Source organism: Diadema antillarum, unplaced genomic scaffold (assembly GCF_040938485.1).
Source record: "Diadema antillarum isolate AM-2024a unplaced genomic scaffold, OU_Dant_1.0 seq00001091_RagTag, whole genome shotgun sequence".
NCBI lineage: Eukaryota > Metazoa > Echinodermata > Echinoidea > Diadematoida > Diadematidae > Diadema > Diadema antillarum.
Genome location: NW_027271910.1, coordinates 244,542 through 316,630, shown reverse-complemented (window position 1 = coordinate 316,630; position 72,089 = coordinate 244,542). Strand labels below are relative to the sequence as shown.

At 38.1% G+C, this 72,089-nt stretch overlaps 4 protein-coding genes across 4 annotated transcripts in view; 2 read left to right on the top strand and 2 right to left on the bottom strand.

Annotated features, from left to right (window-relative positions):
• Nucleotides 1-11,147: 11,147 nt before the first annotated feature.
• On the bottom strand, nt 11,148-27,865 carry LOC139743522 (peptidyl-prolyl cis-trans isomerase FKBP8-like). The gene is made up of 11 exons (XM_071654001.1): nt 27,845-27,865; nt 25,482-25,894; nt 24,150-24,237; nt 23,346-23,456; nt 22,066-22,140; nt 21,356-21,383; nt 20,286-20,369; nt 19,518-19,607; nt 14,118-14,195; nt 12,187-12,324; nt 11,148-11,222 (listed from the first exon to the last, which is right to left on the bottom strand). The coding sequence occupies exons 2-11, from the start codon at nt 25,891-25,893 to the stop codon at nt 11,148-11,150; spliced, it is 1,179 nt and encodes a 392-aa protein (XP_071510102.1). The 5' UTR covers nt 25,894; nt 27,845-27,865.
• Nucleotides 27,866-31,991: 4,126 nt separating this feature from the next.
• LOC139743521 (coiled-coil domain-containing protein 87-like) lies at nt 31,992-58,476 on the bottom strand. Its single transcript, XM_071654000.1, has 23 exons — nt 58,414-58,476; nt 57,784-57,856; nt 56,780-56,829; nt 55,924-56,037; nt 55,129-55,200; nt 54,300-54,396; nt 53,651-53,732; nt 52,779-52,929; nt 50,894-51,186; nt 47,871-48,075; nt 46,587-46,751; nt 45,289-45,389; nt 43,724-43,889; nt 42,464-42,580; nt 39,861-40,024; nt 39,007-39,379; nt 38,124-38,230; nt 37,312-37,427; nt 36,467-36,663; nt 34,162-34,311; nt 33,432-33,546; nt 32,886-33,028; nt 31,992-32,168 (listed from the first exon to the last, which is right to left on the bottom strand). Exons 1-23 carry the CDS (start codon nt 58,474-58,476, stop codon nt 31,992-31,994), a joined length of 3,291 nt encoding a protein of 1,096 aa, XP_071510101.1.
• Nucleotides 58,477-59,710: 1,234 nt separating this feature from the next.
• LOC139743519 (RIIa domain-containing protein 1-like) lies at nt 59,711-62,797 on the top strand. The gene is made up of 3 exons (XM_071653998.1): nt 59,711-60,106; nt 61,939-62,015; nt 62,653-62,797. The coding sequence occupies exons 1-3, from the start codon at nt 60,011-60,013 to the stop codon at nt 62,795-62,797; spliced, it is 318 nt and encodes a 105-aa protein (XP_071510099.1). The 5' UTR covers nt 59,711-60,010.
• Nucleotides 62,798-68,651: 5,854 nt separating this feature from the next.
• The window catches only part of LOC139743518 (dolichol kinase-like), a 15,461-nt gene continuing 12,023 nt past the window's right edge, over nt 68,652-72,089 (top strand). Inside the window, exons 1-4 of the mRNA XM_071653997.1 lie at nt 68,652-68,661; nt 70,645-70,865; nt 71,192-71,267; nt 71,902-72,089. The exon at nt 71,902-72,089 is cut by the window's right edge and continues 114 nt beyond it. Of these exons, the coding sequence (XP_071510098.1) occupies nt 70,727-70,865; nt 71,192-71,267; nt 71,902-72,089 (403 nt within the window). The 5' untranslated portion in view covers nt 68,652-68,661; nt 70,645-70,726. The remainder of the gene's footprint in view (nt 68,662-70,644; nt 70,866-71,191; nt 71,268-71,901) is intronic.

Here is a 72,089-nt window from a genome sequence, read left to right as displayed (position 1 = left end):
TGGTACAGACAAACTGCAGTCTGTGAGCACACGCAAATGGTGATACATACATCTTCGCTATGACATTATACTACCACTGCCTCAATCCTAGGGCAAAGAATAGGATGCGAAGTTTACGACTTCGACGTAATGGGGGGGGGGGTAGGGGTAGTCTTGAGGAATTCTGTATTTAGAGAAATGGTGTGTACATATCACACAAACTACCTCCTCTCGAAAAGTGAAACATCACTGCCAGTGGTCCAAAAACAATGTCAATCTACAGTGTAGGTAATATGTCTTTGGTGGTGAAATCATTGGTTTAAATCCTCTGCTTTTCCCTTGAAGTATAGTAAAACCAGAAACAGTTGCGAATCTCGGCTCCTCGCAAAATTCACGAAAGTTTCGTGCACATAAAAATTTCTGGTTTTACAATTATGATGAAGTTTTACAGTATGAATGCAGAGAAATAACAGATACTGAGTATTCTCAATCTATTTTTTTTTTTTTTCTGAGAGCCAGTGAATTTCCCAAAAGCCGTTATGTTGGTTGTTTCATGTGAGGTTTTGAATAAAGTAATTGCAGCATTCTTTGTTCTTTTCATGTTTTTTTTTTTCCTGCATTTTGCTCATAACAGTTGAAGCTATATATGCTTTCCATAAGAAACACAATAATCCATGTACACTATTTTGGTGCAATTTTCAAAGGATCTGATTAAGAAACTGTTTGCATTATTGTTTAATGCACAACAGCCGTCTCCCACACTAGTGACATTTAAAGTGAGGATTTTTTTTTTTTTTACAATACTTCTTGTGCTGCTTGTGAGTGCTATTTTGCTGTTTTAACATACTCCATAGTGTGCGAGGCAATATTTTCATGCTCAGTGACCTGTAACTTTTTTTTTCTTCCACCTGTGTAGTACTATAGGTTTATCTTGCTCTATACTGAAATGAATGTTACGAGGTGAGGATTGCTAGCATGAAGTGTGTCCTCATTAATGCAGTTGACTACCCCAAAGCTGCTGGTACAGTTTCAGTCATGAAACTTGTGACCTAATTATCCATGTTTGGCACAGTAAATGAGACAGCATAGCACCCAGTAAAGATTGGTAGCAATAGTCATACGTGTCAGCATGTTTTTGTTTATGATTGTTGAATTTATTATAGGAGTTAGCAATTAACCGTCATTTCTCAATGCTCATCTTTGGCTTTTATTATGCTGACAATAATGTCAACAAATTTGCTCTCTTACAGCATGGAGACCATACACTATTTTGTTTCTTTCTTTGTGTGTAGGGGTGTGTATTTAGGTGTGTGTATGACCAACCAAGTGCCGGGGTTGAATGATTTTTTAAAATGATATTTCTGAAACATTTGAACAACATCAATGCTTCGTTTAATACTTGAGACCTCGTCCTGCTTTATCATGTAGAATCAAAGCCTATCAACAGGAATTTCAAGTCGGTCGTTAACTGTTTCCAGAAAGTTAATAAAGCAGTCTGCATCTCCCTACACCGTGTAGTAAACACCAATTCTGCTATCTACTATATGACCTTGAGACGTACAAGTACACATTGTATGACATGTCATGGTAAATATGTGTGGGTGACTTCATGAGGATAGTTAAGCTATGTTTGTGCTTGGCCTTCCATCCATGAAAAAAGAAAGAGAAAAAGGAGTGAAGTGTTTTGCATTGTGGAATGCTGTATGGAAGTGTTGCCATTGTATACAGTCTATTAGCACAACACGCATATATAGCAATTTTAGCCTTATATTATTTTGTAGTATGTATTTGTACCACCCCATAATACACACATTTATGTATGACACAATGTAATCCAGTGCCATCATTATTTATCATTCTGTAAGTATGTAACCATGGTTATACGTTGAAATGCTCTCAATAGGGGTGAGCTGAACTGAGAAATGCCTTGGGCTGCTTGTTTACCCACAAACGCTTGTGTTATCAAAGGGTTGACTCCACGCTAGGGGCAGATGCCAACGTTTCGTCGTGTATCATTGTCATGAAACAGAAAAGTGCGTGTGACAAGTACAGCGTAGGTAGGAGTACTTATCTGTGACCTTTCGGGCTGCCATGGTGTTGTAAAGTACAGTAACATTGATACATGTTTTGTTAACCAACGTTGTGAAGACAGGGTAGAAAATTCCCATCTGATAGATTGCTTTGCTGGCTCCAACCTCGTGGCTATTATACCATATTCAGGCCATTCAGATGACTTGAAGCACATGCAACAGCGTAGAATAAATCAGCTGTGTTTTTTCTGTTCTTTTGGTTGTTGTTTAGTGCCGTCCACTTTGTGCCCATGATCAAATCATAGTCTTGACCTAGTATGACATTGGGACTGTGTGGGGCAGCATACTGAACTTGTACTGGCCTTTCCTGTGCGAGGGACTCTATCTGGACAGTGTGTACAATGCTATGGGGTTTTCCATACCAATCGGCACTCAAATGGAGATGTATTGTACATATAAAAGAGTTCATGGTAATATGACTCAGTGTGGGTTCAGTAATCAGACTAAGCAATGATGCAAACATGATACATACCATATGTATTAATACAGGGGGGGGGGGGCGTTGATGACCAAATGCAATGAACTATGTATCACATACATTGTGCACAAATGTGTATTGATGCTGTAAGCTGTGATTTATTGATACAGTGTGAATGTCTGCTTCAGAAAGAAGCTGGTCAGGCATTTGGAAAGGAGGAAAAAAATCCAAACCATACAAAATATGTACATGTATGTTGCATTGCTGTTTTTTCATAATTTGCCTTCATATTTTTTTTTTTTTCACAGTATTGATATATAATTATTTAATGCTTTTTTTGGTTTCAGTATTGCCACTGCTATTTGCATATGTTCAAACTGCTTTGACTTTTTCTATTTATGTTTAGCTGTGTCTTCAGTGTGTTACATTTTGATGTCTTAGATTTAAGTGAACAAAAAAAAAATGTACAAATATATGTATTTAGCTATATGGAATCTATTGTCATAAAGTGAAGGGTTTGTCATTATACACACACACAGACATTTGTAGTTTAGCATGTTGTCCAGGTAGGAATCATTTGTGTTAGTAAATCAAATAAACTTTTCAATATAGAAGAGATAAACAGAGAGAGAAAGAGAGAGAATGAGAGACAGAACGAGAGACTGAGAGAAAGATAATGAAATGGACAGACAGGAAATTAACACTATCACATACCTTGCATATGTCATGGTCATTTGCACTGTGTATGCAAATATATCTTGTCTGTATTATCAATAACTTCTACGACGTGTGTTACATTTATCTTTAGAATATTAAGATGCCAAGTGTGTTTTTGAACACTTTACTGTTTATGTGTGTATAATTGATAACTTATGTTTATAGTAAGTGACTGGACACGCCTTCAATAAATTCTGATATTCAGTAGAAGCACACAAGTCTCTTGTTAAAGTCTGCATCTCACGTGTGGTTTCATCAAGGTTGTGTGTGTGAGGGTGTTTTGGTGTATACTGGTGGTTGGGTTTACAATTTATGTATTTCCACAGGGTAAATAAAAAAGAAATACAAACATTACAATGAGGGTGATTAGGTGTATGAGGGTGGTTGGTGAATGAAGGGAGGGCTTGGGTGTATGAGGGGGTTAAAGGGATGGTACAGTATTGGTGGAGATGAGAATTGGGCTGTTACCTTTTCGCGAGATACCAAGAAAACACTTATGAAATAGTACAGAGCATACCATTTTAAGAGGAATTCAAAGTTTATTTGATGAAAATAACGTTTGGAATGACTGAATCATCCAAAAACAAAGTAAAACAAAGCAATAACGTAATACAAGGTGGGTCCCACACTTTATTAGAATTACTCTGTTTTGGATATCTCAAGCCATTTCTGAAGTTCTTTTTTTTTTCATCATTATTGTGTCATTCATTTTCATGTGCATGTTTGTGTAATGATTTTTGTACTTCATACCTCATTTTTTCTACTGCACCTTGAGCACGTTAGTTACGTGGAATTGGCACATTATAAGTACCCTGTGTTGTTATTATTATTATTTCAAAACCAATTTTTATCAAATAAACATTGAATTCCTCATGGAATTACATGCTCTTTCATATTTTATAAGAGGTTTCTCATTATCTCACCAAAAAATGCTAGAAACCTGCAAAAGTAGGTCTCAACCAAAACTATAAGATCCCTTTAACCCCGCGTTCACATTGGTCCCCGCGACACGGGGACAGCCGCAAGAGATCTTATCTTTTTTACGACTGACCGTTCACATTAGTATCTCATTTGTCCCCGAGCTGTGGGGGCATTTTGGGGCTTGGAGCGAGCTCTGCCACTTGAATCCAGGCATAGCGCATGCACACATTCGATGACCGCAGCTGGACGCTATCAATTGCGCCCCAAGGTCACTCTCCCCTCCAAATTTTGTCCCGATACCCGACTTGCTTCGCGGGTGCTGTTCGTTATTCCGAAGGTTCGCTATTCCAAAGGTTCATTGTTCCGAAGGGTCGTTAATCCGAAACACGCAAATTCCTTATACCTACAGGTTCGTTAATCCGAAAATGAAAAAGGGTTCGTTAATCCGTAAATTTGTGGCGTTATTCTGAAGGTTCGTTATTCCGAAGATTGGTTAATCCGAAAATGAAATTCGGAACAATGAACCTTTGGAATAACAAATCTTAGGAATAAAGAGCCTTCGGAATAACGAACCTTCGGAATAACGAGCTGTAACCTGCTTCGCGGGGACGAGGGGACAAGTCCCAGCGAGCGTTCACATTATGGTTTTCGAGGAGAAAGTCCCACAGCTCCGGACTTTCCCCGCGTCGCGGGGGCCAATGTGAACGCGGGGTATTGTAAGTGTATGAGGCTGGTTGGGTGCATGGGGATGTTAGTGTCTACAAAGGTGATTGAGTGTATGAGGGTGAGTGGGTGTATGAGGGTGTTTGGTGTACGAGGCGGGCTTGGTGGATGAGGGTGGTAGGATGTATGTGGATGGTTTGGTGTATGAGTGTGGTTAGATGTACATGTATGAGGGTGGTTCGGTGTATATTGGGGTTGTTGGGTTTATGAGGGTGATTGGATGTGTGAGGGTGGTTGGGTGCATGAGGGTTAATGGGTATGGGTATATGAGGGTGATCAGGTGTATAAGGGTGTACTAACATGTTTGGCGAGAGTACGAGTTTTTCATACAGCACTGTTGTTATGTAAACATCGTCATGAGTAGTCTAATTTTCAAATCAAGTTTAATGTATCTCTCCCACCCCTTGCATGCATATTTTTTCATAAACATTCACAAATTGGCTTATTTTACAATGGTCACAAATTCAAGAACTCAACAGTATTGGCCAGTGCGCGGCCTGCTTTTTGCACAAGACTTTATGTGTGCATAGATGTCTATTTAGATTGTTGATATAACATAGTATTGCCTGTTGATACATCTTGACCTATCTAATTCAAATGTGTACTTCGCACACGTGTATGTGAGCATATGATGCGACTTGTTTGTCACACAAGTGCTGTTATGATAAGTGATAGTCTGGTCTCGTGCCTACAAGCCTGTAAAACCAGAAATTTTTGTGTGCATGAAATTTTTGTGAGTTTGGCGAAGAGCCAAGATTTGTGCAATATAAAACTGCACACGAAAGTTCTTTTCTGATATTACACATCATGGTGGCCTCAATAAAGGTGTCAGCTCCAATTCATGAAAATTACATGCCACAAATATTTCTAGTTCTACAGTACTCCAACTTCTTAATGAAGGAATAGAGAACCACCGTGTGATGCCTTATCCATCCATCACCATGGAAACTGGCTCTAAACAACCTCAACTGGCCCAAAAATCTGTAAACACTATTGTTGCTAACCATGTTTACACTTGGTTCCAACCCAAGCTATAACAAAAGACTGTGACATCATCACTTTGGTACTCTACATTGGTCTTTACATCACAACTATTTTGATCTACATTGTACATATTTATCACATATCCAAACAACACATTATTACACTTTCATTTTCCCGCACATTGCCAAACATCACACCAAGACGTAGAGATTACTGTTGTTCCTCCATCTGTATTTCCTTCTTCTTTTTTTTCCTTCATAGCACAATGTATACCTTTCATTACAAAGGCTACAATGTATTTTTCCATATTAACACTGCATGCCAGCATACAATCAATATCACCACTACTTGTTCAGGTGATCTGAAACATTCTTGACATATCATCTTATGTTACCAAGTTACTAATATGATCAATAAAAGAAAAAGCACAAAAATATACAAGTTATGCTAAGTAGGGGTAGGAGCATTCCAATGTCTTTTGTTAATCATATTAGTACTTCAGCAATGATTGACTAATAATGTCACTGACAAGAATCTTGGTTTGGAAGGCATTTTGAGGGCATATCCAAGTAATCTGAAGAAAAGTACAAGTAATTGAAAATTTTAATAAAACATATGACTTGTATTTTAGAAATTCTTTTGGCTTCATAAGTGATGATCATGGGTATTATCCACATATATTGGTCGACATGCATTTACATTGTATAAGTCATAAAGAGTAGAGAACAATGACACCATTAACCTTTGGCATACGAACCAACTGTCATTTGACTAGTTTGAAAACCACATTTCCTTCATATTTTTATTCTTTCAGCTCATTCATTCCATCATTGTTTTTGCAACATATTAAGTAATACGGACAAATGTTCAATTACAATTACAACTTGCAATTTTAATGACTTCAAATAAACAATATTACATGTTTTTTAATTTTATTTTGTATGATATATCAAAACTGTCCATAAATATCAAGGCTATAGCAATGAGAGCATCAATACTTGCAATTTAGACATGCCTACATTTCTTTTATTATTATTTTTCCGGCTCTTTCACATACAATCGGGGAAGCCAGAGACACAAATGATATTTCTTTATGATACTCACATTGCATGCTGCCCTACTGGGTATTGTTGTCATGTCAGTTTTACCCGCACTGAACTGGGGCTTTCAAGACCACTTGGAAAGGGGGGGGGGGGGGGGGGGGGTATTTTGGCCTTAAATGATACATAGCGTTGACAAACATAAGACAGTAATATATAAATCATTCAGCATGTAAAATGATACACTGTTTGCCAGTAAGATAACTTATGAAATATGCTGATTATCAGTGCCAAGTGTTGCTGTAAAGTCTGCATGTCAAGTTATTTGCCTATTCTTTTCATTCCTCATCATTGACTTGGAAGAATAGCAAATTTAAGTCACTTAAATCTCCTTTCCAGCAAATAGCAGAATTCCTTGCAAATATTGCGGAACAGATGTCTTGACTGTTTCATGCAATACCAACAACAGCCAGAACTCACTACTATCTTTTATTTCCACGGTCGCATGAAACTCCATTAAGGCTGGATTTGGCCGGACCAACTTGGTATCGAAAGTAGTTGCCAAAGACTCGAGGAGATAGAGGTCCAGAATGAAAAAGTAAATATTTACACTCTAACAAAACTGTTTAGATCACTCAACCTCCCCCCACCCCCCCCCCCCCCCCACCCCAACATACACACACAGATGGGATATGTCACTGGAATGACCATTTTTTTTTTTGATCAAGCACACATAAGATTATACATGTCTTGCCTATACTTCCTCTACTGGCACTATAAGATGATGTTATCTAAAATAATACACCGGCAAAAAAAAAAAAGTTTTTCGTAGTGCCAGCAGTCTCTACAGCATTATAACAAAAATGTCTGAAGATGTCCCTTATTCTGTAAATAAGGGAATTACGGAAGCACTGAAACTTGTGACTGTCACAGTCGTTCAAAACAAATGCATGATTCTTGCAATTTTATCGCGTCATTTACTATGTTAGGGCTGTGAAAGAATCATACAGATATTTTAATTACTGATGCATTGGACAGATTGCCAGGCTGTGTAATCATGACAGGTTTCTGTGTACCTTTGTTTAGAGAAGAATTCATTTTTGTCTACAAAAGTCCTGCAGTTTTGTTTATTATCATTCAAACAGGTATTGGTTGTAGTTTTGATTATTAGTCTTCAAAAAGGTACATGTGTTTTTTAATTACAATACGAGGTGCTTTCGCTCACTTATGTCATCCCATTTTCTGAACACTGAGCACTTCTAAATTCAAGGGATGTTTTGAATAACTGCGACATGTGGTTAATAACAGTATATTTCACTTTTTACACTTATCCACTCCAAGTTACGAATGGAAAATAATCCAGAAATTCAGTTCATTTCATCTCGCATCACATCTAGAGCAAACCTAGAATATTATCAGGAGGTATGCATGATTACCTAATGATTCACTCATTCCTTTTCATTTGTTTGTTTAAATGTGACACGAAATCTCTATTTGCGTACAACATAAATGTCTTCAATTAGACATAGAATCTCAATTTCCCATTCCCATTCATTTCTATGAATCAATTCTACACACAAATTCATCGAGTTGCACATGTACATCGTTAGAGATTAGAAATCTTAAGTGGCCTCATACTATGCGGTTTTCTCGATCGCAGTGCTTGCGATCTGTTGCGGTTGCCAGATCGCAATCATCGAGCCGCATAGTGTGAGCACAAGGCTTGCGAAATTTCAGCCGGTCGCAAGGGTTCGCAGAGGCAACCGCACACGATCGCAAGAATTTGAACATGTTCAAAATTTGACAGCAGCCACAAGGAGGTCCCAAGGCTTGCGAACGTCTCCAAGTCGCGAGAAGTCGCATGCGGTCGAGAACCGCGTGCGACTTCTCGAAACCGCAAGCAGTCGCAAGAAAAAACTGCATAGTGTGAGGCCACCTTTACACACCCTTAAATTAATTTCCAGTCAACACTTTGAGTGCTTTGGGAGCCAATTGGCACAAAGAACACCATAACATTGTACACACAGTCCAAAGTCTGTGGCAAAGAAAAGGTTAAAGCTAAATAAAAAGAAAAGTTGTAATATAATGCAAGGTGCTACATAACATTTTTTTACCACTTGCCCAGCCGGGCAAGCAGATTTTCAAATTGTCGCAGAACACATACCCAAAGATTAATTTTACTTGCCCGAAAAGAAAGTCCAAAGACATAAGAAAATGACATAGAAAATCGCTTGTAAAGTCAAGGGCTTGATAGAATACAATCATCTGAATAAACAGCACATGTGAGGAGTAACAAACTTGGTTCGATAGAGTGTTGATGTTGGATTGCATTGGGACTACTTCATGTAAGTGTTGGGAAGGAAAGGTGACTTCAAAATGTTTTGCTTGCCCAATTCGGGCAAGCATTTTTTTCTCATTGTTCCAAAACACTTGTCCGACTTTGAATTTTACTTGCCCCGGGCAATCGGGCAAGTGCTTATGTAGCACCCTGCACTGAAATGTATGGATGCTTCTCTCGGGTGACGCGAACAGTTTGAAATTCTTACACCTGTTTTGTACCTTTGTTGGTCTGTCTGATCAATTTGCATTGTCCAGTTTCCATGGTGGATTGCCCATTGAGGAAGGACTGATTTTGCTACAACACACATTTTCCCATGGAAACTTGCCCAAGTATACGCAGGACTCATCAATGGGTTAAGGAAAATCTTTTGTTATCAGGTTGTGCAACAAAAATTAGAATCATTGTGAGCAGCTTCATATCATGGACAATTTCAGTTCATGTACGTTCCTTCCCTGCATTCCCTTGTCAATACAGTATAACAAAATTTAACAGTGTTTGCATAATTATATGACGAATAAATGCACCAATATACATTAAATGTAGTAAAATCAGAGGAAAACATGAAAAGTAAAGATATACAACAATGTTTTATAGAAAGTATACTATCAGAGGAAACATTTCAAATAAAGAGATGAGGAAATAATTGGAAATGCAGGGGATCATCTTTGTATGCACAGTTTGACTAAGAAGATGTTCCCAAGTAAAAGATAGCCCTGACACCCTGCAATTTTCTATTTAAAAAAAAAGAATAAAGCAAAACACAAACTCTCCCCCCCCCCCCCCCAAAAAAAAAAAGAAAAAGAAAAGAAAAAGAAAGAAAAGTTATTATCATCATTACTGGTCTTAATCAGACTGAAATAAGATACTTTCACAGAGAAGCAATGCACTATTCAAGAGAGCACATGGCACAGCAGAAAACACTGTGCAGAGTCATTTACATACAATGAATGTACCTCTGGCAAACACTGAAAGCAATTTTCGGCAAGACAAAAGACAAAATGCACACGGCGTACTACACTGTTCAAGATTTACAAACATGTTTGAGGCACACAATACACTGCAGCTATCGTGTGTAGGAAGCAATGTATCTGCCAAGTTATTCGCATTATCCACAAAATGGTCAAGTTTGTCTTAAAAAAACGAACTCTTTGATTATTGCAATTGGAAGGATTCACTTTTCCCCACAAATACTGAAATTATCATGAAAAGTGACCCAGTTTCATCTACCTGAGACCTAGTGTACCTGGTAACCGCATGAATGTGAAAGAGTGATGTGTAATTGGTGTGAAAATACCTGGAAGGCACATATATAAGTATTTGAGAGGAGATGCCAGACAGAAATTAAAACAACGACAAAAACATTCTCCCTTCTGTGAAAGAGGAATTTCTTGCATGAGTGGCTTTTTTTTTTTTTGCAACTCGGTCGGTTAAGATGAATTTCATGAGTTTTTCATTCCACAGAATTAAGATATAAAAATAGTATTACATACAACAAGCAAATAATTTGCATGTTCTATTTTTGCACTCGTTTCATGTCGCAAATGCACACAAATTTCCACTTTTACACCACCCGTAGACTTTTGCCTAAGAACAGATGTGAACAAAAGTGAAATTTATGGACCAATGAATCATTATACTGACTTAATGCAAACATAAGCTGTACATAAGGAATGATGGACAGACAGTAAAGCTCTTATATTATGGAAAAGTCTTTAGAAGAGCAAACAGAATCGTAAAATATCATTGTAATTGCACAAAATTAAAATTGTTGACATGCACTCAAAAGTTGTTAAGGAGTGGGGGGGGGGGGGACACACAGTTGACATCTTCTGGAACATATGCTTGGGGTGCATGCTGAATTCTTGTTGTATCGCTGGTTTGCATGCATCTGTAATTGGTCCACACTGCTGGAGTGCGTTGGCGGGTTCCAATGCCTACGTCAGGTGGAGAGCTACCACAACTGCTACGACGACTATGATGATGGATAGTCCAATGAGAACTGTCTGTGCCTACATAAGGAAGGAAGAAAAGGGACAGAAAATATCTCACTGCATCACGCCTAGTTCTGTCCTAAATGTTTGACTGAAGAGGGGATGGCATATTCTTGGCACTGAATAGACGGCAATCTTTTAAGATTGTGAAGTGGTCTCATACAAGTATAACAGAATACATATGATTGTGAAACAGTCTCCACACTGATGAAACACCTTACTTTCAGAACCAAAACATGAATAACTGACACACTGTGCACTCCTGTTAAAACAAACATGGTTATAACACAATTTTTGTTACAACAAAGTAATTCTTAACATCCCCACACTTTCATCTTTATCTCTTTACATACTTTAGTGTTCGGCTATAATGAAATTTCAACATAATCAAAGAAAACTGCTGGTTTGGAGGACTTCCCTATTATGAGAGTCGTTTGTACTAAGCACCTGTCACTGCCATGAGCCAATTGCAAGAGCATGACATGTTAAAACTTACGCTTAATGGAGACTTCCAGATGATTTCCAGACTTTTACATTTGAACATCTATAAATCATTTATACTTAGTACAGAGTTTCAGAATTTATAGTGATTGAGATGAGGAATAAGAATGTTTTCAAAATTTATAACAAATTGAATAAGGATGATGACATGGCAGCCTCACCATAAGAACGCATGAGTTGGGGCTCAAGGAAGCAGAACAAAAGAAGGCATGCATGGATTCTACACAGGTGAACTTGTTAAGCAAGCGATATTGTAATGGAATTACACTGCTACATTTCTGAAATATGTGAGGCTCTGTGTCATGAACACTGTTCAGTGTAATTTATTTAAGATTTTTCAGAGTATTGATTTCTCTGCTCAAGGACCAGTGGTACGGTGACAACAAATGCCACAAATCCATACATGGAGCTGTCGATTTATGTACTACATGATGTGAAATTATGAAAATCGTCTGGACTGCCCCTTTAAGTGTTCACTTACATTGAAAAGTTTCTTTCCAGCTGGCTTTTCTGCAGAAGCTCCGGCCATGTCGCCCACCATTCTCTGGTACATGGCCTTCTCTGACTGCATCTCTTGATCCTGTCTCACTGTCAACTTGGCCAATTCTTGGTGGATAGTCTACATGTACATGTATGTGCAAATGCCAATTCCATTCATACTCTTGTCATATTTCAAACAACATTAAATGCTGAGGCTGCATTTAGTTTTCCAATATATATAATGACCAACTACTTCTGCTGCATCTGCTGCTACTACTACTACTTCTTCTTTACTACTTCTCCTTTACTACTACTACTACTATTGCTACTACTACACTACTCCTTCTACTACTACTACTACTACCAAGGAGGTTCGAGAGATGGAGTTACAACTGACTATAACTATTCAATCAGCTGTCAGTTTTCTATGGATGGACAAAAGAATTCCACAGGTGCATTTGTGCCTTTAATGTTCGATGCTTGAAGCCGCCATCTTCCTGAGCAATCTGGAGATTCATTTTTAACGCTAACATAATATCAGGTACACATGCTGCTCATTTATATATCAAATGCAATGAAATTTCACCTAATGACAAAGCATATAAAACAAAAGTCAATTCCATTCGAAAATATGTGCCAAAGTGGATATCTGAGCTGTATTTTGTGAAAGTGTTTGAAATTTTACCCTCATGGAAAGCCAGTTTTATCACTTTTCTGATTATTTCCGACAAATGAAACTAATATGGTATCATCTTCAAGTATAGTTCTTTATAAATTAATATGTCAGACTGTACAGTCAAGTAATTTTGATATCTATTTCAGCAATATTTGAGCAATTTCTATTCGCGCACCCCCGTGCCTTTACCATTGTCTACCGCCCGTCGTTTGTAAGTAGGGATAGCGAAAAGTAATTACCATCATAAAGACATATCTTATCTTCCTTAGACAGTGGCTGGTCATTATGCAATGAGACACGAATTCATTTTCTTCCTATGGGGGGGGGGGGGGGGGCAGATCCAGTTTGACACATACTTCAAATATTTTTGAGTGGCGGCTTCGAGCATGGGATCAAAGCGAATAAGACTGTTGTGACTCCATTTCTCGAACCTCCTTGCTACTACAGTCTGTACTACTACTACTACTACTACTACTACTACTACTACTACTACTACTACTACTACTACTACTACTACTACTACTACTACAGTGTACTACTACCAATTCTACTTCTGCTACTACTGCTACTATTGCTGCTACTACTACTACTGCCACTAACATTGTGTGTAAATACAACTGCTACTCTTTCTTCCAGTGGTACAACTACAATCATTTCTGTGTTCAGGGCAATCATAGCTGCTACACAAAAAGCCTCAAAGTGTTTCATCAATATCTTCTCCAGTTAGGTCTACACATTACACAATGAAGCACTGCATCATTCTGCATTGCAAAGCTGCCAACTGTCTCTCTATACACCATGAAAACATTTCATGAGCAACATGTACATCAAAGGGAAATAGACTAATCAGTGGTGGATTGTTTTTTTTTTTTTTTTTTGCTTTTTTTTTTTTTGGGGGGGGGGGCACACCGGGCGTGCGCCCCTTTTATTTTTTGTTTTTCTAAATAAAAACAAAAAAGTATGCATGAAATCCACACGATTATCCTTGTCAACTGATTGTAGTGGCATCAGAAAATTGTGCTTAGAAATATAACCTGCTTTGTGCCCCCCCCCCACCCTTTATGGAATTCCTGGATCTGCCCCTGCTAACTACACATCAAGATTTCCAGTGAAGTAGACTTTATTGTGTAAATGTTTGTCTTCCAATAGACGCACATACATGTAATTTAAAAAAAAAAAAAAAAAAAGGAGAGGAAAAAAAAAATCAAACAGAAAACATACATTAACCTTTGAGAGAAAGAAGAATACTTCCATACCTTATTTGCTGGTTCTAATGCCAGGGCCTTCTTCATCATTGAAATCGCTTCTTTGAATTCTTTCTGGCAAGCTAATACCTACGGACAAAGAGACAATAATTTTGAAGACAAAAGAGGTAAAAGTAGAAGAAGTATTATCAAAACAACAAGTAGTATGTCAGAGTTATTGATCACTTGCATTCTAAAGACATAGGCCACAGAGGAGATTGTTCTTTGAACATGATAAACATACTTTATGTATCTTTAACAGGGCAACCCAGAAAGTAAGAAACAAAAATGTCAAGAAAAATGAATCCCATTCTTCCGCTTTTAGCATCATAGGCCATGGGGTGAGCTGGTTTTTTCGCTTGTTTCGTTCCGACAACTGCGGCACTAAAATTTCTCCACAGCTACGTGTAAACAAATAACCAAAAAGGCTACAGGAAAAAGTTCGACACAAACCCTCCTGCAGTATTTTGGTAATTTAGGGGGAAACAGTGAACTCTTTTGTCACTGAGGAGCTGAATATGTACACTTTGCCGTGTACGATATTCATTCGCGAACGATCATGTGATGTATGTTATCCAATCCGAATCGAGAATTATTGTTTACGAGTCAAAATGGCCGCCCCCTGTGAGCCTGTCGACGCGTCTACGTCGTCTGCTCAGCCGAAACTTATTATGCGTTATTATGCATGTAACATCGATGAAGTTTGAAAATTTCACGGCTATGACAAACCTAAGATAGACGAAACCTATTTTGTGTGCCAAAGAGTGGATCAAATTGAGTGGGGGAGACCGTGAAATCGCAGACCAGAACGAAGTGATTCAGCTGCTCAGGGGGACTGACTGCAAACCTACGTAGTAGGATAATTTACAGGTTAGTTTACGTGCGTACAGTCGAGTCGTAGCAGTCGACACTGCAGTGCAGTCTCACTCATAATGTTAATGACCATGATGACTACAAGTACAATTGTACAACGTTTAATAGCTATGTTATGAACGTTGCTTGTGTATGTTATAATGGGCGCTAATGCAGCCAGTAGCTTAGCCGTTAGCGTGTCTGTTACTTAGATAAATTATCTTGAATTTCACCTTGGCATGGCATAGCGCCGTTATAATGTCGCCTAGATGTAATTTTACATGTTGTTCTATGTACAGCCCAGGTTAGGTTGATGTAGCTGATCAGTGATATTGTTTTGTAAAAGTCTTGACACACAGGACTGGATTGAAAAAGGTCTAAACTGCACGTAAATTTATATTTTCATAATCATGGCCATGGAGTATTAATATTGAAAATCCATCCTGTTTCTCTCACCCCGAAATTGGCGAATCCTCCCTCAAAACACACATTTAGCATCTCATTAAATTAACTTATTAATATTTGATATAAATAGATCGAAAAGACCAACAATGACAATAACATAATTGCAACAATTAAACTCCCTAAAACATATGATTACCATTATGTTGTGCCAAACTATAAAGCAGTGGGTGGTGGTGATAGTGAAAGGCCAAGGATTACTAGTATTAATGATGATAAGGCAGTTGTATTCATAATTATGATAATTGATATTGCATGTGATCAGGTGCTGAAAGCTGTAGATGTACTTTAAAATCAGTAATTGCACTGCAAGTACAAGTTGAAGTAGTTGATGATGACAATGATCATGAGGTGTTAATGATTACCTGGCATAGTACTATAGGGCCTGTGTATTGGTAATTACAAGATTCAAATATTGGCAGTCAATAGTCTACCGTACATTTAATGATATATCGAGTGTAATGTTCAACCCCTCCCTCTAGCATTTAGCCTTTTCCCCCCCTAACAAAATCCAACGGCTAATCATTGCTGTTCATTTCTCCATTGTATTAAATAGGATTCCATGAAACGTGCTACAAGAGGTTTATAGATAGCAAACGCCTGAATCTCGCTAGGAAACGAAAGCTGAAGGAGGAGCCTGGTCCGTCAGCAGGAGCATCTGTTTCCTCCCCTAAGAGGCTCACATCAAGATCAAGATTTTCTTCTGGAAGCTCTTCAGGTTCTGCTGTGTTGCCTGTGAAATGCATCATTTGCAACAGAGTCAACCTGCTCATTACTTGCCAAGGGAAATAGGTTAATATGATTGATATTGAAGCATGAAAACATTGTCATGTTACTATAAGTTGTCCTTGATAAAATGGAGCAATATATAGGCCTATACACCACTGAAACATTCACACACATACACAAAGAACTTCAGTGCAAAGTTCAGAAACAACAGAATGTACTGTATATGCACCAATTATGCTTTGGTCAATGTGATTGATATTCAAGAATTGACATCTTACCAAAGTTGTGCATGATAAAATGTCTTTGTAATACAGATTGCTTCCTGTATTTTGAATGCCAATGTTTATGCAACATGTTCTGACTCCTTGCCTCAGTATGTGATTGTTTGCCCTTTAGCAAACATTTCTGCCCTCTATTATGATTTGATTAGGGTTGAATTATTCTAAGAACAAATATGTTTTCCTAAGTGTGTTTTTTTTTCATAAAACTGAATGACTACGATTAAAATTTGTTTCTCCTACTCTGGGGAAAAAAATATGTAATTATTATTAATACTGAAACAGAATGTTCATGTAGAAAGGTCAGTACAATGTAGGTGTGAGTACAAAATCAGTTTGCTAAAACTAATACACACCAGCCAAATGAAAATTGTGCATAAGTTGAGTCAGGTTTGCACAGATCCTCTGATATTGGATGTTAATTGCAATGTTATCATAATTTTTAATGCCAAACCTGTTTTATTCTCTCCAAGATTTTCAGGTACACATTGCCTCCAATGCAGAATCCAACAGTTTTCACTCATGAATGGGTAAACTATAATTTTGCCTTTATTTTATATATTGGCATTTTTCAAAACTTTTACACCCTTTCAAGGATATTTGAACCATGGAATGTTCCAGGAAATTTATTAAAACTAGAAAATTTGACTGATTATCATTTTGAGCTATCTTACATGAAAGGAGGTAGTGTCCCACCATGTTGTAACCTAATGATAGCAATGAAAACTTCAGGAAATTTTATGAAGATTAAATTTTCTAGTGCTAAAGTAATGTATAATATTTCATGAACAACGTGATTGCTATGTGATCTAAGTATATTAAAGCTTCTTAAGAAGAAGAAGAAGAAGAAAAGAAAAACATGTTTACTGATAAGCAATATGATCTGTTTAATAGTAATGCCTCATGTGTGTAAATGAGTTTGTATGTGTGCGTGTGAGTGTATATAATATGTCAGCGTTTTTATGCACCTGTGTATGTGTAATGCACTGATCAGTACATGTATTATATCATTGTGTGTGTTCATGTTTATGATAATCTTTTTTATGATGCTGATGTGATAAATGGCCAAGGCATGTAGAATAATATTTTAATACACTTGGGTATATTGAATCTTCATAACTATGAGTGTGCGTATGTGTGTGTGCATGTGAGGGTGTGTGTGTGTGTGTGTGTGTGTGTGTACAATAAGATTCTCCCACATGCATGCGGACACACACACACAAACAAACACACTGATTTTTTTCCTTTTTTTTTTTGCCTTGAATGATTAGTCATTTGATTAATAACATGTCTTTGAACAGAATATAAGGCATTTGCCTTGACCTCTGACGGTCAGTCAGTGCTCTCTCTCATATGGTCTTGAACCACTTTGCTCTTGTCCTCCTTATTGCATAGCCAGCATCAGGAAAAGCTGAAACATGAGATATAATGCAACTATTAAACCAAAACTTCACTTTTTTTCTAGGTATATGGTTAAAAGCAGTGCTTTACAAATGTGTATATGCATTTCAGCTTAGAAACACTATGGGTACTATACTGCGGCTAGCAGTCCCATACGCATAACTGCGGCCAGCAGCCCCATACGCATAGCGTCATGGGGCTGTGAACTGTAGCATACAGGATCATGACGGATATTTTATCGCGGACAAATATCAACTTAATATCGGGAAAAAATATTCAATTTGAAGACTTATTAATAAATTTGAAGTATTGATAACAGAGTTCGTGCAAGGTTTGCTTCTGCAAATAGCTCCTTTCTGTTCAAATTGATGACTAAATGTGACTCGGTCGAGAGGAAACTGGGAGAGCTACACTGAATTGACGGCCAGCGCATGCACACACAGACATCTAATATCCAGTCAATGGATACGAAATTTGTGCGCAGTGATGTGCGCGCCTGCGCTGACCGTCAATTCAGCGTAGCTCTCCCAGATTCCTCTCGACCTAGTCATATTAAGTCATCAAATCGAACAGAAAATGACTATATGTAGAACCAAACCTTGCACGAACCCTGTTGTCAATACTTCAACCTTACTTGTAAGTCTTCAAATTGAAGAATTTTTGTTCGATTTAAGGTTGACATTTGTCCGCGATACTTCCCTGTCATGATCCTAAATGCTACAATCCGCAGCCCCATTACGATATGTGTATTGGGCTGCTGGTCGCAGTTTATAAAATATGGATTTTCGCAAAAACTGCAGGATATTTCGAGGAGAACTTTTTACAGTATATTTAGGATGTACAAAACATCACATTTCCGCATTCAGAAAGTAGTGCCAGTGTTGCTGGAACGAAACCCATTTTCTAAGCCTCTTTTTCAGCTTCACCCCATGGCCTATCAATGGGAGAAGCATATCAAAGTTTATGTTACAAAAAAAATCCTCAAGTGTCTTAAACTGGTAAATGAGGTTTATTTGCCACGATGGGGGAAGAAGAAAATATCTACATTGCATGGATACAATGCATGCTGAAGTTCAGGTTTGTATGTTATCAAGCGACCAGAGCCAAGAGCAAGTGAAGGTCATCAAAGCAGACACATGGCATGCACTTCAGGACAAAAGTCTCCTATCTCCTCACTACATCACTTCCACTATTGCTAATTACAGTGTCTTTTCCTGCCATTCTGCATTTTACTCATTTCTGCCAATGTGTTCCTGGGTTCAATTCAATTCAATTTTGGTTTTCTTAATTACATCAAATCAAAGTCTGAAGACAAGCCATATTTTGTTCACATCAAACCACATTAGTGGATGTGAATGTGTGTGCATGAGAGCATGAGTATTCCTGTATTTGTGAATGAATATCAAAACTGTATTCCTATCACATGCTTGTCAATTACAGTCAACCTTACCGGAGTTGAATCTATTTTGACTGAGGTAACAGCTTCAACTTAGAGAAAATTTGACTTATGAGGGATTAAAATCAATACAATATAAAGAGAAGAGGACTTGAAAAGACCTTCGACGTAGGAGATTATTTGAATTATGCGAGGTCGACTGAAGCAAGGTTGACTGTATATTCCTCTTGAGTTGTGTTCAATAGAAAGAGAGAGAGAGAGAGAGAGGAAGCACTGGTAATGTTTCAGACTGACCTTTCCTTTTCTGAAAAGTGCCTTGAGATTGTTGGCATCCAGCTCCAAGGCTGCATTACAGGACTTGAGGGCAGCAGAGTAAGCTTCCACCTGTAGAGGGCAGCATTTAATACATCATCACTTTCACTGGCAGCAGATTTTTGTTTCCTGTTTCCTCATCAAAGAATTCACAGCATAATGTGGAAAAATACTACATGTACTATTCTACTCAAACAAACATCTGATCAAACTGTAGGTCTGTATCTTTCCTTTTTTGAAAAGTACTTTTTATTTTTCGTATCAATCACTGTACCACATTTAATATTGTCAACAGTAAAGGCAAACCATACCCTCTTCATAACACACTACAGATTTGGGGGATTCAGAATATGTTAAGATACAAATTTGATCACTTCACATACAGTGTATGAGGAGATAAAAATGTGCCTTTAACATATATGCATAATTTTGGGTCTCCCACTCACAGAGGCATATCACATATTTTTGCATGACACTTGCTTTATATTTCCAGGGCCCTGTTTTATGAAGAGTTAAAATTGATCATAAAGTTGATTTCAACTATAAGCCTATGGCAACTTGTGTGGTAAGAAAATTTAAAATTGATTTTATCTTTTGATAAAACGGGGCCCTGGCATAACAGGATGAATTCCCCTGTATTCATGTTTTAACACAGTATAACAGACAAGTACAGTTCAAACTGAATGAGAGGTAGGATGTACAAATGGAGGGGGGGGGGGGGGGTCAGAACCATGGATTACCAAGTCTCACCTTGAGTTGTGCAGCTGCCAAGTTATTGTGACATTTGATTAACACATCATTCAGCTGGTGCTCTTTTGATTCTCCTGAACTTGCCTAAGAACCAACAAATAAAACAAAGTTTATCAAAATTGAATATGATACCAGTGGTTGGCCATGCACAATTCTGGATCCTTTGCCTTTTTTGGGGTTGTCAAAATCGACCATGGCAGGTGAATAGTGAAAAGTTACAGTGAAATCATTTCAGGGAAGCAGCTGAATTTGCAAGACATCTTGGATCTCAAATCGTATCTAGTACCGGTAATTGCATCAAACTTGAATAGATGACTCATAAAGCTACCACATCATTAAGTTTACTCTTCAACATCACTGATAAGTTTACAAATTTGATATTTTGCTGTAAGGTGAGTGTACAATAATCGAAGCATTCACAGCAAATTGATAGACATTTTAGAATGAGTACTACATTAACTGTACATGTATACTTTCATAATGAACTGCTTATTACATTTGTAATTTAGGATAACATCTGACATTAGCTGTGATCATAACTTGTCTGATGATATCTGGTGTAAACTTGGCAAGTTTGCATTATAAGACTGCTCTCTATGGCTAACAGGTTAATGCGAGGAAATGTCAATTTGATTAAAGTGCTTAAAGGTACTATACAGTACTGGTTGAGGTGGGGATTCATGTTTTGAACATTCCTAAGTGAGATAATAAGAAACCTCTTATGAAATATGAAAGAGCATGTAATTTTAGGAAGGATTCAACGTTTCTTTGATGAAAATTGGTTTCCAAATGGCTGAGATATCCAAAAAAGTGATATTAATAAAAGGCGACAGGCCACGCCTTTTATTAGGATCTCTGTGTTTCACCTTGTTTTGGGATATCTCAGCCATTTCAAAACCGATTTTCATTGAATAAACTTTTGATACCCCTTAGAATTGCATGCTCTTTGACATCTCATGGATGGTTTCTGAATATCTTGCAAAACGTTAAGAGCTTAATCCTCACATCAACCAGAACTGTAAACACACCCTTTATGAGATAAATAAATTTGTGTAATGGACATTACTTACAGGCACATCCTCAAGAAATTTTAAGGCCCTGCATGAAAAACAAACAGATAAAACATGTCACAATCACTACTTATGACTCACACATTAGAAATTGCTCAATGACTCCACATAGCAATACATGTATATGAAGTCATCTGTACATCTCATGTGAGACATCTTGATGTATGATGGTAACTCATTTCAGCAATACTTGTATCTCAGGTATAGTACGAAATAAAAAATGCACAGAGACATTTAGACGGTGAAACAACACTCATATTGGGAAAGAAAACCACACCTTCAAGAATGATGATGGAAGAGCATCCAGCGGCAGTTAGTGCATGTAACTTCACATACATTAACTTCCAGTGAGTTACGATTAATCTGTCGTCACCATGGCAACTACACTGTACACAACAAAAGACATCAATGGAAGAAGTCCTGAGAAGGGCACAATTATAAAGTGACTGCATGACTGCAGAAGTAAGCCAAAGCCCCTTCTCCAATCTCATTCAATACTTGTGCCACAAGGATGTCTGCACTTTTTATCCCCTGACCACCTACAAGGGTGGCTTCATTTTTCACATATTTTTTATTTCATAAAAATCTTACAGTTGTTGCCTCAATCCACATGTATGCAAACAAGGATAACACAAATATTCAGAGCAGGAACATTAAAAAACAAAACAAAAACAGAAAATAAATCATGGAATAAAGAAATCTTTTAATACCTAGTGTACGAGTTGATCGCGCCAGAGTAGTCTCTCCTGCCAAAAAGTTCATTGCCATATTCACGCTTCTTGTCTCTGTATCAAAGCAGATAAGAGGATTCAATGAAAAGAAAACAACAAGTATGGTATTATTCTTTCAGTCCATTGAAAATAAATATAGAAATGACAATTCACAAAATACAAACTGAAACCTTGAGTAGAAGGCAAATCAAAGTTGACAGACTAACTACAAAATTGTCAAGCAGAAAAATGAAAAAATTGTCATGGACTATTTTTTTTCACATTGGTCAATATTTCAAAGTAAATGTGCAGACCTTACTACACTCATGCAGTTACATTAGTCTTGTTGTTGACTTACTCTTGAGTTTTTAGCTTTTGGTTTCACAACAAATAGATCATCAAAATAAATCATATGGAGGTATTTTATGTGATGATTGAACTGTCTCTTGGAAGGAGTTTGATGCAGTTACAGGAAATAAACTGAAGAAAATGATAACAAATCATTAGTTGTGTTATCAAAAACCCTTACATGCTGTCTATAAAGCAGCTCATAGAGCCTTTTGATATTTAGGTCCCTATTCATTTTCTGTATTTTGATGAATCTTTCTTCCTTCAACATTCATAAAAATTTTACAACCATCTCCTTCAAAAACTATTGTCTGCATTTTTTTTTACATGCTTACAATTGTACCTAATGCCATAAACATTTTAATCTTTAACCCTAAAAGGGCCGGGGGGTGGGGAGATTTTGTGATTTTGTGTACATTCCCTATGGAAAACAGTGCTCTGTCATGAAACCTACTATGTTTACTATTAATCACTTTGACTGATTAATTCTATGCTAATTATGGTACAAAAGTGGTCAGTAACAATTTCCAATAAAAACCAAAGAAATACATTTAAAAATTCCAAGAACAATAAACAAAATCCATAAGAATTGAAATGACTTTTGGAAGCTTTTATGATGTACAATATTGTTGAATATGTTTAAAGAGATATATACAAATGAACCCCAGCTGCATGAGACATTGCAATTTGCGCTCATGATGTGTGCCATGAACACATAATATTATGTGCATGTTTCTGTGATCAGTCTCCAATTTGTTTGGGGTCCAGGCAGGAGAATCTCCAATGTAAGAGATGTTTGGGGTTGGAGTCTCGGTAGTACCCCAGTCTGCAGTGCTATAGCATTCCAAGTTTTGCCAGTCTGTATGCAGCACAGAATTTAGCCACTTTGCCCATTCATCTGTGACATTTCTCAACACTGGTGAAACACTCACGCCACTTCACAGCATTCTTCGATCGTCATGGTAGCAGCAGAAGGTGGCAGGTTCGTTTCTAGCAGCTCTACTTCAAATACCATATCTGTGTTTGGAGGGACCAGTGGCTCTCTGCAGCAAAAACATTTGAATGAAAAAAATCATGAAATGCTGTGGCTTTCACTACTCTCCTACATGTTTACTATTTGTATGTCCAATGAAGATGATGAAGTGCAATATGCAGGCAGACTTCTATGACTGACATTTACTTCAAATCAAAAACCTCATATTGTCACAGAAATTTGGTCTTCAGCTTGGCCAGTCTCAGTTTAGCCCTTAACATGCTGCCAAAGTAATGCTATCATTCTGATCTGCTTGGTGGGTCATAAGAAAGTATAGTAGACTCCCATTATAATGAAGTCCTCGGGGCTGGCAGTTTTCTTACACTATATCAAAATTTTGTTATAACCGAATAAATAAGCAATAAAAAACATAGAGTGGATAATATTGCGGCCTGAATTTCTATTCCATTGTAACCAGAATTTCCTTATAATTGTGTTCGATATAACGAGAGTGCATTGTAATGACATAAGTGTGTTTATTGTCATGGAAATAAACATTTCTCCACGTGATTAACAGTGGGAGCTGAAAGACAAGTGCATGCAAGCAGCTACAGGAGGAGATGAGCTTACTCAAACAGTGGAATCTGCATTCTACAACAGGTATCGGACTTCAAGAGAGGGTGAATTGACTTTCTCACTGGAGATAAACAGATTTTTTGTTTAAAATTTGAGCTACTTACTTGTTTTCCATTCAGGTACTTACTTCCCAAATTCACTGTACGCAAATCTTGAGTTGCTTCTGATTTCTGCAATCTCACCAAGTTCCATGAGACATACACAAAGGTCAACAGCTGCAATGAAACAAGCACACAAAAAGTGTGTGGTTCAAAATCCACAAGTGGCTGTAGACAGACAACAATATATTTCACAATTGGGAAATTAATGTTTGTTACTTTCTTCTTGATGAGACATGATGCTATTCACGATGTCAAGTTCTCTGCTTAATGTACATGTACTTGTAAAACTGCTAATTGACTACAGGTATTTTTCTGGGGCTTTTCCCAACAAGTGTTCTGAGAACATTTATCAGGGTAGGGTTTGAGGCTGAGTGAGAATCATGAAAGGGGTATTCCAGACGATTTTCAAAAATTTCACATCATGAAGTACATCAACAACTCCATGTATAGATTGGTTGAATCTATTGTGGTCTCTGAGCTGAGAAACTAATAATTTGAAAAACCTACACAAATCTCACTGAACAATGATGATGACATAGAGCCTCACATATTTCAAAAATGTAGCAGCTTAAAGGAGACCTCCGGATGATTTTCAGATTTATACATTTGAACAACTATAAATTAGTTATACTGAGGACAGAGTTTCCGAATTTGTGATGATTGGGATGAAGAATAAGAACATTTTCAAAATTTAGAACAAATTGCAATGAACAAGGATGATGACATGGCAGAGTCACCATAAGAATGCATGAGTTGGGGCTCAAGGAAGCTGAACAAAAGAAGAAGGCATGCATAGATTATACACAGGTGAACTCGCCAGCAAGCGGTATTGTCATGAAATTACACTGTTACATTTCTGAAATATGTGAACCTCCTATGTCATAATCCTTGTTCAGTGTAATTTGTGTGAGGTTTTTCAAAGTATTGTTTCTCTGCTCAAGAACCACAATAAATGCCACAAATCTATACATGGAGTTGTTGATTTATGCAATACATGATGTGAAATTATGAAAATCATCTGGAATGTCCCTTTAATTCCATTACAATACTGCTTGCTTAACAAGTTCACCTGTGTATACACATAATGTATGCATGCCTACTGCTTTTGTTCTGCTTCCTTGAGCCCCAACTCATACATTCTTATGGTGAGGCTGTAATGCCATCATCCTTGTTTATTGCAATTTGTTCTAAATTTTACAAAAACATTCTTATTCTCAACCTAATCACTGCAGATTCTGAAACTCTGTACCCGTATAACTAATTTACAGTTGTTCAATTGTAAAAGTTTGAAAATAATCCGGAGGTCACACTTTAAACAACCTGACTGGAAAAAACACTAAACAAACTTTTCTTTTTACCTTGTAGAACTTCTCCGTCCCCTTGAGTAAAGGTGAATCTGTCATGCTGTTCAACTTCTGTTCCATCTTCAAGCCTAGCAAGCATTCGAACTGTGGCCGACGCTCCTCTCTCTGGCCGGGTGGACTCTCCCTTGCCTTCCTTCAGAACCTTCTTCATCAGCTGGCCGCTGCCAAGGACGTCCAGCCACTCATCTTCGTCCTCCTTTGCGGGTTCGTCCTCCTTGCCGTGATCACCCTTCTCATCTGGCTCTGCTGCTTTAGATACATGGCTGCCGTCCACATCGGTCTGCGTCGCACTGCCAACATCTGGCAGTAAGTCTTCTATCCTGTCATCACTAGCAGTCACTTCTTCAGCCACAACACTATCACTGCCTTTGGTCTCCATTTCATCTTGCTTGGATTCGTCAGCCATTCTAGATAATTTAGTAAGATGATGTTTTCAAAAACCTAATAAGCAGAGATCAACCATGGTATGACATACAACAGAAATGTACTGCAGATGCCGATTACATGATTTCTGACAGTAGTAAAGATAATAATAATCTTATACATTGTATGCAAGACGTTGCTTTGATATGCATATGCGGTAGATTAACTCAGAAAAAGATATGGGTGGCTCTTTGAAGGCGTTTAAGTAAAAAATGGGGTCTGGATTTTTTGTTCATTTTTATTTTTTTTTTTGGGGGGGGGGGAGTGGAAAGGGGGGGGGGGGGGGGGGGAGTGGGGAGGGAAGGGTGAATTCTAAATGTATGAAAAAAAAACCCTAGACCCTAACTCACCCTAAGCCCAACAGCCTACAGGACTAAGATTGTCATTTTACAAACTATTACAGTTTCTCACATTTATACATGTAGGTGTAGGTTATATAATATCATCATAGTCACCTATAAAGGCATGTTCATTCATCATTGTTTTGTTTCGGCCGAGACACACAGTTAGAGCATGATCCATACTCAAGCAGGAGAGTGGGAGATTTTGAAAAGATGGCCTCAAAGATAGAGTCAAACTTGGAGATCTCATGCCTTTTGTCAGAGTCTTTGTATTCAAAGACATGTTCTATTTTGTATGGTCACAATCACATGGAACTTCGTGCTAATTTACTTTCGTATCCATGTAGATATCTCAAATTCTAGAAACCCAAATTGCATCAAAATCACAGAATGTATTTAATTGCCTATGTCCAATCTCTCACATAAATTTGAACCAAATCGGTCATCAGGGCACAGGGAACGTTGATATAGATGTTGGCTTTCATGACGTTGCTCAAAACAACTTGCTCTTCGCAAGCAATCAAGGCGTACATTACCAGCACAATCTGAAACCGAAGTTAGCTGTCTGATATAATCAATCAAAAATCAATGTACAAAATTATTTATGACAAGTTGAATGAAGTCAGATGACAACATTCCTACATTGCTCAAGAATATACAAACAGAAAGACAAGCATACACATGACTATGCATTTCTCCATGCATTTCTGTATGCACCAACTTTTTTTCAGCTAGCTACAATCATATTGGATGTTGAACTTTAGCTCTTGTGTTGAGTCCCTGTTTGTCAGGTCTACTCTAGATTGTGTAGGCAATGTATGCTGTGATCTCTCACAAAGTGTAGAGTCGAAAAGTGAGTTTGTTTTGAGCGACAACATGAAAGTTAACATTGATATTGGTCGTCTATTATTGATGCATTCTGATAACCACTTCGTCTTCGGTTTAAATTCACATGATGAATTGGAAATAAGCTATCAAGTAGATCTATATCCTCTGATTTTAGTGCAGTTTGGTTCAGTAAAATTTGATGCATTTACATGAATACGAAAGTACGTTGTCATTGCTATTGGCGCCTGGAACTTTAGTCTTCAGCCCTGGTTGCAGCACAGCTAGGCAGGCCTACCGCCGGTACCGCCGTACCGGCACTCAGCAGCTCATACAAGCTACTTAGCTAGGTTAGCCTGTCATCAGTGATATTGCACTTGGTCTCGGACTCTGGTAGATAGCTATATGGGCAAGAGTAGTGCTCAGGAAGACCCATTGCTGGATCACCGGGCTGTGAAAAATAAGAACACCCCTATTGGCAATTCTAATTTCTATATGGCACTGCGTCGTCACGCGTCAGTGCAATAACAAGTACTATCTGCACAGCATATATATCAACGTATGGGACTACACAGTAACGGCGCAAAAGAATTCCCAGGTACGTTCAACTCTCTACTTCTGTAATTCTGAATGACAGCATTTTCGGGCAATACTGAACCAGTGAGGTAACATAACTCATTTCCACCTAACAGTTAACTGGATCCACATACACTCAAATAATGCACTTTCGCAAGATATTTTTAAAATCTCACACTAGATCGTACTCACTTCCTTCAGCCTTCATTCACGTTGTTCCGTAGTTTCCTCAGATGATCGATTACCAAAGTGTTATCGATCGAAATGATCTTGACTTAATGATCTTGACTTGACTTGACTTGAAATGATCTTGATTTTACGACTTGGTGTTGACGACCTTAGTATTGAAAAAGGAATCTCTTCCCATTGTGTTTGTTGCTGTTTGACATGACAAAAAAAAAAAAAAAACCACCGAAAAACCACCGTAAGTTCTTTCATCACACACCTTGTACCCATGTTTGTGTGTGTGTGTGTGTGTGTGTGTGTGTGTGTGTGATGGGGGGGGGGGGATGTGGTTGAAACTGGAGGGCATTTTTACAGTGTACAGTATTTTGTTTTATTTTACTGTAATAAAATTACTCCCCCTTCTCTTCATCTGGTTTTGTTTTGTTTGGAAGATGTGGTTGGAGAGGACATTCTTACAGCTAGTAATTTGTTTCATTTTACTGTAATATATTACCTCCCCCCCCCTCCCATATCTTCATCTGGTTTTGTTTTGTTTAGTGTATCATACTGTAGAACCAGAAGTTTATGCATGCATTTGAATTCTGTAAATTAAGCGAGAGCCAACTCAAGATTTGTAAAATTGAAATGCACACAAATGTTCTCATTCACACTGAACGCATTGGATGCCCATTTGTGAAAAATTTCATGCCGCGAAAAAGGCTGTTGGCTGCTACAATGTGCGAAAATTTCATGCTGCAAAGTTTTACAGTAATTTGATAATGTAATACCATGGGCACATATGGAAAAACAAATATTATTAGTTGTTTGCATGCCATTCTGTTTTTTTTTTTTCATATCAAGCTACAAAAGTTAGGCAAAAGATCATCAAAACTCATGGATAGAACATGAATCTCTCTTCCCTCTTTCTATCCATGTACCTATTCATCCATTAATTTCATCTCTATCTCTCTATCTATCTATCCATCTATATATATATATATATATATATTGTAGTTGTTCCGCGTATTGGCAGTACTAGAAATAGCAATAATAAAGTCACAACAGAGGAATGCAGGGAATGCATTGATAGCCAATCTTGATTTAATGAATAATCCGAATTTTCGAGGAACCTTCCTCTTCTTCAGGGATGACAGTAGGTCATCTCTTCGTACTTCTGTCATCCCTGAAGAAGAGGAAGGTTCCTCGAAAATTCGGATTATTCATTAAATCAAGATTGGCTATCAATGCATTCCCTGCATTCCTCTGTTGTGACTTTATTATTGCTATATATATATATATATATATATATATATATATATATATATATATATATATATATATATATATATATATCTATTAAAAAAAAAGAGCCAGAGAAACAAAAAAAAAAGGAAGAATATCTGATGACGCAACGATATAAGCATAAAAAATACAAGGAAATATAACAGAAAATAAGAGAGGAGGGATTTAAGTTGAAATTTCAGCATGCTCCTACAGGAATCAAAGGAAAGTATCTGCACAGAGCCTGGATGTTTGTTTGCATTGACATAAACATTTATTTACATAAAGAAGTCGTATGTATACATTTGTGTATGTACATATACAGTTGTATTTACATATGAAGGGGTCAGATAGCTCTCTGCATCGATAAATATCATTATTTACAAATATGTACATATACAATGTATCTGTAAAACCCCGCCCATAAACCACATACCGATATGTTACAAATGCTCAAGGCAAACTTTGTAATTTTATTTACACAAAAGTATATATTCATTTGATAGCTACAGATCAACTGTAACATGATAGAACGTGTACTAAATTCCATGTATCTTCCTGTGTTTCCTTTTTTTTTTTGAACTGTTCAGTGTTTAAAAACAAAGCAACAAAATCACACATATAAAAATACAAAGATTACAATGAATACAGAGAGCATTTTTGGTATAAAAGGACGGCTTCATTTGACGGCTTTAAATGGAAAACAAACATTGATAGGATATCAATGATGCAGTTGGAATCTACACAGCACCAACTTCCTATACTCAAATCTGCGGTGGACGGCAAAACAACATTTTGGGAAGGCATAGTCATTGTTTGAGGAACGGAAGAGCTCCGTTCACACTTGCAATATAATAAGAGCAGTCTTGATATGGTTGCCATTAAAAGCAATCTAAATGCAGGATGAAAATACAGCAATAACTACAAACACTGCCCTGCAACGTACTCTCCAGATACTTGCTGAAAAATACATATAAGGTCATGTTGCTAAAGGTGCAGCGTGAAGGCCAAAGCAATATGAAACCTATCTTTAGACAGGAAGCCACGTCCAGCTGGCAAAATAACCAGCCTCCCCTCTCTCTCTTCCTATTACGGAGACAAGAAGGAAGCATCAAGACTGAACAAAAACATACCAGATATTTTCATCTCTTCCTACGATGAGGACAAGAGAGAAGGAACTACTAAGATTGAACAAAAATAGATCGGATAATCTTTAACAATATCCTGGATGGTGCTTAGAGGATCAAGAGTGTACCCCAAAGAAACAAAGCAACAGCGCAGTGAAAGTTTGTGTCATAGTTGAACAAAATATTATGAGTCATGAGCATCCAAAACAGCAATAAGACATCTAATATGGTGTGGAAAGAGTCTTCACCCTCACACAACTGTGACATCATCTGCATAATACTTAGCTGTGTAATGTCCCACATTGTACATTTTTGTAACAGATGTATTTTCCTAATAACCATATTCAAGACATGTCAACGATAGAAAGTCACTGGAAATGTTAAATGACAGGGAAAGTTATTCCTTTGTAAAAAGGCGAGTACATGTAAAATATATCTCTTTATATCCCACATAAATATGTTTGACCAATGGGATTACTTGAATTTGGAACACATGACAGAGAGATGTTTTTCTCCCAACATCCACGCCGTGGTACTATCACATAAGTGTGATATACTTTTTCATTAGCACTTTTTACCGTACCCACGATTGCAATCGATAAAGGTAGTCTTAGATCTAATGATAGTCTCGTTCATTCGACTGCCGCGGACCGCGGTTGTATACCGCCTGTGTTGTAATATTTAGCACGATTATAAAATAAAAATAAGCATGGTTGATGAAATACCTAGTACATTTTTATCAAATCTCAAGTTTGTCAATCGATGTCAGATATAAAGCAAATAATCATATCCTATTTCTCGGGCAATGGATACAATCTAACATCGCGTCGGTGATGTTTGATTGTACCATGACCCTTGTAGTCAATGATTATTTGCTTAATCTTCTATCTATCAATCCATCCATCTATCTATTTTCTAGATTTCTAAACAAAAGATTTCTATGCCAGCAACATCACTTACAATGACAAGATGGCTGCTTGAAGATTCCCACAAAAGCCACGTTAGATGACTATAAACTGATATTCAATTTTTCTTTTGGAGTTTTTCTACTTCAGCAAAAACTCTTGCATGTACAGTATATTGTTTTAGTTTCATTAGTGACATGCTACACATCTTTTTCCTACAGTAACTTTAACAAGGCTTTCAAAGATGTGAACTAAGTCACATATTTTTCTTTTTTTGGCATGTTGAAGGAAGATTTGGACCGTGATAGATTTGGTTTTTGCTTACAGGAAAGAGACTTTTGACCATACACTTCTGATATACATTAATTTTGATATTGTCACATATGATCAAGAAACAGACAAATTTCATGTGTTTTGTTATTAATGAGAAAGAACAACGAGATCACAGTTACTGCATAAATTTTACTGCAATGCGTAAAATATGCCAACATAGTCTCCCTGAGGGAAACATTGATTGGTAAACTTTACAGACTTTATATTTTCTCCCACATTGATTTGATGCTGCCTGGAAATTTCCAGCATTTCCATCTCACCATCTCATTTTTTGCATCATCATAATCACAGTGCTTCATGCATTTTACAATACTGCCAAGCTCTTCATCATAACACACAAGCTGCAGTTCTAAATATCACACTTTATTGAAAGTATAATGATCTTGAAGATTCCAAAGCTTTGGATCATTGAACTAACTTCCGGGTGGTTAACTATTAAAAAAACAAAAAAACAAAACAAAAAACAAATTGATGCTTTTACACTCAGTCAACTTTATCTTGCTCTTCACATATGGGGACACAGAGCTCCTAGAGAGTGGATTGAGAAATGGAAGCGAGGTTGTGAATCGGAGGCAACTCTGTGAGCGGTATCTTCACGTCCTTGATGAGGGCGGAATATTCTAGCGCCCTCTCTCGCCTCTCCTGTTGTAGCCAGTACAGCATCTCTGTGCAGTCGAGTTTCATCTTCTCCAAGTATGTGCGACCCTGTAAATGGAAACAGGAATGACCTCAACACTAACACAGCATACACAAGATTTGTGTTCTGATTATTGTAGAATTACATTAAGTTATAACAAACAGTTCATCAGCAGCTAGAGAAGAAACTAACATAAGCATTCCACGAATACCTCCCCAAAGAAGCAATAACAACATACTGTTACAAAAAATAAACAAACTAATGATGTTTTCTTTCATCTTTCTTGCTGTTGTTGTTTTCCTCTCAGAGAACACAAACTTTGTTCCTGTCATTCATGAAAAGTACCCAAGTCTCCATCACACCTCACAAACACTGCATTTGCTCTTTCTTCAGAATTGAAATGAAAGTGAGAAAGCATTGATGTGATGAATTTGGACTTCTTGATACACACAGGATCTCTCCTTGTCGAAACACTGCTTCCAGACTGTTTGCATTTACGTGAGATGGCAAAATATCCCAAAAGGGAAGATGATTTTGTTGGTATGCAGGAAATTCATTACCTCCTTCAGTCTCATTACACCAAATATATCTCTATTCCTCGTACAGGGGAACTTCATTATAATGAGGACCTAAAACTATGTCAATTACTTTCCATCAGGTTTCTCACTATATCAAGGGACAAAAACAAAGAAATATATATATAGTCGGAACCTGCAAATTTATCTTGTTATAAGCAGGGTTTTGTTACATCCGACCTCTTTGAAGCGAAGTTCCACTGTACTCACCTGATAAGTGACAGTGTCGCCAAACTTCTTTTCAATATTCTTCACCCGTTTCTTGACCTTGGCATCCACGGTGGCCAGCGATGCATAGATATCACTCCTGTGTTTTGCCTCCTCCAAACGGGCCACTGATGAACCTCTGTAACCTACATAAAATGAGTGACAAACTGCCATATGTAACAATACTGCAGACAATTCCATAATCATGATGTAATTATTACTTTTCTTAAGATTAAAATTTGTGATATAAAAAGAGATTGAATGCTTAGTTTCATACAAAGGGGATATGGACAAGTCTCTAGCATACTCTTGAAATATATATACCTGTTTGGTTTGTTTTTAACGAAAGTAACATCACTACCAATGCATTCACAGTTTTGTCCAACTCAAACATTATCCATAAACAGGGAGACTATTTGTCAGAAAGACTTAAGAGTAAATTTGAGATTGACAACATATTTTTTCCTTTCCAATCACACTAAAGTAAATCAAATTAAAGGCTTGCCTGTTGAAGATATCAGGGGATTGGGGGATGAGAGGGTTACTGACCTTTCTGGAAGAACCTGTCAGGGTCGGATGCGTATCTCTCAAACTCCTCGAGGGAAGCCAGGATGTTTTCCCTCTCTGTGATGGCATTCACCGCCAGCTGCCATGCCTCAATGGCCTGATGAGACAAAGGCATGAAATAGTTAGAGGTTCTAACTTAGGAGCAGATCACCACAGTTTCAAATTACAGCATGTCAAGAAAGAAATGATGTGGAAGCAATAGAAGGGGAAACAAAAGTAGATATTTGGAAAACCTGGTAAATGTAGGAAGTAATGTGATCGTCAACAGACGATGTCCTTACCTGGCTTGGTAACCTGGACTAACCACTCTAACTACACATACACTGTATATTATGTCAGGTGATAAGAAGAAGAATGTGACTGTTGTAACGCGCACAGGTGCTTGCAATAAAGTTATAAAGCCACAACCTTCTGCTTTATCAAACAACAAATGAGGGTTGTTTTCTTAAAGCTTTAAAAAGAGTCCTTTACCATTTATTTTTACACAATGGTTAAGGCGGGCAGCTTTTTGAAGTACAACTGAGTTTCTTTATAAGAATTCCGTGTGTTGAACTTTTTTGCAAAGTTTTGAGAAGTCTTATGCATGGTTAACTAACATAAATGCATAGCCTAATGCATGATCACAAATATTCCGTAGCAATGCTGTTTTGTACAGTGCTTGAGAATGATTTGAATTAGGAAGATGGAGAAGCATCCTTGGGCTAAGACTAACCTCTTCCAAGAGCCTGACGTATTCATCGGAGCTGTACTTGATGGCCATGTCCAGACGAAGGTTGTCTGGCATCTGGAGGGAGATCCAGATGTTCTCCAGCCGAGTCTGCGTCGTGATCTTTGGCTTGGCTGCTGACCCAGTATCTGACCTCTGGTAAATGGTGAGATGGGAAGTATTATGTACGGATGTGTTAAGGGTGTAGACCACATTCTGAGTTTCTTTACATCTGACTGACTGGTGTATTTACATCAGAGACCTGTACATTGCATCATTCCTCTTCATTTCTCTCTCGAGTAAGATTCACTTGCCAAGGTACATGGTTGTTATGTGTTAACAGGTTGTGATTTGAAAAATTATCTGATGATAGGCAGGTCAGTCTAATACAAATGAATTGAATCCCCTCGCAGAATTGTACATATGACATACAATCTTAAGTGATTGAGGTAATCTGTCTGACCTGAGGTAGGTGGGTTGATACTGTACATTTGGCCTCTAAGAAACAATGTCACTGGATCAGCCAATACATGTTTGTTAAATCTTTATGCCAGCTATAAACAAATTTAACTCCTTACCTGTCAATGAGAAATGCTGTACAAAGTACTGTATGCGCCGAATATTTCGCGAGGTTTTTATTTTCGCGAATTTCGCGAGTCAGGTGCTATTCGCGAAATTAAAGACACATGAAAATATCGACTCTGATCCCGATGTGAATGTGACGTACGCGTGTACACTTCTCCGTTCAGTACAGGACTCAACAATCGCGAATTTAACCACTCGCGAAATTGTCGGGTATTCCTGATTCGCGAAAATTTAGACTGGCGAAATATACGGTGCATACAGTAAACTTCTTCATCATGTGCAGCACTAAAATTGCTATAAAGTCTTGTAGATGGCTCAAGGCACACATGTATCTACTTACGCAGTGTTTAAACATATGGAAAACAAGTGCAATGTAGTAGAGCTGCTTAAATGAGCATACATGGAGTTGGGGGAGCAAGAGTGTTGATTAAATTTGACATATAATAATATACAGTTGTATGCAAGGATGCTTACCAGCTAATCAGGAATGTACAGCTGCAGAATTAACATGACAGGGTGAATGTATGGCTTTTGGCGCTTATAAGGGTTCCCGTCCTTTATTAGAGATGGTCATTAGTAGGGGATGTGGGTGGCTTCAGGGATATTTGGCACGTCAAAAGTGGTGTGTTTGTGAGATTCAGCCCTCTAAATTGAGTTCTGGCTTTCTAATTTTAGTCACATGTCAGCGTAACTCACAAACAACTACAGTTTTTTTGATCAATTCTGTTCATTTTTAACAAGCACATAATCCTCCTTTCCATCTCTGTCTCTCTCTTCATCTATCTACTCAATAAACTCTCTATCCATTCTCTCTTCCCATCTCTTACCTTCAAAGAATCAAATTTAGTATGCACCAATTGACAGATATAGATAAGAGTAACTTCTGCTTTCTCATATGCAGACCTTGTGAATCACAGCAGTTTTGCCATCCATTAATATATGGTACCCTTGTTGAGACTCAATGATACAGTATGCTATGAGGACATATGACACAAATAAGGAAAGGAAACTACTGAGTATTACTATAAATTTGATTGAAAATAAGAAATTCAAGACATTGCACATCCACACCCACTTTAATCTGATAATCAGCCACAAACAAGACTGACATCTGGTTGATGGGTGCCTGCTTAGATCATATCATTTTAGTGTGTACATCAAAATTAATTTGTTTTTCTTTTTTTTTTTTAAATTAAGAATAGAATGCTTTAAAGTTTAGTCGAAATAACTTGTGGGTAACATTTTGACTTAAGGAAAAAAAAAAGAATATAACACAGCCTACAAACTTCCAAAAGAACATAAAAATGATCTGATAAAGCAACCATCTTGTCACTGTTTGTTTGTTGTTTAATTCGGAAAAGCTAAAAAGCAATGTGACTGCACTAATTTCACGAAGTGTAGCTTTCTCCCAAAAACTGTATAAGCCAAATATTTCACGAATTTCACGAGTCAGGTGCTATTTGCAAAATTAAAGACACGCAAAAATATTGACTCTGATCCCGATGCGAATGTGACATACACATGAATTCCTGATTCGCGAAAATTTAGACTCACGAAATATATGGCGTATACAGTAGATGATGTGGCATGAATGGAACATGGCTAAAAATCTTCTGTGTCAAATCGTAATGATACACAAGATCATTCAGCAAATAGTGACAATATAATTTTATGAAAGAACCCAGCAAAGGAAAGAGGAAAGGGGATCAAGGGATGTAGAACTCACTGAGGTCATAGACAGACGGCTGGCGGTCCTGAAGGTACCCCTGGACTGCATAAAGGACTGCCGGCCGAGCAGAGGGGAGTTCCCCCCTCGCGGGGAGCCAGTGTTCCGGGAGGCATTTCGGCTGACCCTGGAGTGGGTGCGACGAATCACCCGCTGCATGTTGGTGGTAGACATGCTCTCTGTATCTTCATCGTCATCTGAGGCAAAAATACAAGAAAAGTGATGAATAAATGAGATATTGAATTTCTTTCAGGCTAATAAATGGAGCTCTAGTATTTGATTGCTTTCCAAGAATCCAAAATCAACCTGGGCTGAAAATAATCTATGTGTAATTACCTCTGCCAAGGGAGGAGGTTATGTTTTCATCAGCGTTGATTTGTTTATTTGTTTGTTTGTCTGGGTGCAAAATAACTCAAAAAGTTGTGAACGGATTTAGATGAAACTTACAGGAAAGGTTGAAAATAACACAAGGAACAGGTGATTAAATTTTGGTAGTAATCCAGGAATTTGTATGGATTTTATGAAGGATTTTCGATATTTTGGCAGGTAGGGTCAATGAACATGGGAGTTCAAGCTGCACATTTTTGGAGATTTGCATACACGCACTACAGCTAGGGTGAGCCATGCCGCACAGCTTGAAGTTGATGACGTAACAAAAGGCTTCTATATTGAGAAATCGGGCGATTTTCAGCATGCATACGTATGGGTGGAAATCACCAATCTTTATGGAAGAACAAGATCAGTGGTGAAAATGAGCTGCTTGGTGGAGGTCTGCGAACTCAGAGTGCTTCTCTAGTTTGAAAATAATTTGTCATAAAAAACAGTCATGCACAAAGTTCGCTTACCTTCCAGTTCTGGGTCCTTGCCCAGACCTCCTAGCATGATGCTGCCGACGTTCCACTGACCGGGCACAAACTCGTTCTTCTGCTGGCGCAGTTCGTCCAACTTAGCCTCCCTATCCCTAGATGAAGAGGAATGCAGCAGATGCACATGTGTCAGCAAGAGGTTTCTTTGTTAAAAAGTAGCAGTTTTCCCCAACCATTTCCCTTTCTGCCCCTCATCCACTATTGGTTGGCCCCTCTCACTGCTACAGCATATTTCAAAATTGGACAAGCAACTGAAATGAAGTAACACCCGGTAATTCTTCATGTGTTCATCATGCAAACTATTAACACTTGTACACACATTTGGATTGAAATCAGGGATGCTCAGCTGTAATTTATCAAACAGATCTCACCTCTTGCTCATATAAAAAGTTTACAGCAAAACAGTTTCATCATAAAGATATTGATATCTAGCTTTATAAATCATCATGATCTGCATTAAAAGACATCTATGATGGTTCTTCTTTTCTTGACAAGTGCTTCTGCACTTTCTATAACAGGGTTGTTGGTTTTTTTTCTCTCCAATTAAGATACAAAGTTTAATGGCAGTCATTAATATAAAATGACAGCACACAACATAATGTGGAGATTGGTCCTATTAAATGATTGAGCTAAGTTTGCTTAAAGCATGCACCTTCGAATTCTATACACATCAACATTGATCACCTATCTCATTACAGCTTGTGCAAACATGATGTTGGCAATTTACATTGTAGTGAAAGAACTGGAGGGGGGGGGGAAGGTGGACAGAGCCAGGTATCGCAAGAACTCACCTCTGCCTCTGAAGCTTGGAGGAGCTGATTTTCTCTTGAGTCTTGTCAGCATCACTCTCAGTGTCGCTGTCATAGAAATGGTACACTGCCCCTAGAAAATCTGTCTCCTGCAATTGGAAGAGAAAACCATGTCTTATGTTTAAACTCCACTACTAGCATTCCTACTCATTGCTAACTACAATCACAGTGGATTAAAAATCTGCGTGAAAGTATCACCACATCTTAGAGGTAACGGATAAACAGTACTACCACTCACTATCGCACACAACAATACTGTGACTAGTAAATTGCCATTATGGATTTATTCCATGAGGAACTTTACACAATCCTTGAGAGATATCTTAATGAAAACAACCTATAAATCCAATGTGCAAGGAATAGTAAACTAGCAACAATGCCCCAAAAATTTGATTTTCCCCACTTTCTGAACAATCTCTGCTGCCATCCATTTTTTTAAAGCAATTAAAGACACAGTATCAACAAAACATCAGGATATACATGTTACATGGGGTTGGTCATATCACCATAATCTAAAGTACAAATGTATTTACTTCATCTGAGAAAGAGAAGTTGACTGTAAATCTTTCAAACCCATGTTGTTACCTGTGATACTGGTCACATAAAAGTCTTTGAATGCTTATACTCTGAAAATTATTGGTTCCTTATGTGTGCTGCTTGAAAACCATACCTTGCTAATTCAACAATAAAAACTTATCTATACATGGAAACATGTTCTAACAATGACAAATTTCTTCTATAGAGTTCTCATTAAAAAAAAAGAAAAAAAGAGAGAATTAAAAAATCTGTAAAGTTTCTTGACTTGTCTCCAGACCTGCTGGCATCATTATGGTTGCCACAAGAGGGCGCTCTGAAAAAAGCATACCTGTGTGGAGATGTATTTGATGTAGTCATCAACGCTGACCGTGCTCTTCCACCACTGGAGCCAAGAGGCGTACGCCCTCGCGTTCCGATCATCCATCATCATGGGTCTCCCGAAGCCACTCTCTGTCATGCCCCCCAACCCCCCTCCTCCTGCCCCTCCCCCTCCTCCTCCTCCTCCTCCTCCTCCACCGAAGCCATCACCAAAGCCGTAGCTGCCACCCCCCATGCCAGTCCCTCCACCGGCCCCGCCCAGAGCCCCGCCCTTGCCCATGCTGAGGTCGCTGATGAAGTTGACGCTGTGCATCAGGCTGTTCTTGTTGACCAGGTGAGGTTTGGCCGGGTTCTGCCTGGCAAATGTGGCATTGAAGATGGGGCTGGGGAAAGAGACAAAAATGAGGGGAAAATATACTAAATGACAGACAACAGATACAATGGGTTAGTGTATTCAGGACAGCACTAGCTGAATGGAAACTTACATTTCCCACTGAAAACTCTTTCGTACAGTTTGACATTTTGGTATAAAGCTATCAAAAAAAGCAGATATGCTCAGCCTCCAATCACTACAACCCTTATCCATTATCCCTATTATGTGCATAGGCACTCAGCTATAACTTGACATGCTATTTTACCTGCATTTGGTTTATCTGTCCAAACTCGACCTAACTGTATGACAAACAGCTACTCTCCAGACACCTCTGCCATTTGATGAAGAGAATATTCTAGCAGACATGCCAATCAGCATATCAAGTATGTACAATCAGGATTAACAAGCTGCTAATACATGCAAAATACTTTATAAAAACAACAACAAACTACTGCCATGTGTCTCAGGACTAAAAGGGACCCATCACTTACCTGTTGCACCACTCATCCCGTTCAATGCCCCAGGGCGCCCCCTGGTTCTGGACCAGCTCCGGGTTGAGGATGCGCTCCTTCTTGCCCCTGTTCAGGGTGGTGGAGGCCAGGAGGGGAGCTTTGTGGAGGGAGTGCTCGCCCGCTGCCGTCTCTACAAAATCATCCTACAGACACAGAAAATATAAATGCACAATGGAGTGTAACATAAGGCAGGGATAGATGGGTAATGATCTCAGAGTTCCACCTGCACATCATCATCATCTCAATCAGGGTGATACTTGACAAATGCTATTCATAACTCCACACAATATAAGATACCTTGCATATACAACTGTAGTTTAGATGAAGCGCTCCCTCTGCAGTTGATAGGATAGCATGATTTTAACACTGCTTTCACCAACATGTTGGTCCACCTACTGCGTAAAAAGTATAATCATCTTATGAAATGTATCTCCACTTATCTCAATCATATATACAAAATGCAGGCATCTGACTCAAAACGTCTGCATCAATTCATAGTGAACAACTTTGTAATGAAATAAGCAGCATACCTGAGTTTTTTTCACTTGTGGTGTTTGAGTATAGCTGATATTTGTAAGACACAAAGTTGTTTCAATGGCTCTTTGTAAAATACACAGCCCTGAAAAGGATGCATTTTCAGAATGCAAGGATTATACAAATTTGAGTTATTACAAACTATATGCCTTGGAGAATAGACCAAACACAATTTTGTACCTGCCATGTTCCATTATGTCAGTCTACTGGTAAGAACTCATGACGTGTATGGACTCTATGTCTACTAAAAGTTTTATAATGAACATATTACTTGCTCGTTCATGATGAGTGACTTTTTTTTTCCCTCTTAGGGTGGGATTTCACGGAGCACGCGAACGATTTGCGAAGGACGCGAATGACAAAATCCAACATTCGGAAATGTTTTTCTCCGAATGTTTTCCGACAATGAAGCCGAAAACTATTCTTGCGCAATTTGTGTGAAGTTTCCACGACGTATGTGCGAATGTCGTGTGTATCATTGCTAAAGTACAGCATGTTACGTACACGAAGAACACGCGACGGAAATGCGAACAACGAAAATTTTTCAATAATCATGGGAGAAAATGTACCCAAGGAGAGGTGGAAGCTGTCTTGAGTTGAATTTTTTCTTTCCTCTATTTCTCCTTTCTTTTTCTCTCATTTTTCTATTGTGTGCTTGCCTACATTGTTTTTCCTAGGACGTATCTCCTTTTTTTTTGCAGTTCCTCCAACACATAATCTCTATACTTTCAGATTCAGATTCAGATTTATTCAACACTTTCTGTAAAAAACAAACAAACAGGAGAATACAGAAAATTGACAACACCATAATAACAAGAAAAGAATGATCACAATAAGCATCAGTACAAAAATACAATACATTTGAAAGTGTTCGGAGACAGACAGAAAGGCTATGCCTTATATAAAAGTCCTGTCCCAATACTATTTCATTCATAAGATATTAAAGTATTGAATGAATACATTTCTTTATGAGTTAATACACACATACATACGCGCGCACACACACATACACACACTGACATGTTTTACAAGAAAAAAGTTTATCACACCATTTCGGCATACTGATTTAAAACATGCAATCTTAATTTTCTTTTAAACACATTCAGCGATGAACTCTGTCTTATTTCGACCGGAATAGCATTCCAAATTTTGGGTCCATTAAAAAATATAGAAGTATATGATGGCATAGTTCTGGCATAAGGCAATGTAAATCTATCTTTGATTCTCATATCATATCTTCTATTATCACTCATTTGAAAATAGTTCATTAAACATTTTGGAAGCATCTTCCTAAAGTATAAGTACATAAAAATTGCACTTTGATGATAAAAATTGCACTTCAAATAAAATTGTACATACTTTAGATTAATTTTAACTGTATTCTGCAATTTTTTTTTGTATATCAAATATTTCTTTCTCTTTGCTAGTCTTTAATTTCTTTTGTTACTATAGTTGTTAATAATTGTTTGATGTTTAGGTGTATGCTACGATTTTTATTTGTACAAAACGTATCTGATACATCCCCCAAACGTGCGCTAAACGTTCGCGAGAATGTCTCAAAAGGTACCCGAACAGTTTGCGATTACGTCGTAAAATGATCGGAAAAACTTCGCAGATTTCGCGTAACATACGCGAGACATTCTCCAAAGTTTCGGAGTCTGTTTGGGGTTTCACGAACATTTTGCGAACATCGCGCGTGTCTTGCGAAGGTCTTGCGCATATGACGAGGCTTTAAAGACACTTTCGAGAACAATTCACGAGCAAATCACGACCAAGTGTGCGGAAAAGGTTCGCAGAAAATTTCAAACTGTTTTGAAATTCTCGCCGAAGTAAAAACGACATTCGCGAACAATTGACGACACTTCCGAACCCTCACGTTCGTTTGGCGATCTTTTGCAGACCAAAATGCGAATGCTGGATTTTGCCATTCGCGTCCTTCGCAAATCGTTCGCGTGCTCCGTGAAATCCCACCCTTACCAGGTAGATGTACTGGTACATCAATTGGATGATTAACCTGTAATACTGGATACAGTATCACCTTTACTCACAGTATCATAAAACAGATGATCAGTGGGTAGTGTCTTGAGAATCTCTTCGTACACTTCCTTGATTTCTTGGCCTCTGAACAGATTTGCATCCAACTTCTTGATAGTGTTACCGTCCACCTGTAAAGAAATTTGGAGGAAGCCACAGTCAACTCCAAGTAAGTTGATCTTGATGGGACTGAAGAAAATGCATCGCCTTTGGCGATATTTGACTCCTGCATGTACACAGGGATGCATACATAAGGTAATGGATGTAAAAAGGGTCCTTTTTATCTTCATTGACTCAGCCGATTATTTGACATATTTGACTGTAATTAACTATCTATGCATAATTTTAGAAAAACTGGGGTTCATGGAAGGTTGCATAGTTACACAGATTATTTAAGTATTAACGATGTGCAACACAACAACTATAATTACCATCCAAATCATAAACATATATTTCTCTTGTCTTGGTTATCAGTTCCAATATTTCAGCAACTCTTGGATGTCAAACTTAACATGGCAGAAAGGCAGAAAGGGAACGCAAATGCAAGTACTGTAGCTCCATGGTAGAGTGGGGAAATCATATGACTGTTATGTTGAACCCATGGCCTTAATTATGGGCTATCTTCTCTTTCGTGTTGAGAAGCAATCAATTCTGCAGAGTACTCCTAATACCACTGACGTACATATGAAGGCTGTCAAATCCCTTTGACCTTCTCTACCTTGCCCATGGATTACGTTTATGTGTCTGTCTGGTTTCTAATTACCTCTACCAAGGCAGGAGCTTATGTTTTCATTGGCATTGGTTTGTTTGTTTGTCTGTTTGCAAAGTATCTCAAAAAGTCGTGAACGGATTTGAATGAAACTTGCAGGAAACAATTGATAATGACAAAAGGAGCAGATGTTTAAATTTTGGTAGTGATCCAGGACTTTTTATGGATTTTTGAAGGACTTTAATTTAATCTTTTGGCAGTTAGGGTCAATGAACTTATTTGTAGTTTGTAATGTTGTCACTTGTAATTTGTAGTATTTGAGGTTTGCATATGCACTCTAAAGTGTGTGCTCTGCTCTGGCAAGGTGCCACAGAGCTGGAAGCTGGTGATGTAACAAAAGGCTTCTATATTGGGAAGTTGGGCTATTTTCAGCACATGTGTACAATAGGTGGAAATGAGCTGCTTGGTGGAGGTTCGCACTCTAGGAATGCTTTTCTATTTATCTTTGTTCCTCTATTTCTCTGTATGAAACTCATTGTCCTAGTCGATCAAGACTTCGCCTCACCTCGTTGTTGAGTTCGTTGAAGACAGTCTGGTAGAGGTCGAGGGTCACCTCCGTGTTGCTGATCCTCTCGGACACCCTGATGTCCGACGTCCTGACTGTGGCCTTGTTTGGCAGCTTGGTGGTGACCGTCGCTGGCTGCGGGTGGGTGGGCTCTCGGATCTCAACACTGAAATGAGTTTGCGAGAATTCCTTGTTTGGGTCAGCACAGAAATGCAGACACATCTGTTGCGTCCCAAGAATGACCTCATTAGGACTGTATTAATGTCTGGTAGGCATGAAGTTACTTAATATTGCAGTACTTGACAACATCAAACCAGTCTTGTCTACAAACCAACTCAGAGAACAGAGCAACACACAACAACTTTTTGTCATCATTCTGAATAAATGTATTTAAATACAGAATTGATGTTTCTTGTGAAAGTTTATTATGCTCATTGGAAAGTATTTACATACACAACCATCAAATTTTGAACCAGTTCAATCATCTTTTTGATAGTGTAACGTACCCTTGATGAATAATTTGCCCTTGTGTTTGTTCTGCTCAACCTTAAAATGTCTTCAAGATTCCTGTACCACTGAAGTGTAAAAATGTTTACAAGGAAATGCAAACAAAAGGAAACTGGCCGGAGATCGTTGTATAAGATATAAATGAAAAATGAACAAAGAGAATGGGATTCTATCAGGATGAAATCCCATTTTCTTTGCTCATTTTTCAATGTTTACAAGTGATACATATGACCACACAATCAATCAGCTACAAGCCCCTATCAGTATCACTGATGGTTGTTGCAGCTGGTTAAATATGAAAATAAATAATGTTTCAATTTGAAACAAGGCCAAAAGACATGAGATGAGTGCAAAGCACCAGGCCATGGTATACATGTGTATGTACTGTATACACCATATATTTCACTGGGTTTTCATTTCCTAAATTTTGCAAGTCGGGTGCTCTTCGCAAATTTAACAACACTAAAAAATATTAACACTTATCCCAACATAAATGTGTCATGCACACATACTTTTCTCCATTTGTTACTGTACTCAACAATTGTGAATTTAACCACTCACAAAATTGTCTGGGAGCCCAATTCACAAACAAGAATAGCACTTGGAGAGTGCAGACTTCTACCAAGCAACTCATTTTAGATTTCCACCCATACGCAAATGCTGAAAATTGCCCAATTTCCCAAAATAGAAGCCTTTTGTTTACGTCATCAGCTTCCAGCTGTGCAGCGCCTTGGCGAGCAGAGCACACACTTAAGTGCGCAAATGCAAACCTCAAATATGCGCAGCTTGAACTTCCAAGTTCATTAACCCTATCTGCCAAAAGATTTTTAAAAATCCTTCAAAAATCCACACAAATTCCTGGATAACTACCAAAATATAATCATCTGTTCCATGTGTCATTATTAGCTTTTCCTGCAAGTTTCACTCAAATCCCTGCACGACTTTTTGAGCTATATTGCAAACAGACAAACAAAGAAAGATGAAAACATAACCTCCTTCCTTGGCGGAGGTAATAACTTGCTAAATATATGGTGTATACAGTATTTGTCAAGACTCACACATCCTCCTCCTCTTTCCTCTTTGCCTCTCCCTCAGCTATCCTCTGTAGTCTCCTCATCTCAGCCCTTCTGTTGTCTTGTCTCTCGTTGTGATCCACAGCCTGGAGTGAAAAGAATTGCAAACATATTACTGCTCTCCATAGAGCATTGGGCGAAGAAGACTAGCATTGTTTTTCCATCTTTAATATCACATCAGTGCTGATTTCAATGCAAATATCACATTTGTCAAGCACTTCTACACATGCATACATGTACATCGCCCATGAGATACAAAATCTGAAACCTACACTTGCACACGTGTACATATACACAGATACAATCCAAAGCTAATGGCCTGAATTCGTGAAGGCGATTTACACTTTAAAAGACCATGGTACAAATTTATACCATGGTCTAAAATAAGCATGAAATAGGAGTATCTTTGACATGTGCGTATCAACCAGTATTTGTTACTGGACGTCTGTTGACGTACGCAATCTGTCGATCGTATTTATGCAGAAAAAATTTACATAAACCATGGTCTAAATATAAACCACCTTCGTGAATTTGGGCCAATACGTCTGCATTTCAATATGTTTTTTCCTTCAGTTTATTGTTTGTGTCCTTACATCTCCCCATTGCAAGCTTGCTTTCTACGTGACTCAAATACTGACCTACTCTTCTGCCACGACCTTTCCACATACTTCATGTGCACACATTAATGTTCCTACAGTAGAGTACCAAAGTGTGATGCCATAGGTGGTCATCGCCATGGAAACTGGGTTTTAAACAACCTCACATAACCCGAATATCTGTGAACACAGTGGTTGCTAACAAAGCTCATACCAAGTTCCAATCCACTACCCAAAGCCTTGCACGAGGATATGGTATCTTGTTTGGGATCCACATCAAGATATAACAAAAGACTGTAACATCATCACTTCATTTACTCCGTAAGTGGAGGAAAAGGAGAAAGAGAAGAACAACAACAACAAAGAAGGAGAAGTAGAAGAAACAGGAGAGGACCTAGAAGAAGAAAAAGGTAGAAGCAGAAATAAAAGAACTAGAAGAACTAGAAGGAGAGGATGAAGAAGAAGAAGAAGAAGGAGGAGGAGGATGAGGAGGAGGAGGAGGAGGAGGAGGAGGAGGAGGAGGAGGGGGAGGAGGAGGAGGAGAAAAAGAAGATTAACAGATAAACAGAAAGGGGCAAACAAAAACAAAGTAAAAAGAAGATGATGATAATGAGTGATGATAATGAAGAGAATGAAGATGAAGAGAATGAAGAGAATGATGATGATCATGGTGATGATTCTGCATACCTGCAGTAAGGGAGGAAGGTCTTCCTCCTCTGGAAGAGCCTCTTTCTTCCGCTCCGTCTTGGCTGACCGGTAGGTGGACAGCCTCTCTAGGTCTTGCTTGATGAGGTAACCAGAGTCCGGTCTGCCTGCCGTCGGCGGAGGTCTGACTGATGAAGCGGCCGTGGGCTTGGATTTTGTCTGCATAGCATTTTGGGGGTCAATCAAATTAAACATGATGAAATCATGAGTTAAACAACAGTTTGCAAGGGAAAGTAATATAAGAATATGAAGAGTTTGTTCATTTTTTAAAATTTTGAAGTACGGTCTCTGTTATAAAGTACAAAATAATACCTTTTAAATGATATATTGGTCACTACATATCGTCGGTTGAGAATGATAAGGGTGTTAAGTTGCCACTAAACCCATATTGTTAGAGACAACTTAACGCTCTTCTCATTCTCAACAGACGATATAAAGGTACATTTTTGAAGTTATGGTCAAAAGAAGCAAACATTTTCTTATTATTCTCCTTATTTTTCTTGACCTTTAATCGCAAATATCTTCACTTGGCAAATATGGACTTATCAGTTTTTGCGAACAAACTCTTCATATGTTCAACAAACCAGCGAGATAAGTCTACCACTATTGGCACATCTGAGTAAAACATCAAGTTTTGTTTGCTAAGTTTCATGAACATTGTGAGCATTTTAAGGTGCAGATAATTCAAAGTTTATTTCATTATATGGGGTATCTGACAATAGAGAGAGAGATTGCCATGAAAAGAATTGTATATTTTTTATCTTTTTTGCAAATTCTTTCATAGACTACACTAAACCCCAAATGCCAAATTACAAACACAATTAAAGATGAAAAAGCAGTGATCTGTCCCCAATGAGATTTATTATATAATATTATATTATACATAATTAGCGAGGCTTTGATATTCTCTTGTCAGAAAAGAAAGGAGATATAAATGTAACCTCCCTGTCTCAAGTGGCCATCCAGAAGAGACAAAAAATGTGGCCCTTATAGACAGGTGGCAACAGTAGACAGGGTCTTTAACATGGTTTTTTAATAGGTGGGGGGGGGGGGGGGCGGAATTTGTTTTTAGTGGCCGTATGAGGTACATGAAGGTGGTTGGTATAGACAGAGGACCACTAGGGCAGGTTGGACTGTATTTAAGTGTTCAGGGAGCCTCCGACAAAATCAAGGAGACTTGCCAGCTCTGTGTAATCAGTCCTCCAATTAATGCTTGATTTGATGCTTTGTCTGTTTTATTGTCATTGTATGTCAGTACAGCATCACCCCCACCTCTTCTTCCTCTTCCTCTGCCTGGTCTGGGTCCTCCAGGTTGTACTTCTGCCTGTGTCTGGTGGCGCTTTTTGGCCTTCCCTCGTCCGATGGGGGCTCGAAGCCCACCTCCTCCCAGATGGACTCGTACGGATGGAACTCGGGCAGAGACTTGGAGCGAGGCAGCCTGAACTCTCCTGTATCTGACTCTAACATTTTCCTGCAAAAAGATAATGATAACATGAAGAATGACAAGTTGATGAACAAAACTTCAGAGAGATAAAAAAAAAAAATAAGCCTCAATGACATCAGTACGAAGTTGTACTTCTTATGAAATTCCAGGGGTAAGAAAAGGCAAAGTGTTATCCATTTTATGATGTCATTTCATTTCTTTATTTGTCCAAATTATGTATAAAAACATTTACTGTGTCATCTGTGTAGGTTCTAATTAATTTAAAAGAGCAATTAAGTTTTCTTCAGGAAGAGCTAAGATAGGGATTTTATGATTGTTCTTTACTCTTTGGTACTACAGAAAGTGTCACACGAATTCTTTTTACAGAAATTGTTTCTTGAAATAATGTTCACTGCATGATACTAGAAGAAGGAAGCAGGAAAAACTAGAAATGTCACTATGGCGATTGGTATGCCTCCGCCATAATGCATGGTTCTCCAAATAGGCCTATAGCACAATGTCTTGACAATGTGTGATGACAGTTTCACATAACTGGCAAAATATTAAAAATGACAGGTTTGTCACAAATGCATTGAATGTTCACTTTCCTTGAACTAGGTTTATTTGGATGAATGGCTATACTGTCTAATAAGAGTGCAGGTATTTAGGGATTTGTACCCAACTTTTGACCCTTTTATAAGTTTAAAGAAGAAGTGAAATTTAGCACTTTCTCTTGACCTTTGACCTTTTGGCCTTTGACCTTTAGACAAGAAACTTCCAAGAGAATCTGTATTGGGTAATACATGCATACACTAAGTTTCAAGGAAACTTCTACAGGCATTGCATAAAGTAGATGAGAGGGAAATAATGACAATTTGATGAGTTGACCTCGACCTTTGACCCCCTAACCTTTGACCCATGACCTATAAATACCCTAAATGATCACTGTCAGTCATTACATGCATATATATTAAGTTCCACGAAGATATATCTTGAAATATTTGTGAGAAATGGAGAAAAAAGTTAAATTTTAAAGGGTGTGTACAGTTCTGGTCGAGGTGAAGATTTAGCTTTTCACGTTTTGTAAGATATTCAGAAACCACTCTATGAGATGTCAAAGAGCATGCAGTTCTAAGGGGTATCAAAAGTTTATTCGATGACAATCGGTTTTGAAATGGTTGAGATATCCAAAAACAAGGTGAAACAAAGAGATACTACTAAAGTTGGGGCATGTTGCCTTTTATTATTAGCACTTTTTTGGATATCTCAGCCATTTGAAAACCAATTTTCATCAAATAAACGTTGAATCCTTCTTAGAATTACATGCTCTTTCATATTTCATAAAAGGCTTTTCATTATCTCACTTAGGAATGTTCAAAACATGAATCCTTACCTCAACCAGTACTGTCCCGTCCCTTTAACATTTTCACTTGACCTTTGACCCTTGACCTTTGACCCTGTGACCCTAAAATCCAAACAAAGTATTATCCCCCCCAGGATATACCCTCATACCAAGTTTGATGTAAAACCAACACACAGTTCTTGAGATATCGACAAAAACAAAACGGGACGGACGTACGTACATACGGACGGACGGACGGACGACCCGAAAACATAATGCCTCCGGCCACTTCGTTGGCGGAGGCATAAAAAAAATCAGGTGATTTAATGAAAACAAAATAGAACTTCCATAATGACCCAGCAAGTCACTTAAGTATAACTGCAAAAAAAAACTAGATATATCGCTACGGCGACTGATATGCCTCCGCCATAATGCATGGTTCTCCTAATAGGTCTATAGTACAATGTCTTGACAATGTGTGATGACAGTTTCACACAATTGGCAAAATATTAAAATGACAGGTTTGACACAAATGTGCTGAATGTTCACTTTCCTAGAACTAGGTTCAATTGGATGAATGATTAAAATGTCAGAGTGCAGGTATTTGGGGAACTGATGATTTTCACTTGACTTTTGACCCTTTTATAAGTTTATGCATTGAGTAATTTTTCAAGGTATTGAGAAAAAGTATAATTTCAGTATCAAATGGGAAAATAGCATTATCTAAACCTGGCCTTTGACCTTTGACCTCACAGTTCCAAAGAGAATCACTGTTAGGTTGAACATGCATAAATATGTAAGTTTCATGATGATACCTTGAGTTACTTTTGAGATATGGAGGAAAAAGTGCAATTCAGCACTTTCACTTGACCTTTGACCTTTTGACCTTTGACCTTTTGGCAAGAAACTTCCCACAGAATATATATTGGGTAATACATGTATACATCAAGTTAAAAAAAAAAACCTTCATTCATTGCATAAATATAAGGAAAGTAGTGATATTTTGAGGAGTTGACCTTGACCTTTGACCCCATGACCTTTGACCCATGACCCCCAACTTCCCTAGATAATCACTGCCCATCGGTACAAGCATATATACTAAGTTCCATGAAGATACCTTGAACCATTTGCGAGATATGGAGAAAAACATGAAATTTCAATTTTTTTTTCACAAAATAACCTGTGACCTTTGACCTTTGACCCTGTGACCCTAAAATCCAAACAAAGTATTATCCCCCAAGGATATACCCTCATACCAAGTTTGATGTAAAACCACCACACGGTTCTTGAGATATCGACAAAAACAAAACGGGACGGACGGACGGACGGACGACCCGAAAACATAATGCCTCCGGCCACTTCGTTGCGGAGGCATAAAAAGTGGTCTGACTTCCACAGTTATGGGAAAGAGTTGCAGATTATTGATGTATAAAGTAGAATTCTCCATGCTTCACATAAAAATTCATTCATTTTAAAAGAATAGAAAAAAAAATACACAAACAAATGAAAAGTAAAGGGACTCACTGTGAAAGGTCTTCACTTTTTGTGACCTCAACAGATGCAGCGGGCAGCTTCTCTTCCGTCTTCTCAGCCTTCCTTTCTTCCTCCTCCTCCTCATCGTCTTCATCCTCCTCCTCGGCTTCTCTCTCCTCCTCCATGGGTGATGCCATCATGCCCCTCTCCATGGTCTGGAGGTCTGGTAGGAAATCCATCACCTTGGCTGTGTGGAGGGCCGGGAACTGGGACGTCATATCACGGATCTGCTGCTCCACAGTGGGCCGGTGGTGCTTCCTCCGCTTGGGCCGACTGGTCTCAATCTGAGATGGAGAGATGGATCATGGATGATATTTCCAAATGATGCAACTTTGGCATACATACAGTTGAACCTCTCTTATCCGGCCTCCCTTTATCCGGATCTCTCTATTATACGGACGCAATCTCGCTGTGATTTTTTTAAAAATAATTACGGGAGGAAAGGGGGATTCCCAACTCCTTGAGAACTCCTACACAAACACACATGAATTACATATTAATTCCAACATGATTAACATACATTACATCAAATTTCCTTCCAAATTGCTTACCTTCAGACATTTTAACACACCCAAGCATCCCCAAATCATCGCAAGAACATGGACAGATTATGCGCTCGAGTCCTCTCATATCCCATTGCCACATATAGGTCCATACACAGCCGTCGATATGACTAGATAGACATGCATTGTTTTGAGTCATTGGCTGAGCAACGAATGACATTGAACACTCAAAAATTGTTCACACAGAGTACACACACAAAGAGAGAGAGGGAGACCATCTAACAATGGCGACCTACAGTCGACTTTGCCGAGCCGTGATGATCGAATTTTGAAGCGTAGTTTCGTCGACTCGTACTGTTTATTTTCAAGATCTACTTGATACATTTCTTAATAATTATTTAGGTAAATCATCCCAAGAATTTATAAAAGAAAATGATTTCATTCTTGGAAACACGAACCTCTATTTTGGGGTCTGTTACTGAGTGTAACAATGAAAAGGTTGCAGTATACACATTACTACATGTGGTACTACAATGGGCTACATCAGTACATGTGTAGTACATGTATAAACACTGAATCTCCCGTATCCGGCCAAATCCCTTATCCGGATGAGCCCCGGTCCCGACTTGTCCGGATACGAGAGGTTCAACTGTAGTAGTATTTTTTTTTTCCATGACATGTCTGCATCATTGTTGTCATTCTATCACACAAATAATAATCATATACATGTATTACTGGACGATATCCATTATCCATGACTTTCTACTTCACTCATGTACCTTGAGTGTATGATGTCTGCCATATAGACAAAAATATCACAGTGTACAACTTCTGATTTACTCATTGCTTCAATTTTCATGCACCTTGAGCATTCTATGAAACAGAGTGGAAATGGCAAATTATGAATACATATTATGACTTATAATAATTAATGATTAATGATGATTGAAACATAAATTGTCTTTGATACTGGAGGCTAACAAATTATGAATAAGGCCAAGAGAGAATGAAAGAGAGGCAAGGCATTGGATTTTTTTTCCAAACATCATTGTGTAACTGCCATGAACTGGCTTCAGCTGAGTGGTGGTGCTACTGTCAAGTAAGCATCCCAGGCTAGTTCCTTCTTTTTCACTTGGTGTTCATAATAATACAGGTCGCACATACAATCCTATTCAAAGAGAGTTGAGAGCAAAAAGATAACTTCTGTAAAGATTATGATCATCATCATCATTTTCATCTTAATCATGAGCATTACCATTATCAGCATCCTTATCACTACCATTATAATCATTAGAACCAGCAAAATGTTTGTACATCCACTTATTGTTGAGATGGTAAGAGAGATTTATTATGTGGCATTCATGTCATCTTACCAGTTTCTGGTAGGAAAGGGGAACCTTGTCCTCCTTGGACTGCCTGGAAGGGGGTCTGGGGGAGGCCCTGATGGGGTGGCTGTCCTCGGACTCAGGGTAATCCCCCCTGATGTCTGCCACGATGTGACGACGGATGGCAAGAATGTTCAAACTGTGGAGGGAGGGGGGTTGCCGGATGAGGAGGATAAAGAGATGGAGACAGGTAGAGGGAGCAAATGAGAGGGAGGGGAGAGGAGGAGAGAGGGGGAAAAGAAGGGAGAAAGGATAAGATGGAGAAGAGAGGGTGACAGATACACATTAGGAAGAAGGGAGAGATAGAAGATACGACAAAAGAAAAGAAAAGATTAAATTCCTTCTAGATTGCCCAATAAAGTGGTATGCATTCAGTTGTTCAATCTGATCAAACATGGCTGTATGTCAGTTAGTGATGCTCTCATACCAATGGCACATATAGTAGCATCCCTCATGGAGCAAGCTGCCTAACAAAGCAACATGAGTATAGACGAAAACACCCTGGCACTAACTATACATTCTTTGCACTAAGTTCTAAACAGATATTGCAAGAACTTACAGCACAGCACTACATCAAACAGTCATGCATTCAACTCATTACCTCAAAACCATTAATTTCAGACACTACCTCCATCCCAATCTGCAGTCCCTCCCCCCCCCCCCCCCCAAATAAAAATGCTATTGAAGCTGATACTTCATGAGTTACAACTCAATGGATATTGGTGTTAAAGAAAATCTCTTAACTATCACTCAACAAAATTGAAACTATCAGTGCTGAGTCTATGGCTTTTACGGAAACAGTTTGGCAAACAAACATCAAGAATTACAAAGCAAATGAAGAGAAAGGTGTCAGAACTTACAATTTGTTGGCATCCAGCGAGACCTGTGCCTTCAGTCTACTCATGTTGGCAATTCCACTGAACACATTTTTGTCATGTAGCACTGTACAAAATGAAAAAGAAAAGAAAAGCGATGAAATCATATCATGTTACACTAATATTGTGTCCATACAGGCAAATCAAAACATTAGCCAGACAAAATACTTTGTCAATAGTACTTTTACAGCTGTACATTTTTTGACATGTGTGTTGTATCTAACTTGTATATTTCATAACATCTAATCAGCAATTGCAAGGCAAAACAAGTGGTACTTTGAGTTGGGTGGTTAGACTAATTTACAAATTTGTGTGGTGAAAATATGTTGCAAATTCGTTGATTTATTTTCCTCTTTCTACTCAGTATCTAGTGAAGAAGAGATTATGTTTTGCAATATTAAGATTTAAATATGAATGCCTAGTATTTAAAATTTTAACAAGGGTGCCAACCTTGTATACAGCATTTCAGTATTCTGAGGGCTGAAAAAGGCATATTTTGGTGAAAATCACATTTTTACCTCTCTTGCAATGAACGAGTGCAGTAATACAAGTTAGATAAAAGAGCATTTTCCATGAAACCTACAAAATAGTGCAAAAAAAAAGTAACAGCTGGCATATATATCAGTTTACTCACTTCTTGCTTTTTCCACATAATGCTGAAAGAGCTGCTGACAGACTGTGACAATGTGAACAGTGATTCTCCGCTGTAACTCCTTGTTTTCTTCAAAAGTCTGTATGAAATATATTAAGTGATAGATCAATGGTAATCATTTGATATCAGCACAAACATAACGTACATGGGGCGACAACCTCATATCTCAACGGGCATATTCAAAGACCGTATAACTCAAGTTTGAATATCTAAAATACTGATTTGAGTTTTTAAATGTTCTAATTACTGATGTAATACAAAACAAATGTTTTGACATTATTTGACATCAGCATTGATGTTATTTTGTGAAAATGTTGCAAACTTAAAAGTTTGGTGGGTGTTTTTTTTTTTTGTGTGTGTGTGTGCACCTGAAAATTCATGATTTTGAGATACGAGGTCTTGTTACCTAGGGGACAATTTACCTAGGGGACAATTTACCTAGGGGACAATTTACCATAACCAGGTAGGACAATTACGAACATTCAAATTCTTTACCGCAGTCAAGAATTGGTATTCATAGAGGAATCTCACTTTAAAATGACCTTCTTAAAAGAAATGAAGCCACAGCAAAATTAATCACAGAATATTTCTTATCTGATGATCCAGGACCAAGACACACAGAGTAAAGGCAACATCAGAAATGAACAATAATGGTCAATGAGAAAAGTAGGGCAGTCATGATCTACGGAATGGAAAAAAATATTTCTTGCCTGGAATATTCGAAGAGTTCTCTGACTACATGTACATGTATATGAAACATCTGGCTACATTACTATCAGTGATATATAATTGGAAAAAAGACAATTCTCACCAAGAAAGGGTCGTCCACCTGCCTTCTGATGTCTGGCCAGATGGAGTTGACTTCTCCCATGATCACACCAGCCTAGTAGATTGAAAGGGTGAGTAAACAACAAATATAGACATTCATATAAATGTTGATAATAGAAAAATGTAAATGCAAAATAAATGTCCCCAAACAACAGTTTATTATGCCCTTGTAAGGACAATGCTATTCAGAATCTTCAAATATTGAAAAAGACATGGGAAAGGGATGCAGACAGCAAACAATCATTGTTTTATATCATATTGCCTTCCACTTCATGAAGGGCTTGGTATACAGCCTAGGTGACCTGGAAGACTGTGGAAATTTGGGATTACACCGCAGTCACAGTTGTTGTTTTTTTCAACCTCCGCCAAGGAGGTTGCAATGTTTTTGCTGACATCGTTTGTTTGCTTGTTTGTCTAAGTGTATGCAAAATATCTCAAAATATTGTGAACAGATTTGGATGAAACTTGCAGGAAAGGTTGAGAATGACTAAAGGAACAGATGATTAAATTTTGTGAGTAATCTGCAAATGTTTATATTTTATGAAGGATTTTTTATACTTTGGCAGGTAGAGTCAATGAACTCGGGAGTTCAAGCTGTGAATTTTTTGAGGTTTGGCACCACGTAGCTGGAAGCTGATGACGTAAACAAAAGGCTTTTATTTTGGGTAATTGTATTTTCAGCATGCTTGTATGAGTGGAAATGAGCTGCTTAGCAGGGGTCTGCCCTCTCTGAGTGATTTTCTAGTTTGAAAGATAAAAACTTGAGCATCATCTTTACCAGCATTTGTTGTTCCTCTGTGGTCAGATGAGTGTACTCTGGATCAGCTGCAATCCGCCGCCGGATCAACTTGGCTAGCTGAGAAAAGGTGGTGGGCGGAGCCTTGATGCTCTCCTGCAAAGATGAAGGGGGGGGGGGGGGGGGTTACAGAAATCACACATTTATGAATCATAGTATCAAAGAAATTCGCTCACTAGAGTGTTGTGGTGGATATAATGATAGAGAGCACACAGAGCACTTCTGTACGATACTGATTAAAGGTAGAATGTCCACAGTTTTGATTCATTTATGCCTTCCAACTACTAGAGTGGAAATTTTGTGAGAGTAATTCTTCGCACTCAGTCAGTTAAGATGAATTTTGCAGGTTTTTAATTTCGTGGATGCTCACAACATTTGAGCTAGCATTTCAAACAGCTTACCCCTGCCACAGCAGTTAAGAGCTTTGGCAGCACATACTCATGTAACTGGTCTGCCTTAGGACAACAAATTCACTAATGTTACATAACTACAAATATGAAGACAACTGCATATCACATAGCAGTTATACTACGACAATGGTCTACTCCATGCATTGAAATCAAAGATATAAAATAGTATTTCATATAACAAGCAATACACTCATGTGCTTTTATTTACATGCTAGTTTCATGTTGCTGAAAAAGTGTGACAATTCCCCTTTTACTGCATTTTGATATGACATGAAACTTTAAAAAAAATGTCCCTTTGTGTATCAGGGGCACAGAACAGAATATAACTTTAATAGCTTTATATAAGTTCTTCACAGTGATGAATGTGGATGCAGAACTTTTCTGACAGAGGAATACACAGCTCTGAAGAATGAAATAAGATGACTTACATCAATTGGAGTAACTGGCCTCTCCACTTCAAGATCAACCTTCTCTGAAGCTGAATTTGAGATAAAGATGGTGACATTGAGGCATTGACAAGTCAAATTTACAACAGAGGAATCACACTCGACTGTACAGAGAGAACTCATTTCACAAACAAAAACAAACAAACAAGAATGGACTGACTGGGGCTCTTCTGCAATCAAAGGTATCTGTGCAAGCAAAGAGTCATATGTTGGCTTGATTTGCTACATAAAGCTATTGATTTATTTGAGAGGTGTACTTTTATTACACAAAAGAAAAAAAAACACAATTATTTACACATCTTTTCAAACACGTACCCCCAGTTAAGCATTAGAAATATCAAATATATAATGTTTTGTATTGAAAAATTATGGAAAACATTCTTTGCATGCTTATAATCATAAATAGCTTTGACAACAGTCCCTAACTCTAATACTTGGGTTTGGTTTTTTTTTCACGACATAGATTTGTGGAAGTATGAAACCATGAAAAGGTTGGGACTACACAACACCTGAAACCATGGAGAGAAAGACGAAACAACTAAACAAATTGTAAAGAAAATTATGGCACGTTGTTCCAAATAAAGATACTCCTGGTTTTTTTTTCTTTTACAATCTAACATAATTTCAACATTACATGGTGAATCATCTACCCATCAAATTTCTCTGTATAAAAAGTGTTCATACACATAAAAGATTTGATCTATTGAGTAAAAAAAAAAACAGGAGAAGAATACACACACTATTAATATCCATCAACTGTATCATTACATTTCCTCTTACTTATTGCAAAACACAACATTGTTTTTTCTTCCAATATCTATATCTGCAACTAAAGACTGGAACCATCTGTAAATCAATTATAACATTAAAGTTAAGCCATTGAGGACGAGTCAGGAGTACACTCTGGCAAGAGTCTATGGGAAATGCGTGTTGTAGCAAAATCAGCCCATCCTCAACGGTTTAAATCAAATCTACTGCAATGTCACCTTCTTCATCAAACTTTGGTGCAAACAGTGTGAGGGGTCCAAGTATTTCTTCATATCGCTTTTGGAGCTCCCGCTGAAAAGTGAAAGAAAAACAAGAATAGTATCAATTTCATTTTCATCTTTATATCACACGGTCCACCGTCAAAACGGGACAGTAAACGTTCTCATACTGCACAATGACATACAAATTGGGATAATTCTGTTAGTAACAGGTACATCAAATCACCATGTAGCTAGGAAACATTCATGTCATCATCTGTGGTAAAATGTACTACTAATGACAACAATATCTGTCATGCGCAAACATTGTCACTGCAGAGTTTGACACTTACTAGTAGCTTGATGCAATTTTTCAGTATCTTGTAGTGTTACTACATTATATAATGTTCTATCACCCTCCACTAATAAAATGTACAAGCATGGGATGACACAGCCACTTTAACTCTATAGAACTAGTCACTTGTATGGACTGGATCTTGGAATATAGGTGGGGTGACAAATAGACAGGTAAAAGATGATACAGCAGAGGGGAAACTGACAACAAAATGTATTTCCAGAAACATTATGATCACATACAAGAAACTCATTCTAGGTATTTAAAGGGTAAAAAGGAAGAAATTTTAAACTTACAGATCCAAAGGATATTTTCTCCATGGGGTAGATTGTGTGCTGCTTGGAAGCATTGCTAGCCATCCTCATGTGGGTACCCGCCATCTTTAAAGTTGTGTCTGGTTCTGGTTGTCTGAGACCTTATCACACTAGCACAGACTTAGAGCACAACTCACTCATACTCAAGTAGAGACCATTGTTTTCCTTAACTTTAAGGCATTCTGTGGATCGAAAACAGCCGACAGTTAGAAGGGTGAATGGGAACAAAATACATGTACATGTAGAACCGAATAGATGGAGAACTTTAGTAAGAATCCGTTTCCCCATCTGCAACAAAATGTTGAAGACTTAATCAGCATTGCTGTAGAGTGGTGTCTGGTCTAACCGCTACCTCACTTTTTTAGTAACATCTTTCTTGTCTTAGATTCTACTTTCTGAATGACAAAGCACTGAGGATAAAATCAGTGATGTGATATCTTGCACAATAGACAAAAGAGTGCATATGAGTTTTGGCACTAGTGTACGAATGTGAAATCAGGGGCCCGTTTCATAAAGCTTGTCCACAAGTTGTCATAGATGATGTGACAAGCTACTGAAATCCTGCGCGTAGCGCGGGCGGGTTAAGCAAAAACTTGTGCTCACGTGGATCCTTACGAATGGGACTAAATAATGCTCACTCGCTCTCACTCCTCCCTCGGGAAATGCCGTTGGTACATCAGATTTCTCGGTCATTCCGCCAAAGTATGATCATAACTGCAAAAATTGTAACAAAAATACTCACTTTATTCACTTCTAGGATCCTAAATATTCATAAACGACGGGTATCTGTAAATAAGAAGAAAAAATCACTTAGATCGTCGCTGGTTGCTATGAAACGCAACCCGAGAGTCAAGTCAACAGTTAGAATTGTATTCAGACCCTATTACCCTTTGTTTTACAACGCTAAAAAATGAATCGAATTCTTCCTCGTTTTATTGTTTTCTTTTTAGACATTTATTGAATATGATAATAAATAGTGGCGATGACTTATAATTTAGTAATGATAAGAGTTATATATGTAGGTGTCTCATTTTATGTTATAAATTTGATTCATTAGTGTCAGAGCAATAGACTAATCTATGCTTCGTACTGTTTATCACCTTCAGTCTATCTTGCGCGCAACTAGCAGCTGAGCCAGGCCTGAAGTAAGCGACTTAAAATGTGACTCGTGTTGTATTTATGTTGACCTAGCTGCAGCAGATAGTCCGTCGTAGGCATTGCATGATGTGTGTGTTGTGTGCGGAACTTGTGTAGCTGGCCTCTGGATTCCGACGGAACAAGAAGAAAACAGGAGGGCAGATGTCACTTCAGATGTCTGCTGTAAATACGGATTTTTAGATTAAATGAGACTCTTTGAGAAGAGTTGAAGATTACCGGAAACATCAAGCAAGCGTACGATTACAGTTATCGTGACGATTTATCACATTAATTTAGGTCGAGTTAATCTTTGTTGCCAATGTTGGTATTGTGATTTGTAAAGCCGAGCTCGCCTATCTTCACACACAGCACTAACACTAACAGTTGCCAGGTAGCAGATTCCGAAACTTTAGCCGCAGATTCGAGGCTAGGATTAAGAATCATGGCGGTTCCAAACCACAACCCACCCCAGGGTATGGAAGGATATGATTTTGGTGCTCTGAGTCCAGAACAGCAGGAAAAACTGAACAATTTTAAGGTGAGGCTGACTAAGTAATTGGTTATGACTTGTGATGCCTTGATCAGATTCAGATTCAGAGCATACGCAGTCTACTCGGAACATGCGGAACAAGAAAGCCGGAGGGAAAAGGCCAAAGGAGCAACGGCAATCGTCGTTATGGCACAGGCGGCGACGCAGGATGGATGGCACTAGTCTTGCAATGCAATGTTTACATCATCGTGATTATTATTGGTCTTTTTCTTCTTGCAGTAGATTTTGTCTATCTAGATCAATTCGTAATTCCATTCTGCGCATAAACTTAAGCAGAAAATGGTCATTTGTAACCTACCAACTAAAAGGCATTTTAGTTTGTTATGATATTAAATCACTGAGGGAGCTGACCTACAGTTGTAAGTGAGATAAGCATCTGTGATGTGATGATTATTCGTGTGATTCTTACCTAACAGTTTTTAATATGATTTACTGAGTGATAGTAAATGGTGCTTGCCATTGGCATGCACCTGACACGAGAGTGCAAAAGAAAAAGGCTGTTATCAACTATTGCATTCAATACAAAACAGTGAACATGGTAAAACGGTTGCCTGCTATTGTAAAAATGTCAACTGACGGTTGTTGACAGACTACATTGTACCTGGTACGTGTATTCTGTTCTGGTTACCTGATGTAAATGCAAGTTCATTCTTTGTTTGAACACGATTTCCATGAATTGCTCATCGTGCAAGCTTCCTATAAATGCAATGCCACTTTGAAAATGAGTGCAATGCCTAACCATCTGAGAAAAACAAACTAGGTCATGAGCTGATTACGAACTGGCTTAATTAAGTTATTGCCTGCCTTTATGTTAAAGTTTCAAACTCAATACTTCTTTTATCATATTTTTGTGGAAAAAAAAAACTTAACTCTGAACCAGTTGGAATTGAAAGCACATTGAAATTCTCTACGAATAGAATCTAAAACCAAAAGCTCTCTCATCCGTATGTGGTCTGATTTGACTACTATTTAGAACATGTAAAAGGATCTTGTTTGTATACAGCTTTAGTATGCTGTAATTACCAATGCAGGGCTGCACACTAACCCATCTTTTCTTTTGGTCCGACTTGTCTGTCTGACCAGTAGGTGCCCAGTTTGTCCATCTTTTACTGGTCCATTCCTGAAAAAAAAGTTACTGGTCCGACAGTGATGTTTACTGGTCAGGGACCGTCGCGTCGGACCAGTGGCAGTGTGCAGCATCGACCAATACCAATACACTAATACAATACACCCCGTGGTGGCCTGTACTTATCAAATGAAGAAGAATAGGGAAAACTTGCTATTGTATTATTTATTGTTATTATTCATCACTGTTAAAGATGGAAGGAAATGTATCCATGCTGCTTTCTTCATCTTGTGTCTCTAGAGCAAGTCCACTTAACCTTGACAAAATAATGCTTCAATTGGCAACAATCAGAACATTCTAGTGATTACAGTACTCTTGAGTATTACTATGTACAGTATGAGTGGAAGCCAGAATGCGGCATTTAGTAGTCTACTCCACATCTACTATAAATGTGCTATCTGCTTGTTTTGTCGTTGTTGATGATGCGTCTCTAGAATTGTGAAATCCTTGCAACCCCCACAAAGTTGTCTAATAGTAATATACAATTGTACATGTATTTCTATTTTTGGTCATATCTCTTCAATTGTAAATTTATCCATCATGACTTCTAAGAATGATCAGTTTTATGGATATCGAAAAGGAAAATATGTCTTGATATGATGATGGAATTCTGAGACCTTATTTACATCTACTTTCATTGAAGCTTCTGCATTTCTATCTCTAAAATGGTAATCATGTTTCGCTCTTCTTACAGATGCAGACACGTGTTGCCAACGAAAAATACCTGAGAGACCATCCCGAGGTGGATCTACTCTTGGCAGGCTTTCTAAGGTATGTTGGTCAAAGGTCAAAGGTAAAAGATTTGTCTTGCTCTGATTCTCAAAGATACAGATCAGAATGCGGGCTTGTCAGTACTTGTAATACAGAGAAACAGTATGAAAATGATGGATTATCAAAATATTTTATGAACTCGTCAGAAGAGAACCATAGTGTAATTCAGTGACTGGGACAAGATTTAGTTTTTGTCTTAACCCTGGTGTGAAATTGGGTACCTGCCTCTGCAGGGGTAAATATTATGGTGGAACTGTGTTACAGGGGAGTGCTACATGTAATGCTCAAAAGAGCCTGCTCTATGTGCATAAAGCTGTTTCCCAAAGTACTTTGCTAAATGACTTAATTATTATTATTATTATCAGGTATCATTTCTTTTTTTTTTAGCATTGTTAATGGTTTGCCAGTTGCAAATGGCTCATACACTGTTAAGAAAGGAAAAGAAAGACAGGTATGACTGTCTTTTACATGCCCCTGTATTAGAATTCTTGAATGTGAATTAATTTAACTAATAACTGATGTTTAGAGTGTAATCCGAATTGTCTAATCAGGATAGTGTCTGCTACATACAGGCCTGCTTTCAACAAGAAGTAACAAATACTGTGTATGTTACCTGTGATCTGCCTCTGTCTTGCAGGGACGTCCTGAGCAGGCGGCCTGAAAACATTCAGGATTTCGCAGCAGACTGGTTCACGAAGCCACAGCTGTCAGAAAACATCCAACATCAACTGGAGAAGCGGGATTCTTCCCTCAGGGACCAGCGATTCCAAAGAAAACTCTGATTAAATGTTTGAAATATAGTGCCCTTTGTTCCCTTGTTGTTGTTTTTGGTTATTTATGTTCACAATTGTTGTGTACCCAAACCTATGTAGTACTCATGCAAAATCTTTGGCGTCTATCACAGCACAGTATTCTAAAGTTCCTACTTTACTTTTGATAAGGAGCCGTGATAACATTTTTGTAAGTCATTTGGTTTGATAGAGGGGCATAATGAGAACATTCTTAGGGAAATGTTGGGTCATTTGTACAATCTGCCATACCAGCTGCTGTAACTTAGAATGTGACATTTTGAGGCTGAATTCATCAATACTTGGAGAATTCAATCAGCAAATGAATAGTCTCTCCAAAGATACTTTGTGTTATTAAAGATATTTACATTTGAATCATAAGAAGACTTTGTCAATACTGTGTGTTCCGTATCTTGAACCATAAAATCTTAGTTCCTTGCATAATTTAGATACGTGCATGTCATTTCTCAGGATTTTGCACTTTCTTATTGCTGTAATGCACTGTCTCTATAGATGAATAGAGATGTCATCCCTGATCAAGTAAACTTGTCCCTAATGGAGCTTGTTGTCTAATGAAAGAAACTTTCTCTTGCCCATGTATTCAGTTCAGTCAATTCCATGTGCATCAAAATAAAGGTGTTGGTGAATTAGATGCAACGTTTAGAAAAAAAAAAGTGTTGACTGTAATTTCTAGAATTAACAGGTACGCATTGTAAATGTAACTCAATGTAGGGCAGACTTTGTACACTGTGTATTATGCTCAAAGTTCAGTGATACAATGTACATTGTATCATAAGTGAAGCATTCAGATTTGCCACAAATTATCTTCTCTGTATGATTGCTGGAAACTGAATATCTGATAGGTAATGAATAAGATATGAACGATGAAATTAGATAGAAAATACTTCAGATAAGCAGCTTGTAATTATTCATATCTGATTCAGATGCCATTGTTTGGTGGCAGATGCAATTGTATGGCTCTGAAGCTTCACTGCACATTAGGTTTGTGCCATGTGGTACATGTATGGTATTGGCAATGAAGTGTTGTTGATAGTAGGTGGTACAGTATATGTTGTAGCAATCTACACTCTATATAATCATCACCCTTTGAGACCAAAGCTTTCATGCTAGTAATGTGAAGTTTAACTTTTCAAAATATTTAAGTCTCTGTTTTTGTTTTGTTTCCTGTTACTTCTTCATTGATAAGGCTTAAGAGCAAACTTGTTGATTCTTGATTGAAGGGCTGATTGATTGTAGATTGTGAAGACGCGAAGGACTTTTTCTTCTTCCAAGACTGTATGTACTGGGTTTCTTGTACTTGCCTCAACAATACAAACTCTGTAAGTTGGACTTGTCTACCCTAACTTCTGCTTCAAGGGAAAGAGTCCATACAACTGTAGGATGTAGGCATGTTTTTGACTTGGGCGAGGTTGACTGGGAGAAGATGACCCATGGGCGGTCGACCTGCCCCCAGTCTGTCTTGGATGTTCTCTTTGCTACAGTGGATAAACTCTCTGAAAAAAGCTACTGGGAGAGTAACTCCCATCAGATATGCAGTGAAGAGAGAATTGCTTTTACGGGTCAGGCTGTTTCAAAATGAGATAGAGCTGATTTGTTCCATGTGGAGAAAGCTTCAGTAGAGGTTACCAGTATAGACTTGCTAGTGCATGCATCGTGCGCAAATATACTCCACTTCAGTCGTGCCTTACTACATACAAAGTATTTAGATAGATTTTTCTATATGTGTATATGCTGTTTTTTGCTGATTTATTTCTTTCTTTTGTGTATGTCTTTTTTGTTGTTGGTCTCTTTTGATATGCATTTACTCTGTGCACCAGTGTCACAGCTTGTTTTGTTTGGTTGTACTCAGCAGATCTGTAGCTGTATATTGATTGCTATTCAAAGTTGGAGTATTTAGTTTCATACATCGAATATGAGGGTACAGCATGTCTATAGTGTTTGCTCTTTCATATGCAGCTCAGTGAATAAAAGGATCGGGGGAAAAGTAACCAATGACATGTGTTGTACCTTAAAAGCTATGGGCTCAAAGTATATAGACTTTGATTATTCATACTGTAGTACACATGACAAAGAAACTGCTGGTAGTATTCTTGTAAAGCAGATAACGTATAAAGAGAGTGGATGTACAAGTATATTAATTAATGTTGAATAGTGAGTATTGCGAAAGACATTGCACAATGAAGGGTCAGCTTTGAGTACAATGTACATTGCACACCCATTAACATTTATCTCTTACTGTGTCAAATATGAAATGATTTAGATAAAGAGTTTACTTTCCTCTGTTGCATGAAAATATATATTCTTGTTATGTTTTCACAGTAATGTAGCATTTCATTTGTCTTTGAATGTGAATAATAAATTTATCATAACATACCATCTTGTAGTTAAGGAAGCTCTTTACAAAGTGAATATACTTATACCAGCCGCTCCCTGTTCCATCCCCCCCCCCCCCCGAAAAAAAATTATAATAATAAAATAAAACAACACCACTACCAACAACAACAGCAGTTTAGTGAAAAGTTAATAGAAGAAATCCTCTAAATGTGTAGCATGAAAGGCTGGTATACAATAATTATAGGTATGGCATCGTGAAACCATTGTATTTCTTGGCCTCTTACAATTTAGGAAGCAGGGAATACATAGTAGGAAGGACAAATAACATATGCCTCTTTAAGCATGTTGAGAGTAAATATTTACTGTCAATATTAGAAGAGATAACTGAATAATCTACAGTTTGTATACCATGGAACATGTTTGTGTTTTTCTCTATTTTGCTGTGTTGAAGATATTATGTAAGATAAGCACTTTCATTGTACTTAGAACTGCATTGTCATACAACTTATGAATAAGTTTTCCGTATTTCCTGAGTGAAGAAAGTAAAGACTATCATAGTGTATATCTTGGAGACAGCCATCTGCAAGACTAGATGCTTCAAAAAGTATATTTGACAGAAGGAAATGAATGATTGAATATATTTGGAATTTCCCTTATCCATCTCTTGTTATGGGATTTTCATTTGCATGACTGCTTTGGTGTATGAAGTATGGTCAAACCTGCATATCATATAGCAACCTCCAAGAAAGCATTAACAGGTAACCTTTACAGATAGATGGTCACTCTAGACAGGTTACCAATTATTTATTTCATTTATCATATATCTGTAACAGTAATAGACATCACATGCATGTTTTCAATGCACATTGAGGCAAAAGGTCACAAAATACCACAAATTGTCATTCACAAGTATGTCAGAAATGAGAAAAGATTTTACCGTCAAAAATAATGATGTGTAAATGTATTTCAATAGGAAGGGCTATACCTGGAGTTCATGGCTGTTATACACAGTGAAACATTTCTCAGAGGAAACAGATTTGGTGATCACTTGCCACATTCCTTATTGCTACTACTAATACAAATAATTTACAACATTCATAAAGTGCTTGTCACATAGAAATGTCTTTTTTGAAGCGCAGACAGCTAGGTGCCCATTATTTCTCACGTACAGGTAACTTCTTACAATAAGACTTTCTTGTGGCTGCTTAAAGTAGGCATCCACAAAGACAGGTTTGACTGTAAAGATGTACTGGAAATTACAATTTTGACATATCACATAGTGTTTAGGTATGTTGTTTGAATGTGTGTGTGTGTGTGTGTGTGTGTGTGTTGTATGGTCACTACTATTATGATTAGAATATAATCACAGTGTCTCGGAGGGAATGACGCTTGATTAGAATGTATCAATAGATGCCTCGATCTCTACAAAGATGACTAGCTGTCATAATTTCTCCAAGACCAAGTCCCCAGGAAACACACAAAGAAAGCAGTAAGAAGATTCTGTACTATACAGTTCGTGATAGTTTGGACAACAAGTGAAAGATCATGTATGAAGAATTCCAAAAAAAAAAAAAAATCTCACTTTTTAAATGAAAGCACACATTTCCCAGGGCCGGCACAGTGTTTTCAAAATTGTGGGGGCCCACTTCCGGGTTTCATGAGCTAACAAGCAAAAAAAAAAAAAAAAAAGGTCCTCAGCTCATTCTCTCCCCTCCCATTTCCGGGTGTTATAAAAAAAAGGTCTTCAGAGAAAACACATAACCTTACCGCCGCCATACTTCAAGATCTCTATCTATTTCTATTTTAGTGCCACTTACGTACTTCCAGGTTGAAAAAAGTGTGGGGGCCCAAAGTAATGACACCTTATGTATTCCTTTGTATGGTGCACAAAAAGTGTGGGGGCCCGAGCCCCCACGGCCCCCACGGCTGCGCCGGCCCTGTTTCCATCGACTTGATACTGACAAACCCTCACTTTGATATATGTTTGGATTGAGTGAATGCAGCAATATTAGTAGAACATAATTTATCAGCAAAAGTTTGAGGGAAATCAGACAATCCTTTCAAAAGTTATGAATTTCTGAATTTGTAGTATTCTCATCCAGTGATGGTGGCACTGAAGCCTGAAATAAAAAATAAAAAAACTAAACATAACTTTTGCACTGATTGAAATTGCCCAATTTTCCTCAAACTTTCACTGATGTGTTCTACTAATAATATTCCTGCATTTACTCATAATTAATCCACACATATATAGAAGGTGACCCGTTGAGAACAGTTTGATTTTGCTACAACACGCATTTCCCATAGACACCTGCCCGAGTATACTCGGGACTCGTCCTCAACAGGTTAAGGGTAATATTATATTCCCCTCGTTTCTGAAAGAGGTAAGTCAGGTGTTCTTTCATTATGTAAAAAGGTGAAAAAATTCTTTATATAATTTCTGTATAATTGCTGTCCATGATGACTGTTATTATTGTTGTTTTGATTTATTGGCAATTTATGTCCTGAAGTCCAGTCTCATCCAGCAATCACAGCATCACAAAACATTAAGACTTCATATACTTTGAATCAATTAGGGTGCGTAATTGCTTGATGTTCCTCAAACTTTCATTGATGTATTCCACTAATATTCCTGCTTTCACTGAATCCATATTACATTTGGACTTAGGTTGGAATTGCAAAGGCTGTGGGGGGGGGGGGGTAATATTATTCAAATGCTACTTCCCTCTCCCTCTCCCCCTCCCAAATTGTTGCTGCTTGGATAGAACAGTTAGAAAGTTACTTTAGTTATACTCCATGATGAAGCTTTAGCAAAGAAGGGGAAGGAAGAGCAAAGGAAATAGAAAAAGTAAAGGATTAAAAAAAATGTAAGGAAACTAAAACAAAAGTTAACATTCTGCTTTAATTCTGCTTTAATTCTGCTTTTTATGTTATGTTATTGCTCATGCAGCACCTTATATCTGAAAATAAAAAATAATAGTAGCTGTTTCATGTTCCCAGTAGCGCCCCCTTTCTTTGTTTTGTTGCTGGGTTGCTATTTTTCTCAGCTAGGCTTTCTGATCATAGCGCATCGAACTTTTAGGGGCGGATCCAGGAATTCTGCAAATTAGGGGTGGGGCCTTTACAAAATATTATTAAATGGGGATGTACGCCCCCTTTTTTTTTCATTTTATTTGTTTTATATTACAAAAAAGGGGGCGCGTCTGGTGCGCTCCCAACCTCCCCCCCCCCCCCCCCCCCCCCCCCCCCCCCCCCCACCCGGATCCGCCACTGAACTTTGTAACTTGAATGACCACAGTCTCTGATCGCATTAGTTCCTAGTTTTGGTGTAGTGGCAAGAGCGCTGGCGCTGGCCAGCAACCGAACACGTGTCGGTATGTATTTCGCAATCTCTCTGATCCCTCGCTTTTTCTCTCGCTCCCTGGCTTATGGCCCACGTATGATGTACAACACAGCGCAGTGCAGTGTTGGTGATACCGACGTGGAGGTGTTGGCAGAGAGAAGTAAGTAGGACTGTTTACTATCACAGTGTCGTACTTCTGTAATGGTGCATATAGAACACTTTGGTGTGTGATTATGGCTGTCGACAGTAAACTACATACTGTGTGATCGAACAAGTAAATGTCAGATTTAACTGCCGAGCGAGCCTATCTGGGTCGTTCGGCAGATTATTTATACTTCACTATTAGTCCCAGGTATTGAATTATGCGCTTGCATGGTACAGTTTACAGTCAGCTTGAACAGCTACAGACAGTGCAGTACACTGCAGTACCACGTCACACGACTACACGACGCGACGGAACTGGGCTGTAGGGCACAATACCGTTTACGCTTAATAGATACAAATGTTGAAGTTTTCTAGACATCAATATATGATTTTGGCAATTTTACATTGCAAAGTCAAAGATACAGACTTCATTCAGTATTTAATACAACGTCAACGGCCACTTGATAAGAAATATCTAAAATAAAATGTATTTTACTGTTAGTGTTAAGGCAGTTTGAATGTGGCAGTAAATTCTCACTCAATTTCGATGCAGGGAATAGCCTATAACCATTATCATTGGTAGAGAGGTCGAGGTGGTGTTACGACTTACTGAACTTGCATTACTGAACTTACTGAAGCGTTGCACTTCCATCTTGTGGTAGTGTACCAAAGACTTTTGTACACTTCCGTAAAGATGGATGGGCAAAGTAGACTAATTTAGTGTGGCAAGGCCAGGGTTAGGCGGGGGTTTACTGACCCTTGGCCTTGCCAAGCCCCAAAATGACTGTTTTTCTGTTTCTAAGTTGTTGAGAGATGTTGCATAATAGGAGGGAGATTATTCCAATCTTGGATGATCATTGGCTAAACGAGTACTTTCTGACATCAACTCTCATATACCGGTATATGTTGTTTCTGAATTTTGATTGAGTGTCCTCTGTCTAGCAAGCTGGAAGATTTCTAACACAACACGGCAACAGATCTATTGTTGATTTTGTCTATGTTGGTAAAGTTTTCTGTAAACTTGAAATAAGTCTGCCCTTCTGTGTCTATCTTCTATAATGTAGCAAAATAGAGTTTCTTGAGTCTTTCTTCAGCTTCTTAAAAATATGGGACTCAGGAGGTGTTTAGTAGTACTCGAGATATGTTTGGTGGATAAAAAGACTGATAAGGGCTTCTTCCTCTAGTATATAAAATGCTTCTGTTCTTAAGGGCTGGTATTAAAGCAACATGCATTCAATCATTCCACAACTTTCATTATTATTTAGAGGTAGAACAGTTTGTTCAGGTAATTTGACTTAGATCCATTCTAAATGATTGTCCATCCGATCTCTTGTTACATCTCCTTATGGGTGCGTTTGTCAACTCTTTTTCTCGGCAGAAACAGGTTTTCAAAACAGCTTTCAGGGAATTTTTACGAGATGATAAACGCAAAGCTGTTTTGAAAGCCTCTTCGGAAAGCCTTTTCGAAAGCCGCAAATTTGTGCTTCCCGAAACAGGTTTCCTAAACAGGTTTCCAGAAACCTGTTTCTAGAAGCCTTTTGAAGCGAGATAAACGCAAAGCTGTTTTGAAACAGCTTTGTCCTGCAGTTACGAACCATGCACGCCTTATATGACCTCTTCTCCTCGGGTCGAATTGCGCAATTCAGCTGTGCAGTGACAGGCCAGTTATCGTGTTCGTGAAGAGTTGATAAATGCAACTATTTTGGAAGCTGTTTCTAAAGGGCTTTGGAAACGGCTTTGGAAAGGGCTTTGGAAACAGCTTTTGAAAGCCGTTTAAACAGGGGAAAGATGATAAGCGCAGCCTTAGACAGAAGGAATGTGAAAATGTGTACCAGGGATAACAATACATGTTAAAGACTGCACACACTTAATTACAGAAATAACCATTAGCAGTAGCTATTTTTGCTGTATGAGAATTAAGAATATCTCCACTATTCCTGAAAGATTATGTGAATATACAAGTATATATATAAAACACACTTTCTATTTTTATCAACAGATTAACTTACATCAGAATGTGATAGAGTTGATGAACCAACATCAAAATTTATAAGCATCTGTCCACACAAGTTCTGTGAGCCATGGCCAAGAAACACACAGAGACGGTGGTTCCTGATGTGACTCTCTCAGAGGTACTAGAGGCAGCTGTCGTTGGTCTCGGAGTGCTGACTGTCACACTTGCAGGCCCCATGTCAGCAAGCAAACTGAGTATTATTGTTGGTGAGTAGATATCCTTTTGTGTCGCTGATGTACAATGTATTTCTTCATCTGTACTTTAGAGTGCTAAAATTCTCTCTCTCTCTCTCTCTCTCTCTCATTTTTTTCTTTTTGACTGCCTTTTGCTGAGTGTGAATGATGAGTAACTGTAAAATCATGAAAAGATAGAAAACAAAGTCGTGAGGAGAAACCAAGTTTGTCGGTACATGGAGATGCAACTGATTTGTTTTAAAGGGCTTGCCTCGGACACTGAAATGATTTGAAGTTTTGAAAATTATTCACTCTCCAGATCATATTTATTGCATGCTTGTTTGTTTTTCCTGTTGCAGTCTATTTTGTAGCAGTATTTGTGCAGTTCACCAGACAGCCAGAGCATCTTGCAGCCATTGCAGGATGGACATACAGGTGCAATTTTTTTTTATTTTCATTCCTCTAGAACCGTCTTTCTTCCTTTTCCTCCTCACATTATTTTCTTTTATTTTTCAACTTTCTATTCTTTCAAGTACATGTAGGATGTGTGATCTATAAATCTGTGTGCACATGTCATATCAGATGGAATGTGGTATTCTCTACATGCTACCTTGGCTTGCTACTTTTGAGGTCAATTCTGACCCAGCAGCATTAGCAGCATCCTGTTGTGAGGAATAGAAGGCTGACATGTGTGATATGAAGTGTTGAGACACCAGAAAATCTTTCCCTTTTGAGGTCATTCTACATTTGTTACATGGTACACAAAGCATATCATATTAATGCACCCTGCTGTTCTGGCAAGATTCACAGCCAATTCCTTGTTTATATAATTAGTTCCATGAATTATCTTAGACTATGAAACTTCTTTTTTTTTCATTTAGATTAATTAATGTTTTCCAAGGAATGTCGTAGAGTCATGCATGAAGAAATGTGATGTAGATACTGAGGTAGGAAAAGAAAAGTTGGATGTGCGATGATAGAATATCGCACAGGTTTGATCACTTACGACAACACTGTTACTGCAAGATGATTTAAGCTTCACTCAACGTCATTATCCCTTCAACGTCAGGAAGAACACAAACAGTGGCGTGGTGCTGGGATCACAGCTCTTTATGCTGGTACTGCTTGGGCTTCAGCAGGACTCTTGCCAGGGCTTTAGCGACGCCATGGACTGCTCCGTGGTGCAGCTCATGTTCCTGAATGTCCTCATCCTGTTGGTCTGCTGCATCCCTGTCCTTGGCAAGCCCTGGATCATTC

Coding starts and splice junctions, on each gene's coding strand:
- LOC139743522 (XM_071654001.1), bottom strand. CDS start 25,893: ATGGCTGACGAATCCAAGCAAGATGAAATGGAGACCAAAGGCAGTGAT. Junction 24,238..25,481: donor GGACGGAGAAGTTCTACAAG/GTAAAAAGAAAA, acceptor GTTTCATTGCAG/CTGTTGACCTTTGTGTATGT. Junction 14,196..19,517: donor CACTTTTCAGAAAAGGAAAG/GTCAGTCTGAAA, acceptor CTTTGTCCGTAG/GTATTAGCTTGCCAGAAAGA.
- LOC139743521 (XM_071654000.1), bottom strand. CDS start 58,476: ATGGCTAGCAATGCTTCCAAGCAGCACACAATCTACCCCATGGAGAAA. Junction 57,857..58,413: donor AGAAAATATCCTTTGGATCT/GTAAGTTTAAAA, acceptor TTCACTTTTCAG/CGGGAGCTCCAAAAGCGATA. Junction 55,201..55,923: donor CAGAGGAACAACAAATGCTG/GTAAAGATGATG, acceptor TCAATCTACTAG/GCTGGTGTGATCATGGGAGA.
- LOC139743519 (XM_071653998.1), top strand. CDS start 60,011: ATGGCGGTTCCAAACCACAACCCACCCCAGGGTATGGAAGGATATGAT. Junction 60,107..61,938: donor AAAAACTGAACAATTTTAAG/GTGAGGCTGACT, acceptor CTCTTCTTACAG/ATGCAGACACGTGTTGCCAA. Junction 62,016..62,652: donor CTCTTGGCAGGCTTTCTAAG/GTATGTTGGTCA, acceptor TCTGTCTTGCAG/GGACGTCCTGAGCAGGCGGC.